At 43.4% G+C, this 55,448-nt stretch overlaps 1 protein-coding gene across 1 annotated transcript; it reads left to right on the top strand.

Annotated features, from left to right (window-relative positions):
* Positions 1 to 15,823: 15,823 nt before the first annotated feature.
* On the top strand, positions 15,824 to 48,699 carry OVOL2 (ovo like zinc finger 2; the record flags this gene model as incomplete). Its single annotated transcript, XM_081292286.1, has 4 exons — positions 15,824 to 15,923; positions 16,601 to 16,824; positions 32,540 to 32,729; positions 48,383 to 48,699. 4 exons carry the CDS (start codon positions 15,824 to 15,826, stop codon positions 48,697 to 48,699), a joined length of 831 nt encoding a protein of 276 aa, XP_081148412.1.
* Between the last annotated feature and the right edge of the window lie 6,749 nt (positions 48,700 to 55,448).

Here is a 55,448-nt window from a genome sequence, read left to right as displayed (position 1 = left end):
TAACCTGGGTTCAAGTGATACTGCCTCTAGAGTTGCTGGGACTACAGGCAGGTACCACCACACCCAGCTTCATAAACTTTTTTTTTTTAATAAAGAGAAGTATACTTCAATGACAAAAGTAGAGTATAAAAAATACATAAGAATACAGTAAATATATATAACATAGTTGTTAATCGTAATTACCAAGTATTAGGTACTATAAATAATTAGGTACTTACTATGCTTTCATATGACTGACAGTGCAGTGCAATTGTTCACACCAGTGCCACTAGCTATGATATTGTGATGGCTACGATCACCAGGTGCTGGGGACTTTTCAGCTCCTTATAATCTTTTTGTTGTTGTTTTATTTGATTTTTGGCACCAGGGATTTAACCCAGGGGTGCTTTATCACTGAACTTCATCTCCAGCTCTTTTAATTTTTTTTTTTTTTATTTTGAGATAGGCTGTCCATAAGTTGCTGAGGGCCTTGCTAATTGTTGAGGCTGGCCTCCAATTTGCAATCCTCCTGCCTTGATTCCTTGGTTTACAAGTGTGGGCATGGCACCTGGCTCCATGATAATCTTATGGGAACATATTGCTTGTGCTTTCTGTTATATTGTGCATGATTGTATTAAAATGCAAATAGTTTGAGACATGATCTCAAGGGACTAGGGAAACAAGAAAAGGAGGAGAGTCGATATCAATAAAGAATGTTGGGATGGAGGATGTAGATCTGTGGTAGAGCATTTGCCTAGCAGGCACAAGGCCCTGGGTTGATCCCCAGCTCCGGGGTGAGGTGAGTGGGGGGGGGAGTTGTTAGGCACTGCAGCGCATGATGGCTATAATCCCAGAGATTTCAGAGGCTGAGGCAGAAGGATCAAAGTTTGAGGCCAGTCTGGGCAATGTAGCAAGACCCTGTCTCAAAATAAGGAAACAAAAAGGATTGAGAATGCAACTCAGTGACAAAGGGCCCCTAGGTTCAATCCCAGTACTGCAAAAAAAAAAAAAAAAAAAAAAAAAAAAAGAATAAAAAAAGGTTGTGTTGGGCTGGGATGTAGCTCAGTGGCAAAGCATCTGCCTTGCATTTCCAAAGTTCTGGGTTTGACCCCCCAGTTCCAAAAAAAAAAAAAAAGACAAAAAAAAAAGTTTGCATTGTCAAGCAAGTTTCCTTTGTGGGTAACTAGAGCCTGACTCCACTAGAGAATTCTGGAGACCGCGTGGAAGACGCATCCGAGTTATCCCAACAGAGGGATGAGAGGGTTGGGGTCATTATCCACCAACTTTTCATGTATCATTGATTTAGAGCTTGCTACTTCCAGAGACATTAATTTTCTGGAATGTCTAGCTTGGCAGCTAACCTAGCTCTTTTGACAAAAAGAAAAAAGAAAAGAAAAGCCTCAGAGGACATAGAGGTGTTTGCAGTGCACAGTAAACAACCTCGATGTGCTGGGGTGAATGCTGAGGGAATATGTGAGGTACACCCACAGCACCTGTCACATGATACACACAAGTGTCCTGTACCCCTCTCCCATTCCATTGGCCTGGAAATTCTTTTCCACAGCAGGTATTGGAGCCTTCTCCACCCATAGAGTCAAGACAACATAGAAATAAAAGAGCTTAGAGCCCCCCTTATCATTAAACATACCTCGTTTCACAGGTGCTGCCCCTGCAGAAGCAAGAAAAATCTATAGGCTAAAGCTCTCAGAGCTGCATGGTTGACTCACTTGGCAAGAACAGATAAACTGAGTTAGAGACGATTCTACCCAAACCAGGTGGAATAGGATTAGGAAACACAGCTCTTAAAGTTGTTACTGAATGGGGTGGATGAAAGCTGTATCACCCCAAATCCCCATAGATGTTGGCGGCAATGTCAACTCTTTTATATGTTGACATAGAAAATATGAGTTGTATCAACCTCTGGGTTCTGCAACATGAATGTGACAACTGAACATCTCTACTGTATCAACATTTATCAACATCTCCCCTCTTTTTTCTTTTTTTTTAAGTGGTACTGGCACTCTACCACTGAGTTATTATGTCTTTGTCTTACTTATTTATTTATTGAACCTGGGAGCATTTCAGCAATGAGCAACATCCCAGGTCTTTTTATTTTTTTATTTTGAGATTTCTGGGTCTCACTAAATTGCCCAGGCTGGCCTCAAGCATGCAATTCTCCTGCCTCAGCCTTCTGAGTTGCTAGAATTACAGAAGTGAATTCTGCTATTACCTTTGTAACTTTTTATTTTTTTATTTACTTCAGCACTGAGAATTGAACCCAGAGGCACTCAACCACTGAGCCTCATCCCTAGCCCTTCTTATTTTGAGACAGGGACTCACTAAGTTGCTTAGGGACTCGCTAAATTGCTGTGGCTGGCTTTGAACTCCCAATCCTCCAACCTCAGCCTCTCGAGTTGCTGGTATTACAGATATATGCTATCGGGCCCAGCCCACTTTTATAACTTTAAGCAGAAGACATACTTCTTTTTCTTTTGATTTGTTAATGTTATGGTTTAGATATGAGTTATCTCCCCAAAAGCTCATCTGTCAGTCAATGCAGGAATGTTCAGAAATGAAATGATTAGATTATGAGAGCTATAACCTCGAGAATGAATTAATCCATTTGACAGATTAATAATTTTTTTTAAAAAAGAGAGAGTGGAAGAGAGAGAGAGATTTTTTTTTAAATATATTTTTTTTAGTTTTTGGCGGACACAACATCTTTGTTGGTATGTGGTGCTGAGGATCGAACCCTGACCGCACGCATGCCAGGCGAGCGCGCTACCGCTTGAGCCACATCCCCAGCCCTTATGGACTGCTTTTGTGTTTGATATCTGGCTATTCTGATTATTTTTCTTCAGGAAAAACATTTGAGAAGCACTTCCTTCTGTACAATAAAGAAATATGTGTTAGCCGGGCTCAGTGGCTCATGCCTATAATCCCAGCGGCTCAGGAAGCTGAGGTAGGAGGATCACGAGTTCAAAGCCAGCAAGGCCCTAAGTATCTTAGCGAGAATCTGTCTCAAAATAAAAAGGACTGGGGATGTGGTTCAGGAGTTGAGAGTACCCCTGGGTTAAATCCCAGTACCCCCCACCAAAATAATCAAAAGTGGTGAGGATATAACTCAATGGTAGAGTGTCCTTGGGTTCAATCGCCAGTAGAATAAAATATGAAGTAGACTATAAAATGTCAGAATGTCTCACAGTTTGTAAAGGTAAGAGTAGTTGCAGGAAAGTTGATTCTATATAAACATATATCCAAAGTTTAAAAGTCACTTGAGGGGCTGGGGATGTGGCTCAAGTGGTAGCGCGCTCGCCTGGCATGCGTGCGGCCCGGGTTCGATCCTCAGCACCACATACCAACAAAGATGTTGTGTCCGCCGAGAACTAAAGGATAAATATTGAAAAGGATAAATATTGAAAATTCTCTCTCTCTCTCTCCTCTCTCACTCTCTCTTTAAAAAAAAATAAAAGTCACTTGATTAGAAGAAAGAACATATAAAAGGCAAGAGCACCCAGTGACTCAAGAGGCTGAAGAAGGAGGATGGTAAGTTCAAGGCCAGGCCAGCTTCAGCAACTTAGTGAGACTCTAAAAAAAAAAAAAAAAAAAAAAGATTGGGGATGTAGCTAGTGGTAGAGTGCCCTTGGAGTGCCCTTGGATTCAATCTTGTGCACAAAAAAAAAAAAAAAAAAAGGAAAAAGGAAAAAAGATCAGGGCAGGGTAGGTGTGGGTGGAGCAATACTGGGACTGTGTTATAATCTTATTAAAGGTACAATTTAATCCCCAATGTAAATTTGAATCATTAACCTTTGAATTAATTACAAGCATAATGCCATCCTATAGAGTACACCATCAGGATCACAGTGTATACTTACTGTCTTAGAATGTGTGGTTGGTTCCAGCTATGTGCCTCACATTCATGATATGTCCCCCTCCCCCCCTCGTCTGCCATGGTTCAGCTGGTGGCAATAGTATCTCACAGACCACATACTCCTAGAAAGTGAGCTAATCAACTGATTTTATTCATTTTCTTCTTATTATTATTACTATATTATTATTATATTATTATTATTATTATTATTACTACTACTACTACTACTACTACTACTACTACTACTAAGGATTAAACCCAGGGATGTTTTACCACTGAGCTACTGAGCTACATTTAATTTTTTTTTTTTTTAATTTTGAGGCAGTGTCTCCCTAAATTGCTGAGGCTGTCCTCAAATGTGTAATACTCCTGCTTCAACCTCCCAAGCAGTGGGATTACAGGCAAGTACCACACCACACTGGGCCCTGAGGCTTTGTATTGTTCTTGTTTTTTGATACTGGGGATTGAACTCAGGGTCTCTTTTCACAGCTCTTTCTATTTTTTATTTTGGAACAGGGTCTCACTAAGTTGCTGAACCTGACCTTGAATTTGCAATCCTCCTGAGTTGCTGGGATTACATGCCTGATGTAGGCTTTAATTTTAAAATAGGGAAATGGTACTGGATTATTCAGGTGAGCCTAATGTATTCACAAGGTTCCTTAACGTGGAAGAGAAAAGCCTTCAGAGTGATGAGTATCAGGATTCAACCAGTTGGTTCTGGATTTGTAGAAGGAGGCACTGAGCCAAGGAAAGCTAGAAACCTCTAGAAGCCGGAACAAAGACAAGAATGTGGATTCTTCCTTAGAGCATTCAAAGGAACACAGCCCCGCTGACACTGTGATTTTAGTCCAGTGAGGCCCATGTCAGACTTCTGACCTCCAGGACTGTAAGATAATAAATCTGTATTGTTTTAAACCATTCCATTTGTAGGAATGTGGTACAGCAGCTATAGAGAGCTAATGCAAGCAGAGCCTCTACGTAACATTTTGCGTTTCTTCTGCCTAGAAGAGTTGTCTTTTCTCACTTCTGATATTCAGAAAAGTTTATGTTTTCATTCTGGTGAATATATGCAACTTTATGTAATATCCTTTGGCTCAGTTTTCTATTCCTTCAGACATTAGGTCAGATGCCAGTTTCTTACTATGAACCATGAGTATGTTAGCATGCTTTTCTTCCTTTCCTTCCTCCACCACCTAATGTTAGTTAACAACTTACCTTTCCCAGGTTTAATTTTATATGATACAATAGGCTAATATTGGACTCAACCTACGTGACTTCCCAAATTGGATCAGCTTTCACATAAGTAGGCCTACTCCTAACGCCACAGCCAGTGACTACAGAATGTTCTGGGCTTCCTTGTGCTTCCCCCAAGTAATAGCTTGCTAAGTCAGCAGCCACTACCCTGAAATTGGGTCAATAGTAGCTCCAGGTTCATCATTTGCTTCACCTTCCTTCAGAACTGAACTCTGGTTCCTCCCACAGTGAATGGATTCAGCTAAGCACCAGCTTGCACACAACAGGATCTGACTTTCCAGAAGATGCTCAAGGAACTGGGAATGCAGTAAACACAAGTCAACTAGAAGTTCTTTGCAAGGACTTTTGACAGTAAGCTACCTTGAAAGCATGAAATACCAGAGCCAAGAGCAATCATATATACCCAGTCTTGGTGGCACAGACATGCCTGTAATCCCAGTGATGCAAGAGGCCAAGGGAGAAGGATCTCAAGTTCAAGGCCAGCCTCAGCAACTTAACGAGACCTGTCTCAAAAAAAAAAAAAAAAAAAGAAAGAAAGAAAGAAAGGGCTGGGGATGTAGCTCAATGGTAAGGCACCCCTGTGTTCAATCCCAGTACCAAAAGAAGAAAAATAGGGGCTGGGGTTGTGGCTCAGCGGTAGAACACTCGCCTAGCACGTGCAAGACCCTGGGTTTGATCCTCAGCACCGCATAAAAATAAATAAGTAAATAAATAAAATGAAGGTATTGTGTCCAACTACAAGTAAAAAAATAAATATTTAAAAAAGAAGAAAAATACCAAATATATATACTTGTTATTAGACCAAAGGTAAGGATGTAAGGATGAGATGATATTAGGCCATCGTGGCTTATAGTTATGGGCTAGTGGGAAAGATGTACAATTATATATGGGTGTTTTAATTCTTTAAAAATTTTCTTCATTAGCCAGGTATAGTGGCTCATGCCAGTAATCCCAGCAGCTTGGGAAGCTGAGGAAGAGGGATCACAAGTTCAAAGCCAGCCTCAGCAATTTAGCAAGACTCTAAGCAACTTAGATCCTGTCTCAAAATAGAGAATAAAAAAGGGATAGGGATGTTGCTCAGTGGTTAAGTGCTCCCAGGGTTCAATCCCCAATACCAATTTTTTTTTTTCTCCATTAGGATCAGCATCTTTTGCCTAGATGAGCAGTGATAGTAATTGTCATGTGGAGGGTTCCCAACTTACAATGGTTCAACTTACAATTTTTTGACTTTATTGTCGGTGAAAAACAATATGCATCCAATAGAAATCATCCTTTGAATTTTAAATTTTAATTTTTTCGCAACGTTTGATATTTTCAGTGTGGCATTCTTGTGATGCTGGGCAGTGGCAGTGAGCCTCCGCTCCCTGCCCTCAGCAGTGTGCTCATGAGAAGAAAGGCCAAACGCTCTGAACTGTGCTTTGACCAAGATACATCATTCAGGGGGCTGATACATCATTCAACCGGGTCAATGATAGCTCAAGGTTTATCATTGTATTCATTTTCAACTTACAAGGGATTTGTTGAGATGTTACTCATCATAAATTAAGGATCACCTGTATTCCTAAATCCTTTCACATGTGATTATTAGAGACCACTCAATATGTTTTGACCACTCAATATGTTTTGTTTTGTTTGCTCATTGATAGAGAATAGGAAAATCATATATTTTTTTAACAAATCAGTGCCTCCACTAAGAACAGCTCAAAAAGCCATATTATAAACAAAAACTGTTCAGAAGCATTGGAAAGTTGTAGAATCAATTAGGAACAGAGAGCCCAAGCTTCCGGAGAGCAAGGGAATGCAAAAAGGTGAGCTGAGATTCTGAAGCTGCCTTTTCCCTGAGGACATTTGCTGATTTGGGGCACAGGGTAACAGAACATGCTGAGACTCTGAGCCTCGCTTTGCCACAGAGCATTCTTAGGGACAGATCAAACCTGCAATCCATGAGGATGCCAAAATTTCAGTGAAAAGAGAGGTAGAGGGAATGGAGCCTGACACATGGCCAGCTTTCTGCAAGACATTTGCCAAATTCTGGTATTGTTTGAGGTAAGAGATTAGGAAGCTAAGCATAAAGTCTCTGAAAGTAATAGGAGGTTTTTGACAATCTTTCAGTGCTTAGGAGACAAGGACTAGAGGGCAGGGTTTGAAGAACACACTTAGTTGACAGCTGAAAGTGCTGAAGGGTTATGCCTTTGAAGGGTCTCGCTGAGTTGCTTAGGGCCTCACCAAGTTGCTGAGGCTAGCTTTGAACTCGAGATCCTCTTGCCTTAGCCTTCCAAGCCACTGGGATTATAGGCATGCACCACTGCACCCAGACCCTTTTTATTTTGAGATAAGGTCTCACTAAATTTGCTGAGGCTGGTCTCAAACTTGTGGTCCTCTTGCCTCCGCCTCCAAAGTTGCTGTACCACCAAGCCCTGGTTATCTTTTGGGGAGGCAGAGAAGGAATGGATTTTTTTGGCCTACTGAGACAGAGCAAGAAGGGAGAAGAGATGACATTGAAGTTCGGTCTCTTCCATTTAAAAGGTCACCTTCCTTTAGTACAACATTGCCCACAAATCATTCTTTCTGACATCACTGGCAGGATTTTATAATATGGTAGTTCTAAGACTATGCCACTCCTGTGCCTGGTTCTAGGGCATGTGATGGATCTGGGGCTTCAGCCACTGCTTTCTGAAGTCCACTCACTGTTACAGCCCTAGGGGCAATGCCATACTCCCCTCAGCTACTCCAACCAGTGCCTGAACTCTTTGGTGTGTTGGTCAGCTTTCCATTACTGTGACAAAACACCTGAGAAATCAATTTTATTATAAGGAGTAAAAGTATATTTTGGCCCATGATTTCAGAAGTTTCAGTCCATGGTCGCTTGGTCCTATTATTTCAGGCCTCTGGCAGCACAGTACATCATGGTAGAAGTGTGGGGTAGAGGAGCTTCTCACTTCATGGCAGCTGGGAAGCAAAAGAGAGAGAGAGAGGAGAGAGATAGGGTCCCAATATACCTTTAAAGGGCACATTTCCAGTGACTAACTTCTTGCCATATAGCCCCACCTCCTAAAGGTTCCACCACCTCCCCGTGGCACTATGGTCCCAGGACCAAGCCTTTAACACATGGACAACTTGGAGACATTGAAGATCTGAACTGTAGCGGTAGAGTACCATCAGGGTACTCCTTTGATAGGCGACTGGCTAAGAACTCCCCAAAGTCCTTGCTACACCTGCCTTAGAATTGCCTAGAAGCTGGGTTCAATGGTGCATGCCTGTCGTCCCAGTTACTCAGGAGGCTAAGGCAGAAAGATTGCAAGTTCAAGGGCAGTATCAGCATCTTAGTGAGACCCTCAGCAGCTTAATGAGATCCTGTCTCAACATATATAATAAAAAAGGGTAGCTCAGTGGTAAAGCACCCTGGGGTTCAATCTCCAGTACCATAAAAAAAAAAAAATACTGCCCATCTCCTCCTTTTTCCTCCCACTCTCAGATAACACCTCAGAGCAGCCATCAATCCTGGTCTGACAGTTCCCCAAATTTCTCTGAACTCCCTCTCTATTCCTCTCAGGTATTACCCCTCAATAAATTCCTTGCATGCTTAATCCCTTCTTGGGATCTGCTCCTTAGATAACCTAGAATAACATTTATTACCTGCTTAATACTTACTTTTACATCAACTCATCATTAAATAGACATATTTAAGAAAGAGATGTTACATACATCTCTACTGGAAATAGGAACCCAATATTGTTTGCATAAGAACAATATCATTGGGGGGGAGGGGCACGGAGGCAAATGCCTGTAATCCCAGCTACTCAGGAGGTTAGGCAGGAGGATCACAAGTTCAAGATTAGCCTGGGCAATTTAGTGATACCCTATCTCAAAATAAAATAAAAAAGGCAGGCTGGGGTGTATCTCAGTGGTAAAGTGCCTCTGGGTTCAATCCCTAGTACCACAAAAAACTAATATAATAAAACAATGACCAAAAAAAAATCACATGCTTAATAAACACAGGGAAAGCGTGTTTATTAAGCACATAACATTATTATTGTTATTTAATAATAATTAAATAATGTTATTTAATTTCTGCCAGATATCTAGAGCTTGCCTGCTAAAGAACCCAAATATGAGGATGGTTTGCTTTTGAAAGGGAATTTAGTTATTGTTAGAAAGGTATCAAAGACTCATTAGAGCTGGACACAGTGGTGCACACCTGTAATTCTGTAATTCCAGCTACTTTGAAGGCTGGGGCAAGAGGATGACAAGTTGAAAGTTAGCCTAGGCAATTTAGCAAGACTCTGTCTCAAAAAAACAAAAAACAAAAACAAAAACAAAAACTCTGGGTTTGTAGCTCAATGGCAAAATGCCCCTGGGTTCAGTACCAATAAGTAAGTAAATAAACAATAAAAGGGATGGGGATGTAGCTCAGTGGTAGAGCACCTCTGGGTTCAATTTTGGGGGGTGGGGCATGGAGGCAAATGCCTGTAATCCCAGCTACTCAGGAGGTTAGGCAGGAGAGGGGAAAAAAATCTAATAGGCACCAAGAGAAGACTTTTCCTGAACCTAATCAGAAAGATCAAAAGCAAATAAACAGGAGCTGGGGATGTGGCTCAAGCGGTAGGGCGCTTGCCTGGCATGGTTGGATCCTCAGCACCACATACAAACAAAGATGTTGTGTCCCCCGAAAACTAAAAAATAAACATTAAAAAATTCCCTCCCCCCCCCTTAAAAAATACTTTAAAAAAAAAAGCAAATAAACAGAATAACTTTCTCAATTGACACTTCCACTTTAACACAAGCTGGGTGTATTGGTACATGCCTGTAATCCAAGAGACTGAGGCAGGAGGATCACAAATTCGAGGTCAGCCACAAGTTCAAGGCCAGTCTCAGCAACCTAGTGAGACTCTGGTCAAAATAAAAAATTAAAAGGGCTGGAGATGTGGCTCATTGGTTAAGTGCCTCTGTGTTCAATCTGTGGCACATTGCGGAGGCTGGCTTTGAACTCAAGATTCTCCTGCCTCAGCCTCCTGAACTGCTGGGATTACAGGTGTGCGCCACCGCACCATGCACACTTGCAGTATTTAAAAATATATAATTCATGATTGGGGAAGAGAAAGATGTAGACATATGATCATGGAGGGAGAAATGGGAGGTTGTTCAGGGAGAGAGAGGCTCTGGATCTAGACAGCAGGAAGAACCTATATACCCGTTTTGGGGGATAAGATGTGGAGGGGAGGGAAAAGAAGGCAGCTATTTTATAAGCCTACCACTTGGGGTGAAACTGTGGAATGAAATTAAAATAAAATCACATGACATTATTTACACACCTGAGTTTGTGAATCTGGATTCATTCAGACTCTAAGCATCCTAAGCATATTAAAACAGTAATTACAATAATAATCAAATCACTCCCTAGCCATTTAATTACATTTATATTTTCATGTTACCCCCAAATGATGGAGAATTGTTTCTATATCTATCTATCTATCTATCTATCTATCTATCTATCTATCTCCTTAATGTACAGAGCCATATCCTCTGTCTCACAAGAACAAGCTAGAAAGTTATTGGGCTCCCGTGGCCTTTGGAGAACCAGCTTGTACTTTATTGGAAAAGGATACAGTGTTTTCCATGGGTCACTGGTAGGATAAAGAGAGCAGGTATCACTTTAATAAGAGTTTAGTTGAAACTTGGTAGCAAATGAAGAAGCACCACCCTAACTGGAGAGAGAGGGAGAGGGAGGAAGGGAAGGTGGGAGGGAGGGAGAGAGGGGAGGAAAGAAGAGGAGGAGAGGGAGGGGAGAGGAAGAGAAAAGAAAATAATTTGACTACTCCAGGGATGGATTTTGCTTCTGGCAGGGCTGGATATAGCACTGTATTGGGGACTCTATCTCTTGGCTTTGCTTTCTTCTTGTCATTAGTCTCAGGTGGCTGCTATCAGCAGAGTTGGCTGCCCCAGGTTTATATCGCATCCTGTCCTCAAGCTCAGGGGAAGGAGAATCTCAACCAAAGTTGGTTCTGTTTGGGTCTGAATTCTGCCCTTGAAGCAATCACTGTGGCCAAGTTGACAGAAGCTCTAATTAACTGAGTTAAATGCCCACCTCCCACAGGAGGGGTGGAGTTAGCCTGTCTAGAACTGCACTGGCTGAGTGGAAAAGGAGCAATTTCCCAAGAAAATGAGACTGAAGTTGCTGGACTATAGGAGATGCTGGAGAACGTGAAAACACCAGGTGGTCTTCCTCAAGAAAGACTCAAGTTGGTAAGGTCCTCCTTTCCCACCCTTTCACAGACACAAACGTGCTCCGATAATGTGGAGGAGCTGCTGAGATCTTGGAAAACTCTGAGTATGTATACAGACTGAGTAAACCTCAGGCCAGGGGTCCCCACGAGGCACATCCCTGGCTGGGGGTGGGGTAGGGCTAGTGGACTCAGGGCTGATTCCTGCTGAGCTGAGCTCTGGATGCACATTCTTTGTATCCTGGTGCATCCTTAATGAGGGGCTTGGGAACATCACCCACTCACCGTTCTAATTACCACTGGTATCAAGTTGATTAAGTCTATGCATCTTATCCTTCAGGAATATTTTGACTTTTCTTTCACAGAAATTTTAAGACAAGTTGGTCAGTTCTGCAATAAAGAACTTTTTTTTTCTCAAGTATTTTGGAGGTTTGTATTAAATTTGCAGAAGAATTTATGGATTTTGGCTTTTTTTAATTCTAAGTCATCCAATCCATCATTATGGTAAATCTTTCTATTGATTAATATCTTATTTCATGTCTTCTAATAAAAACTTTCCTAAGTTTATTCACGAAATTGGATAATATTTTTTATTTTTATTTATTATTTTTTAAAATTTATTTATTTTTTTAGTTTTCGGCAGACACAACATCTTTGTTTGTACGTGGTGCTGAGGATCGAACCCGGGCCGCACGCATGCCAGGTGAGCACGCTACCGCTTGAGCCACATCCCCAGCCCCTGGATAATATTTTTTTAAATGTATTTCAAGGGTCTTTGTATTTAGAATTTTTTTTTCCTGTCAAAAGTTTTTCCCTCCCATTAGACTTTTTATTTTCCTGATTGTTGCTGGCATTTAGAAATGTAATTGATATACACACCAATAGGTTTTCTATATGATTACTTTGCTAAATTATTTTAATTCTAATAATCACCTGCAAATTCTTTTGAGTTTCTATGTAGACAATCATACTGACTACAAATAATCCTTTTTTTTTTCTTTTTCTTTTGGAATCCTTATACCTTTATTTCTTCTTTTTTGTCTTATGTTACCTTCAAGGATGTTGATCTGATGTTGAAAGGAGTGATGAGAATTGGCAGTCTTGTCTTTTTCTTGAAGGCTGCTCCCACATGTAAAGTCAGTTGTTTAGAAAATATATCAGGCTGGGACTGGGTTTGTAGCTTAGTGGTAGAGGGCTTGCATAGCATATGCAAGGCACTGGGTTTGAACCGCAGCACCACATAAAAATAAATAAAATAAAGGTATTGTGTCCATCTACAACTCAAAAATACTTAAAATATATATATCAGGCTGTATACTTCTGACATCCATTTTCACGGTACTATACTATACATTAATAAAAACTAAAAAGAAAAAAATTTAGGAATAGTCCTAACCTCTTCTTATTACTATGCACACTAAGGATGCCACTGAGCAGGTTTCAACTTGAGTCTACGTTACTGGGGAAAATAAGTCTTAAGTAAGAACACACATGATTGCTGCCATGGACTTGGAACTATCAGGATGAGAAAGGGACACAGGGATGGTCTCAGTAGCTCCAGAACCAAATGAGAGGTAACATGGAAGCAGAGAGAAGCAGATTTCCACATAGTAGAAAGAAAAACTATCATTGGTATCTAACCAGAGAATAGATCACTGTTTGATAGTGAAATGAAAGTATTTAAGAGAACTGGATACATATTTCAAGGATACTGTACAAGACTCTCACCTCCAATATGGTGGGGTATAGACCTTGTCATGTTTTCTGTCTCCTCCAACTTCAAGCCTGAGGTTTTTTTTAAAGAATTGGGTTCATTCAATCCTACTGAGAGTTTACTCTATTTTCCTATAGTATTTAGAAAACTGAATTTACAATAAAGTTAACAAAGACAAAAGTTTGTTCTTTGTATATGGTAATAGCATTGGTACACCCCTGCCAAATATGAGCATGAAAAAAACAGAAGAGAAAGAAAGAAAATACTATTAGAATTTCTTTCTCCCAAAGAAACACTTGGCACCTATTATAAGTGTGTATTCGATAATCATAGAATAGATATAGTTATATCCCTTATTCTTCTTTTCCAAATCCTTAAACTTACTTGTGTTTTTTTGAGGTTTCTAGGCATATATATCCACTGTTCTATAATTTTTTAAAAAAGTTTTTATTGGTGCATAATAATTATACAGAATAGTGGCTTCATTGTGGCATATGTTTTTTTCTATAGTCTTCACAAGTAACAGAAATAAAGTGGTCTTTTCATTGATTTGAAATCTTTTTTTAAAAAAAGCTTTACTAATGGGGTTGACTGCCCTTTTTCTTTTTCTTTTTTTTTTTTTTAAAGAGAGAGAGAGAGAGGAGAGAGAGAGAGAGAATTTTCAATATTTGTCCTTTAGTTCTCGGCGGACACAACATCTTTGTTTGTATGTGGTGCTGAGGATCGAACCCGGGCCGCACGCATGCCAGGCGAGCGCGCTACCGCTTGAGCCACATCCCCAGCCCGACTGCCCTTTTTTCTAAAATAGGAATTTTCAACGAGCTTTTAAAATTTTTTGAAGATGAGGGATAATTCTGATGGCATAGTTCCCTCTCCCCCCCTTTTTTTTACTCTTTCATTCAACCCATCGCCTTCTTTCTAGCAAATCTCCAGTTCGTTAGCAGATAAAAATACATCTGCAGAGTCTCCCAGAAGCTGCGCCATCAGCCTTGTAGCCAAGAAAGAAACCTCCTTTCTTGTGCTGCTGTAGAAATGTCTTCCTTCTCCTCCTCCTCTGGCTCACAGGGATCAAAGTCCCCTTCATTCTTGGATCGTTTTTCTCGGAGAAAATCTGGAGTTCAGACAGGGCGAATACTTGAAGGCAGGTCTGGAGCCGTGGTGCGCCTGTCCCCTCCACAACCCAGGCAAAGCTGCGCCCCCTCGCCGTGCGCCTTGAGAATGCGCCAGCCAAGCCGAGAAATCCGTTACCAGGCTGCGGTGTCCCCAAAGGCCATTCGAAGGCGGAAGAAGACCAGGAAAACCGCTGTGTTGATTCCCCCGCCCCTTGGGCTGGGCGCTCAGCAGGTCAGGTTACAGACAGGTGAGGCCGCCGGCCGGGTGAGCTGCGGCCGCTAGAACACCTCTGGCCAGATGTTCCCACTCCGCAACCCCCAGTAGATGGTACCCCAGAGAGGGGCACCTACAGTGACCAGGCAGGGCTGGTTGCCTTGGGCGAATCGGAACTGGGCCATGGAAGGGGCAGCGCCGCTCCCAAAATGAGCATACCGCCCTTAGAAACTTAACATCTTTTACCAACCCCTCTTCTTTCTTTTCCTCCCCCTTCCAGGAATAAAGTAGATAGAGAAATACAAATAAAAATAAGAACAAAACTTTCCAGCCACCTCCCCGGTAAAGAGGAGAAAGAGGGTGTAACTGCATTCAGTTCCTGACTTCCTGAAATGCATTTTCTAGTCTTAGAATTTGGGGATCAGGTGGTTAGGGGAGGCAATAATGTGAGTAGGCGAGAACTGGAGACTTGCTTTGAAGCTGCCTTTGCATAACCTGCACTGGGCTTTTGTTTCCACCATGTATTTATTTGGGGTGAAGGGGCTCTTGGGATGTAAGGTCTTGAGGCGGACGTTGCTTTGAAGGAGCAAACCTTGTTTTTCTTAGATTGTATGGCACAAAGTAGTAAAATCACATATTCCAAAGAGGCTACCTTTTATTTTATTTATTTTTTTTATTACTGTGTATTCTGTTGTAGACAACCGGAAAGCTTAAACCCTCACGTTCCCCTTTACCAGGTTAGAGTCCCGAGGAGACTCTCGACCGCCTCCCACTTCCGACCACCAAAATTTCAGCAAGCCTCTGGAGCGATCCACAAGGTCTAGAGAAATCGAGCCATTTTCTGGCTTGCTTGTCTGAGACAGATCCACTCGGGAGGTGGGGGCCAACTCCCGGGAGGCTCTAACTCGGGGGAGGGGTGTCCCAGGCAGCAGACCTGCGGTTTACCTCGAGGAGTTCGTTCTGAGATGCACGTAAAGGGAGAAGGGGGTAGAGGGCTGAATAAAAAATGCCCTTCTTTTTTAAAAAAGAGGAGGGGGGAAGAATCAGACGTTAAATTCTTTTGCAAACATTCATGCCTAAGGAAGGGCTGGAACAGGCAGCCCCGGCCGCCGGAACCGGTCGGACAGGTAGCGAGCTTGTTGACACCGTTATGTTGCAGGGCGCATGCTCACTCCCAAGTTTCCTGGTGCCTTTTCTATTCCACCTTATGAAACTTTTTTCCCGGCGTGGTCTCACCCGCGATTTAAGGCTTAGGTGTCGCCAAGCCCAGAGGCTGGGAGTCTCCGGGAGTGCGGGGGAGAGGCCCGGGCAACGCCGCGGCGGGGGGGAGAGGAAGAGGGCAGGCGAGGCGGGAAGGTGGGCTCTGACCGCCGGGAGCTGGGGACCCAGCCGCCACCTCAGCCCCTAGCGGGAAACAGTCGAGAGGAGGGGGCCTCAGCCTGGCAAAGGGACCCCACCATGCCCAAAGTCTTCCTGGTGAAGAGGAGGAGCCCGGGAGTCACGGTCCGCAGCTGGGATGAGCTCCCGGATGAAAAAAGGGCAGACGCTTACATCCCAGGTGAGCGCGGCGCGGGGGCCGGGCCTGGGCGCGGGGCTCTCCGGGTGGGGGAAGGGGCGGACGAGCTCTCTGTACTCATCGGTCGGGGCTGGGTTCCCCCCACCTCATCTCCTTCTTTCGGGCGGAGGACGCTAGGGTCTTCCAGGCGGAGAAAAGAGGGGAGTGAGGCTGGGAAGCCTGGGACACCCTGCGCTCCCTTCCCCCTAGTGGGAGCCTCTAATTGCCCGGCGGCAGGACCGTTGGCTGCCGCGCGGGCGGAGGTGGCCCAGGAAGGAGGTTGAAAACCAAAAAGGGATACATTCAATCCCACGTCCTCAAGGTGGGTGGTGGTGCATGAAGGTCCGCCAACCCCTCTAAAGCTAGATTGGAAGAGGTCGGAGTCGCCTCCCCGGGCACAAGAAACTTGGCGCGCGGGGTCCTCCGCCGCGCATGACCCTCAGTTCCTCGTGGGCACCGGTTTGGGGCTAAGGATCTGACCCCAGCACCCCAAAGTAGTTCGAGGGGCCAAAATGGGTGTTTACTCGCATACCCCGGCGACATTGCCCACTTGGCCTGGTGCCCAGGTCCGGGGCGGGGCGGTGGCTGCGGCACCGCCCGCAGGTCAAACTGCCGCGGGCGCCGGTGCCTGACGCCGCGTGTGTGTGTCTATCGGTTGCGGCCCCTCCTTCCCTCTGCAGTGGTCCTGGGCTGTCTGCTCCACGACCCCCCCGAGGACTGCCGCAGCGACGGCGGCAGCAGCAGCGGCGGCGGCAGCAGCAGCAGCGCCGGGGAACCTGGAGGCGCCGAGAGCAGCTCGTCCCCGCGCGCCCTGGAGCGCGAAACCCCCGAGCCCCGCGACGCCGAGGACCCAGATGGACACTTGGCAGCAAAGCAGCGCCCGGTTGCCAGGTCAAAAATCAAGGTACGGTGTGGATTCTGCCCCCGCCGCCACCTGCACCACGCCCTGGCGTCGGGCTCCCGGGGCCGGCGCCCCTCCCTGCCGCGCCCGCCCGCGCACCCCAGCACCCGCGCCCCAAGCTGGCGGGTCACACCGCTCCTGCACCTGCCTCTGGGTGGCGGCCAGGGCTTCTCCGCGCGTCCTCTTTCCCGTGCCGCTTCGCCCACTGGATCCGCTTCCAAAGCGGACTCAATTCTCTTGGGTGGCCCCGCCTGACGCCGATAGTGGCCTCTAGAACTGTCAAGAGGGATCAAGGACCACTTCCTCCCTTGAGCAGCCCATTCTACGCACAAGGCCTGACTCATAACCAGGTTTTGGGATTGCAGGGTCAGGAAAAAAAAAAAAAAAAAAGAACGAGGGCTTTCAAAAATTCCATCCTCTGGGGCGCAGCCCCCTGCGCCACGTGATTTAGAGTTTCATATCCTTTGTGTTTTGAGGCAGCTTAGCACACAGTGGGCCTCTGCAACCATAGTTATTCCTAGTACCAATTGTGGAGTGTTTAGACGGGAGGCCTGTACTGGGCACTTTGATTCGTTGTTTGTCTCAAATCTTGGTGAATTGAGTTGATGGATAAAAGGGTTCACATAAGAATTTCTTTAGAGCCTTTAACCCAGTGGTTTGGAGCGTCTGTTTTTCCCTTTTACTGTCGTGCTTCGGCGCTCCATCAAGAATTCTAGAATTGTAGGCAACATTATTTAGGTGCCCATGTGCGCTTTTTTGGGTAGACGTTCTATGATCGCCTGCTCAAAGGATCCGCAACCCCCCAGGATTAAGGAATCCCGTTCTACGGACTCATAGCCAGCCAGAAGTAGGGGGTGGTGTTTTATGAATTACCTGACTTGGGTTTCTAGCGTGGTGGGCTACAGTGCCACTCTGCAAAGTATGTGATAACTTTAGGGCGGTCCTGCCACCGTGGCCGGAGAGGGGGGTGGGGGAGATTGGGGTGGAGAATACAGGCATTAGCTGGGGGTTGTGAGAGCAGCGGTTAACTTTCCTGAGAGAGGCAGTCCCTCTCCCCATGCACATTCCTGGCTCCTGGGGCTTGACTCAGGGGTAGGCGGGGTTGCATTTGGTTATGAATTGTGGTTTGAGGCTAGAGCTAGAATCCGGAGGAAAGACCTCTTTAAAGGATATTGTCAACTGCGCCTGCTATTTAGCAGTAAAGAGTGTTGCTCAGGTTCAAAGTCAGCTGGCCTGTGGTGGTTCTGGGCCAGGTGGGGTTAAGTGGGTGGGAACGGTTTGCGTGAGGCTGGTAGCTCTGCCCTTTGGGAAATTCTACAAAGTGTCCCACTTGCATATTTATCACCAGGCTGGAGAGACAATCACAACCGTTGTTTTGGGAGGGACTGTAGCCAATTTGCCCCTCTGTCCCCCCACCCCACATTGCCCAGAATCCCCTGAAGAGAAACTGGGAGGTGTGAGAGAGATCTAGTCCCTTATCTAACATTTGAGGGCTTTCTTTCCTTCCCCAAGCAAATATCGCCATTGGAACCCTGGATTAAGGGAATAAATCAGTCATTTCCAAGATCAGTCACTATGTTCTTGGGAGCTGGGAGGGTGTGTGTGGTGTAGTTTGCTCCTGTGCCGTCTACAAGGATCCTTCTCTCCATAGTTTCCCAGGGAGTTTTTATTTACTGATAGCATTCGGGTTCCTTCTCTCTGCCTCTAACTCAAAGAGAGAAATCTTAGTATTAGTATTCTTTGATCCTTTAGAATATCAGCCATGGTATTGGTGGGTTTTCAAATGACTGATCAAATTGTCCACAATTTAGCATGTTGTGCAATTCTAAAGTTCTTTGCAAGGCATGCTAAACTCAAAGAGTTTCTTTTAAGAATTAGTTTCTTGGGCTGGGGATGTGGCTCAAGAGGTAGCCTGCTCGCCTGGCATGCGTGCGGCCCGGGTTCGATCCTCAGCACCACATACCAACAAAGATGTTGTGTCCGCCGAGAACTAAAAAATAAATATTAAAAATTCTCTCTCTCTCTCTCCTCTCTCACTCTCTCTTAAAAAACAAACAAACAAACAAACATGTTGTGTCTGCCGAAAACTAAAAAATAAATATTAAAAAAAAAAGAATTAGTTTCTTAAGTGGAAGAGAAGGAAAGCCATTCAAGGATGAGGACCATTCATGATGCATTGCTGTTTGGGGTAGGGGTATTGAGGATGGAACCAGGGCCTCATGCTGGGCAAGTGCTCTACCATGAGCTAGGGTCCCCAGCCTGATGGCATGCTTTAATACCTCACTAGGCAGTGGGCTTTAATGATAGGAGTAAGGGCAAATTTGAGCCATTGTATCGTATACAGGGAGGCAACAAACCATCCTACTTTATGGAGTGCCTGCAGTATGCAAGGCAATGAAAACGCTCCCATCTGGGTGTTCCTTCTAGAATCCTCTTTCAGTTGTGGTGAAGCATCTAAGCTCTAGCTTTGTCAATTCTTAGCTTGTGACCTTGAGCAAGTTGCTCATCCTCTGGGCCTCAGTTTCCTTATCTGTAAAATGGGGGCTAACAATGAGAGTTGTGAGAATAAATAAGTTAAAGGTGCAACATGGTATGTGCCCAGTAACTGTAGATACTGTTTGGGTTGGTGGGGAAACATACATACTATTAACTATTATAGGAGAATGAATGTCCAACCAGAAGCATAGGCAAAGATGTGATCACTTCCAAGCATAGGCAAAGATGTGATCACTTCCACATAGGGAAGTTTGCTTGACATGGATTTGAAGGCTGTGGAAATTGCTGGCAGGGCAGGCTTTAGGGTGGTATGGGCTGAGCCCCACAGCTTGAGTAAGGAAAAGACTCAGAGCTCTGGTGTCTAAATGATAGGAGACGCAGCTGTTGGGGAGAGTTGGAAGTATAAGGTTGGAAAAGGAGGACAGGGTGAGATGGTTCAGGGGGCCAAGCCAAGAAGCATGGATGCTCCTGGAGAAGAAGCTCTGGAAGGTTTTTGAGAAGGAAAACCAAATCCTACCATCTGTCCTCATAGACAGTTTATTTCCTCAAAGCCTCTTCCCTGATCTGTAAAATGAGGAAATAATAGAACTGGCCTTGGAAGCATGGTGTTGGTTAAATAGTTAGATAACAAATGCAAAATATTTAGCACTTTTGTGCATGCACAAACTGTCTAACAGGGAGTTGGCTGACAGTGATATACAGCAAGGTCTGCTAAGGTCTAACATTGTGTTGCCTGCTATAGGGACTTGGGATTTGGCAACCTGCTCTTGTTTATGTGGTGAGGGGATCAGAAAAGGAGTCCTGGAGGCAGGTTAGGAAATGTAGTCCATCCCAGCTGCCTTTTGACTGGGGACCTCAGGGCAAGTTGTGAAACTGTCTTTTTAATACCGAGGATTCTGTAATTTTACAAAACAGATTGAGGTGGGGAGATAACGTATATCTAGGACAGTGTTCATGCCAGGTCTCTTTGATTCCTTTTGTGATAGAACCATTTGTAGATCTCCAGCTGTGGGTTAGAGAAACCCAGAAAATACTGATTACCTTTGTCCAGAGTCTTATCAGAAACAAAGTTTGGAATTAATTCAGTTGACTGATATTATTTATTCCCCAGTGTGGCTAGGAGTATCCAGAATCAAATACAGACTAACAGGTGAAATTGTTCTATCCATCCTGTACTTTTCTCTCTTCCTTCGGCCTCTCCTGTGGGTAAAAGAAATTGAGTTTAGTGGACACAGTGGTACATGCCTATAAACCCAGTGACTTAGGAGGCTGAGGCAGGAGGACTACAAGTTTGAGGCCAGCCTCAGCAACTTAGAGAGGCTCTAAGCAACTTTTCAAGAACCTGTCTCAACAATTAGAAGAGCTAGAGATGTAACTCAGTGGTAAAGCACCCTGGGTTCAATCCCCGGTATCCAAAAACAAATCAGCTGAGTTTAGAATTCTTTGAAAGTACTCTCAGTCTTTTACCTATCTCTCTAGTGTGACTTTTCCAGTCGTGACAGATATATGAACTTGGAGTACTCTTTTTCTTCCCCATCACTTTTAATTATGGAGAATTTCAAAGGCAGAGCGGTATGTGTCTGTCATCTAGCCTCAACAACCATTGCCCTTGACCAGTCTTGCCATACATACCTCCCTTTATCCTTCCACACATGACTTTGAAGTAAATCTCAGACGTCACTCTAAGTCATGCACGGAGTAACTGCAGACTACACACATATACAACTATGGTCCCCGGAGATTACAATGTCTGGTGATTCTTAGCCAGCTTAGTTTGTGTAAGTGCACACTCTATGATGCCCGCGCAATGATGAAATTGCCTAACAAGGTTTTCTGAGAATATATCCCTGGCGTTAAGCAATGCCTGACTGTATTGCGAGTATAAATAGTTCAGAATGTACCTCTAATAGGTAAATACACGATCACACCCACATGAACTATTGTTAAATATCTCATAAATTCCTACTTCCCCCCCAGTTTGCTTAACCAGGTCTACAATGATGTCTACACATTGTAATTGATTGGCAACATTTTTCAGTCTTTTTTAATTGATGCATTTTCCCTCAATTTCTTTTTATGTCCTTACAAGTTAATTGTTAAAGAAATGGGTTATTGTTTTGTGGAGTTCCCAACAGTCTGGATTTTGCTGAATGTATCACCAAGGGGTTTTAACATTCCTCAGTCCTCTCTGTTTTCTCTAAATGGGTATTTGGCGCTGCAGCTGTACTGTCCAGTGTGATAGCCCTTGTCACATGTGGCTTTTTAGTTAAGTAAGATTAAAAATTAAGCTCTTTGGCCGCGCTAGCTGTTTTTTTAGTGGCTCCCGTATTGAACAGTACAGAATAGAATCTTTTGATCACCGTTAGAAAGTTGTATTGGGTAGTACTGTTCTACATGCTTGACCAGATTTATTTTATTTTGGCTAGAATATGTCACTGTGGGGTTGTATATTTCCATCAAGAGGCACTGAATATTTGTTAGCAACTGTTATGCTCAGTGACTAAATATTTCGGATTATCAGATATTGCAAAACAGTGATATTCCAGTTCTGTTCTTCATTTATGAGCTTACATATGTCTTTTTTTTTTTTTTTAAAGAGAGAGAGAGAGAGAGAATTTTTTAATATTTATTTTTTAGTTCTCGGCAGACACAACATCTTTGTTGGTATGTGGTGCTGAGGATCAAACCCGGGCCACACGCATGCCAGGCGAGCGAGCTACTGCTTGAGCCACATCCCCAGCCCTTACATATGTCTTTTTTTTTTTTTTCTTCTTATGTGTGTGGTTTTGGGGATTGAACCCAGGGTCTTGTGCATGCTAAACATATGTTGTACTACTGAGCACACCTCCAGCCCCCTGGCTCATTTATTTATTTAATACCTTTGTTTATATTTATGTGGTCCTGAGGATCATATCTCACGTATGCTCTACCACTAAGCTACAACCCAAGCCCATTTTTTTACAGAGAGAATTCCCCCATCTACTATTTGGTTTCCTTTTTTTAAAAAAAAATATTTATTTTTTAGTTATAGGTGGACACAATATCTTTATTTTATATTTATGTGGTACTGAGGATCCAACCCAGTGCCCCACACATGCCAGGCGAGTGCTCTACCTCTGAGCCACAACCTCCGCCCCTTATTTGGTTTCTTATTGGGACAGTTCATCCAGGAAAGGCAGAAGAATGCTCGATTCCTTTCTGTTATTTTTTTTTTCATTTTTTTATTAGTTGCACATGACAATACAATGATCTTGACATATCATATCCTTACTGTTATATATGAATGAAGATAATTAATTGGCTAACCAAAATTCTCCAGTGATAGCCAATTAGTTATTTCTAAGCATTGTTGTGAAACATGGTTTTAGGCTGTTTTTGAAAAACCTATTGATTTGATATTAGAAGGGAACATAAGTTCTGTCTCGAAACTCTGCCTCTTGTCACCTATCTACCAAGGCAGAATTGAATACCCTTCCTCTCTCCCCAGTGAAACTTGCTGACTATCTTCCTGTTGTATATTTGACTAACCAGACTTTTTTTTTTTTAAAACAGTACTAGGGATTCAACCCAGGGCCTTGCATGCTAGGCAATTGTTCTACTACCTCATTCCTAGCCCCCCCCCCCTTTTTTATTGGTTGTTCAAAACATTACAAAGCTCTTGACATATCATATTTCATACATTAGATTCAAGTGGGTTATGAACTCCCATTTTTACCCCAAATACAGATTGCAGAATCACATCGGTTACACATCCACATTTTTACATAATGCCCTATTAGTAATTGTTGTATTCTGCTACCTTTCCTATCCCCTACTATCCCCCCTCCCCTCCCCTCACATCTTCTCTCTCTACCCCATCTACTGTAATTCATTTCTCTACTTGTTTATTTTCCCATTCCCCTCACAAACTCTTATATGTAATTTTGTATAACAATGAGGGTCTCCCTCCATTTCCATGCAGTTCCCCCTTTCTCTCCCTTTCCCTCCCACCTCATGTCTCTATTTACTGTTAATCTTTTCTTCCTGCTCTTCCTCCCTGCTCTGTTCTTAGTTGCTCTCATTATATCAAAGAAGACATTTGGTATTTGTTTTTTAGGGATTGGCTAGCTTCACTAAGCATAATCTGCTCTAGTGCCATCCATTTCCCTGCGAAATCCATGATTTTGTCATTTTTTAGTGCTGCGTAATACTCCATAGTGTATAAATGCCACATTTTTTTTATCCATTCATCCATTGAAGGGCATCTGGTTCCACAGTCTAGCTATTGTGAATTGTGCTGCTATGAACATCGATGTGGCAGTATCCCTGTAGTACGCTCTTTTAAGGTCTTCAGGGAATAGTCCGAGAAGGGCAATAGCTGGGTCAAATGGTGGTTCCATTCCCAGCTTTCCAAGGAATCTCCATACTGCTTTCCAAATTGGCCGCACCAATTTGCAGTCCCACCAGCAATGTACAAGAGCCCTTAAAAAAAAAAAAGTAGGGATAGAATCTCACTAAGTTGCTGAGGCTGTCCTTGAACCTGTGATCCTCCTGCCTCAGCTCCCCCAAGTAGCTGGAATTACAGGTTTTATAGCACTCTGACTAGACTCCTTAAAGTGTTCTCATCAAAGCCAGAGAATACTACCTACTGTGCTCATTTCCCAGCACCTGGCAGTAGTGCCTGACTCATAGGAAGATACAAATCAACACAGAACAATAATGCAGGCAAGGAAGACAATTGTCCATAGACAAGTGACAGCATTGAAGGAAAACACAGGAAAGAAGAGGAAAAGGGGATCTGGAAAAATACTAAGAATGAATTATCGAGTCAATTAATTAATTTATTCATTTATTTGTTTTTTTTTTAAAGTAATTTAGCCTTTATTTATTTATTTTGCTGTGCTGAGAATGAAACTCTGGGTCTTGCACATGCGAATCACACTCTATAACAGCTACATTCCCAGCCCCTCAGACCACTTTTAAATTTGCATGAAGGTGAAGTGGATTTTTATTGTTGGAAGGGATGGTGTGAGTTTAATTGCAGATAATAGAATCCACAGCAGCTAATTAAAACAAAGAATAAGTAGTTAAATGGTACTAAATGAACCAAACTGGGCTCTCAGGAATGATCCTAAGAGCCCCACTGTAGAAACTAAGTCACTTGTGGAACTATGGCTGCTGCCCAGCCAGGAAGCTGCTGCCTCTATGGCTTGATGCTTCTGTTAATGAAGAGTGTAAGCTGACTGTCTCCTGCCTGGAACTGGGCAGAAGCCCAGTTAACTCAGGGTTGAAATCAAATCCCCCAATAAATGTGTGCAATTGGTAGAATCCAAGTCTCCTCTTAAACTATAGCTGCCAGGGAGTCTGGGAAATGTAGTTTGCAGCTCTCTAGCCCCTATAGGACAGGAAGGCCCAACAAAAGAAGTTGAAATTGATACTGATATTGTCCAATCATAGGGTTCACCGCTGGAAACTTGGAAACTTATATGGCCCAGACTCCTTACTTTCCGAGTAAGAAAGGAAAAGCCCAGAAAATTTTCATTGAATTCTTTGCAGTTAGCCAAAGCCCTACCCATGGGCTCTAAGTTCCTATCTTGGGATAGAATTTTCTGAGGTGATAGAAAAATTCTATCTCAAGTTTTTATTGAATTCCTCACAGTCATTAGTGGCAGAGCCCAACCCAAGAATCTTTATTTTAGCATTTTTGTGCATTGTGGGACAACTACACCATCCAATATGACAGCCATGGTCAACATGTAGCTTTGACACTTCAGCCTTTATTGAATCTGATGTTAAGGAATCTGAACTTGTTCCTCGTGGAGATACAAGTTGAACTATAAGGTGCATTTCTTCTTCCCCTTTCCAACATCAATCCCAGATCATGGATCTGTCCTGCCCTGACCTGTACTGAGGAGAGTATAACGCAAGTTTCACTTTTAAAAATCTCAATGTGGGTACCTTAGAGGCCAGGTGACCACAGACAGTTTATATGTCTTTGAGCCTTGGTTTTATCTTCTGGCTTATAAGGAGGTATTCCCTTCATCATCTCTGCCTTTGAGGTTCTGTATTCTGCCTTGTTAGGGAAGTTGTGACGTCTCAGCCTACATGTTAAATGGAGGGAAATCTGAATTCAAAAGAAGTTGGGAAAATATGCTAGCTTAGCATGCTGTGAGTATTCAAGCATAGGCAACATGTCAGTGGAAATCTTGTCCAAATGGCCACTGGAAGGTAGTCTTGAACTCAGAGTATCTTTCCACAGTAAATAGGACCATTGATTTTTTTTTTTTTTTAATGGTACTGAGAATAGAACCCAGGGCCTTATGCATGCTAGGCAAGTACTGTACCACTGAGCCACATCCCCAGTCCTAGGACCATTAATTTAATAAACTGGTCTAGTGGAAAAATCATAATGGAAAATGGAGTTGTTCCCCCGTTTTGTTGGTTTTTGTTTAGAAGTTTGACAGGTGAGTGATCTTAGCCCGCTTTGAAGTTGGTCATAGAGCCAGGTGAGATCCCTGCTTCCCTGGGTGCTCCTGACATTTTCTGCAGCCCTGATACAATAATCATTTTGGTTTTGCTGCAGAAGCCTGTTCTTTTTAGAAGGACTTGAGGGGAATTTTGTTTGTTTTTTAAAACAAAAACTGAGTTGGGTTTGGTGGCGTACCCTGTAATCCCAGAGGCTTGGGAGGCTGAGGCAGGAGGATCTGGAGTTCAAAGCCTGCCTCAGCAAAAATGAGGCACTAAGCAACTCAGTGAGACCCTGTCTCTTAAAAAAATACAAAATAGGACTTGGGATGTGGCTCAGTGGTCAAGTGCCCCTGAGTTCAATCCCTGGTATCAATAAATGAATAAATGAATGAATGAATGAATACATACATACACACAGAGCTCTTGCAGAGAAAGGACTATGAGTAGAAGAATAAGACAAGCCAAAAACTTGGAAAATTGCTTGTTTGCTCTTCATCTTTCTTGCCCTGAATTAATTTCCAGACTGATGTCATTTCCCATCCTCTAGGGTAATTTCCCCACTTCATTAATAAGACTTTACAAAGTGATAATTTTGGATTCAGGGTGAGACTATTAGGCTTTTTCAGAAAGTAGCATGATGTAAATACCACCCTTAGCAGGTCTGGAACAGTATCCTATAATTAAATGCATTAATAATTTCTGTATCAAAACACATGAATGTTGACACTACACGGAATAAAGTCTGTGCATATTTTCACATTAGCTCGGGTCAGATTTCACTGCCCAGGGAGATAGAAAAGAAATGTTAGTTTTCAGAGCTTTTGGGATTATAGCTTTGTGGATGAAGGACTGGGGGGTTTGTAGCTCACACTGAAGATTAGTTCTCTTGTTCTAGAGCTACAGAGAGAAAAATTCAAAAGCACACTGAGAAACTAAAGATTTTGACCAATTACCTTTTATTTAGGATCGCAGATTTTTGGAGCTGGTTTAACTGCAATAGGTCTTAACAAGTGCCAAGTCTTTTTAAAGTAGCTTATCTTCCTTAATTCCTTAATTTATTTCCAAGAGGCAAATATCATGATTCATATTTTACAAGTGATGAAATTAAGGTTTAGAGGTTATGTAACTCACCTATATCCCTCAGACTGTAAGCTGTGGAGAAGGAATTGAGCTTAGAAAGTTGGAAAACAAACCCTACTGTTAGCTCCTGATACTGCTAAAGAGATCACATAGGACCATTTAATATTTTTACATATAGGGAAGCTATGACCCAGGGATATTAAATGACATTTCACATCACACAAATAACCAGGGCTAGGTTTTCATCTGATTCCTCAGCATTTCTTGTATCTATTCCACAATCATAACCAATATGACCAAAATGTGACTTAGGTCTCAGTTTTGATCTCAGATGTAATTTGGTATAGTATTTGTAGAATGGAGTAATAAGGGAAGACTGGTAAACTCTCCTTTGAACTTTTAGGAGGTAGAGTGTTTGGTACAGACTTGTGTAAACATAATAAAAGTGCCCAGTGAGCAAATATGTGACCTGGGGAGGGAGAATTGGTCCTCTGGCTCAAGTGATGTCCTTCTAGGAATCAGAAAATGTTTTGTGTCATGCATCCCATCCTGGGGGAGAACTCCAGAAATATGGTAGATCTGGGCTGGGGGTGCAGCTTAGTGGTAGAGAATGAGCTTAGCATGTACAAGGCTGTGGCTTCCATCTCTAGCACCAAAATGAATACAGTAAGTAATCAAATAAATAAATAAATATTTATGAAATGTGACAGATCTGGTATTCTGGAAAGAATATGATACATTTATTACTGTTCCAGTTTACCCAGTCTTGATACACAAGTAACCCCAAATTTGGTAACTAAAAATAATCTATATTGTGTCTTCTACTTGCAAAGGCTCAGCTGGGCAGTAATTTACCTGGGAATTTATCTTATGATTACAGCTAGACGGCAGCTGGGGCCGGAGTCTTCCAGGGCCTTCCCTACACTAGATATCCAAGAGGGCTCACTCAGAGGATTGGCAATTGATATGAACTGCCCCTGCCTCCAGTCTTTTCCTAGTTGCTTTGATTGAGTGGGTCTACCATCATTTTTTAATAAGTACCTTCTGATGGACATATAAGTAGTTTTCAGGCTATTATTATCACAGACCAAATTTCAAGGCACAAGATGTGAAATACACTTTTTGGAATAAATTTTTTATTTAGGAATTTATATTGCAAATATCCCTTCCTTTCTGAGAAGTAAAATAGTTTGGCAGGCCTGCTGATAGTCTGGCAGAAGCTTACTTCATCAACCATAATATTTTACCACTTAACTAACCTTGCATTTTCTTTGAACAAGTCTCTCTCTAGGCTTTCAATATAATTTGTTAACATCTGGTGGCTGTGTTGGTCATAAGGGTGGCATGCAGTGCTTTGTGAATGGTAGGGTGAATTCCCTAAAGGAGTCTCAGTGGTGGCTGTTTTCAATGCCAGGAAGTAGGGTTTACAAAAAGATGGAGAAATGGGAAAATAACCTCTGCTGCAGGATACTTGGAGAATTTCAACGTCTGCTGTAGGAGAACCACAGGAAAGCTGGGCATGGTGGTGCACATCTGTAATCTTAACTGCTCAGGAGGCTGAGGCTAAAGGATCACAAGTTGAAATCCAGCCTGGGCAATTTAGTGAGACCCTGCCTCAAAATAAAAAAAAAATAAAATAAAAAGAACAGGGGTGTAGCTTAGTGGTAGAGCACTTCTTGATTCAGTCCCTATACTAGAGGGATTTAAAAAAAAGGAGAAAAAGAGAAAAGTATTGGCTTGGTATGTAGCTTGGTGGTAGAGTACTTGCCTAGCATGCAAGGGGACTTGAGTTTGATCCCTAGCAACACAAAGGGAAAAAAATAAAAGGAATTTATCAAAAAGATTAAGGTAAATAAAAAGTAAACAAGTGTTCAGGTTTTAATTGTGGTTGACAAGACATTCAAAAGACAGTTCAGCTCTAGGAGCTGCATATAGTGGCATATGCCTTTTATCCCAGTGACTCAGTGAGGCAGGAGGATCACAAGTTCAAGGTTAGCCTTGGCCACCTGGGAGAACTTCAGCAACACCTTCACTCAAAATGAAAAGGGCTGGAGATGTAAAGATCAGTGGTAAAGCAACCCTAGATTCAATGGAGGTACAAAATGTTTTTAAAAAAAGACAGCCCTGGAGTTTTACAGAATTTATATTGGAATTGTGAGGGAGGGTGAGTTGTCTCTATATTCTTTTTCATTAGCCCCTCACTATCTCTCACTTTACCTTTACCTTATGTGGATGAGACCGTCAGAAGCTCAAAGTACTTGTGGAACACGTTTCCTCTCTGAGAAATCCCTTGAAGGGAGGTAGTGATCTGGATGGGAATTGCCGGACAAGGAGACCATGTCCTGGTGCCAGGAAAACCTTGGTCATGGCTGGGTCTTCCTCAGGCCAGAGTCAGCCCCTTCCTCTCTGGGAGAGGCAGGACAGAGGCAGGGCAGCAGCACTTCCCCGTGTGCCAATAGAGGGTCCAAGATGGCCAACCAGTTGAGTCATCCAACTTGACCCCTGTGACTATCCTTTGCCTTCCAGGGGTACCCTCCTATATATATCTCAGCTCCATTAGGGTCGCCCAGGTAGATCCCTGAGGGGATCCTACCTCTCTCCATTACTGTTACTTTCTCCATTAAATACTTTCCAGGCTCTGGCTGCCCCCACTGAACCGCACATAGTCCCTTGTTTCCCACTCTCCTCTCCCCGAACACTCTTTACCATTTACCTGTGTTCCTCCTCATCGTTGCATGGCCGAGGGGCCCTCTTTCTCTGGAAGCATCTTCCCCAGGACTCCGCATCTGGAGTTGGTGCTTGCCCGAGGTGCCTCTGGCCTGTCAGATCTCAGTTGCCTGTTGACTTCTCTGCTTCCTGCTAGACAGTGGCAATGAGCCGTCTTGTTTCAGATCAACCACTGACTGAGCACAGGGCTTGTTTCAGACCAACCACTTCAGTGTTAACTGAGAAAAATTAAACTCCAAGCAAATGAGAAAGAACTGAAGGGCCAGGGTATAGCTCAGTGGTAGAGTACTTGCCTGGCTTGTGTGAGGCCCTGGGTTCAATTCCCATAACCACCAAAAAAAAAAGAGGAGGAGGCAAACTAGAAAACCCTGTTCTGGGGTCTCGTGCCTCCCTCCAGACTTCCTGCATCCTGCCATCTGTTCCCAGCTGCCTGTCAACACTCACTGACTGCACCTGCCCAGGGCTAGCCTTGGGGCACTGGGAAGGGAGGAGGGAGGTAGGAATGTGAGTGGACACTAGTGACTGTCCTCAAGGCCTTGAGTTGAGGAGACTGTGTGAACTCTAAAGGAACCCGTGTGCCTAATGAAACCTCTGGAATGAAGTGGAATGGAGTACAGCCGGCCCTCTCTGTCAGCAGTTTCTACATTTGTGGATTCAACCAACTGCCTATTAAAAATATTTTTAAAAAAATATTTGTGTCTGTAATGAATTATGTATAGACTTGTGGGGGGGGGGGGGGTGTGCACGCGCGCGCGCGCGCACTGTTGGGTTTGAACCCAGGGCTTTGTGCATGTGAAGCAAACACTCTACCAACTGAGCTATATTCCCAGCCCTAGACCTTTTTTTCTTGCCAATGTCACCTAAACAATATGTCTAACAACTATTCCTATAGCATTTACATCGTATTAGATATTATAAGTAATTCAGAGATGGTTTAAGTTATATAGGAGGTGGTACATTGGTTATGTGTAAAAACTACACCATTTTGTATAAGGGACCTGAGCATTTACAGATTTTGGTATCTGCAGAGAGTCCTGGCACCAATCCCCAAAGGATGCCAAAGGAGGACTACTGAACTCAGGGCTAGTGTTCTAGTCTAGCCTCGCTTTTTTCTTTTTCTTTTCTAAGTGTTGAGGAGTGAATCCATGGCCTTGCATATGCTAGGCAAACACTCTACAACTGAGCTACCCACTTTTCAAGTGCCATAAATACCATCTACAGGAGCAACTCTTGGGCACTGGCTAGAAATGCAGTACCTCAGACTCTACTGGATTTCCTGAACCAGAGTCTGCATTTTAACAATCTCCCTGGAATTCCCTTGAATGTGGGTACCCTCTGAGAGGCACTAGTTTAAGGGGGATAGTGAAGAACAGTTTGGGCATGGGCAGCCATATTCGGAGAAGGTGGTATCAGCCAGGGAGCAGTTGAGCCCAGTCTTCGAGGAGGCAATACCTCCTCTAAGATGATGAGAGGAAGATATTTGAAGCTAGTGTGGAGCCAGGAAAGGACCAGCTCTTGCTGCTAATGATGATTAAATAAAGATAGGCTTTTCTTTGCAGTGGGATATATCTGTGCCAAAGATCAATCCCAGTCCTCACACATGCTAAACAAGCACCCTTCCACTGAGCTACACCCCTAGTCTATTTCCTGACTTATGAAATGTGGAGCCTAGTCCTTACCAGCTCCATATTACAGAGAATGGGGAGTGATGCCCTTGGGGGAACAGAATTTCAGTAGAGCAATGAATCCATTTTCTAAAGCATCTGATCTGGTGACTTTTGAATCTATCAGATCTGCATTTTTTCATTATATAGCTAGAGATTCAGTTTCCTTCCTAGAGGCAGCAAATGCAGTTGAAAAACCTCTGCAATTCCAATGGAGGTTGAATTTGGTGATTTTGATTTTACACATAATGAAGCTGTGAGGTCTTGACTAAATCACTTCCCCAAGTGATCATTTTGTTTGATCTTGATTTTGTAGATTAGAAACTGGACACAGGGGCTGGGGATGTGGCTCAAGCGGTAGCGCGCTCGCCTGGCATGCGTGCGGCCCGGGCTCGATCCTCAGCACCACATACCAACAAAGATGTTGTGTCCGCCGAGAACTAAAAAATAATAAATATTAAAAAATTCTCTCTCTCTCTCTCTCTCTCTCTCTCTCCTCTTTCACTCTCTCTTAAAAAAAAAAAGAAAAAAGAAACTGGACACAGCTCAGCTAAGCAGTATATACTGGATAGCATTAGCAGGGGTTACTCACTGAGCTGGTGGCAGCCCTGGGTTAAGTGAGAAGATCCAAGGAGGCTTTATCCATATCTGGCACTGTGTTATGGCCTCTGGCTCTCCACATGGCTAGCTTGGGCTTCCTCAGAAGATAGTGGCCTTGAACTTCTTAGAAGGCCTCTGGCTTCCCAGAGAGCAGCAGTGGAAGCTGCAAAATACCTTAAGAACTGGAGCTGACACATTATTACTGCACTCTGTTGGTCCCAGTGGTCATAAGCCCTACCCAGATTCATGTCTTGATGGATGGAGCACACAGAGGTACAAGGAGGAAATAATCGGTTGGGTTATCTACAACAGGAGCCAGATTCCTTTCTTCTGCTTCTCCATCTTTAGCCCTTACTTTCACCTCATGATCCAAAGTGGCTGTTGGGTCTTTAACCAGCTGGAGCCACTCTTTCCCCCTTAAGGAAATTTCTATTTAATCAGCCAGCTGGTCACATGGTCACATCTTGTTGTAAGGCTGTTGTAAGACAGCATGCACAGCTAGAAACCAGAGGTCTCTTCTAAGAGAGAAGGGGAAAATGAGCATCAAAAGGATCTGCCAGTTACTGTTTCTCCTTCTCCAAAATCAAGCCCCCTTGGAAGTTGTAGGGGGAAGAAGCCACCACTACCTGGCAAACCTAGAGACACAGGGAGGCAGGTCCCGCAAGTAATTTCCCTGGACACTCATGACCTCTCTCTGCTCCCAGTACACCACAGGCACGTGCAATGATTCAGTGATTCACAGCTGTGACCTGTGTGGCAAAGGCTTCCGCCTGCAGCGCATGCTCAACCGTCACCTCAAGTGCCACAACCAGGTAAAGAGACACCTGTGCACCTTCTGTGGCAAGGGCTTCAACGACACCTTTGACCTGAAGAGGCATGTCCGCACACACACAGGTAAGGCTGGGGCTGTGTGCTTTGCTATTAAGTCTATGTTTTTGGGCCAAGAGTTCCTGTACCTTTCCCCTCTAAGAACCAACTCAGAAGTGTGGAGCAGGGTCCTATTTCTGGAAAGGTCACGTAGACTGAGTATTTGGTGCCAGCCCATCTGGGTTCGTTTCCTGACTCTACTCCCTGCCAGCATGCCAAGCAAACTGCCTCCTGTGGCCTGTTTTTGCCCCTATAAAATGGGGATAATGATATAAGTGCTGGTGAGTCTCAAAGCAAAGGATTCTGAGAATTATGATGCATGAAACAAATGCTGGGGGATATTGTAATTCAGCCCTGACTGGTCCTGACTTCTGGAATGTGATTCTGTGGTCTTACTATAAGTACTTTATTCCTCTTTCTTGAGAAGTAAGCCTGCCTTGGTATTTAGCTTTGTGTTCCTCCTAAGAGATCAAAAGAAGAAAAGGCTCAGCTCACTTAGAATTGACCTGAGCCTCCTATGTGAGCTTGGTCGATAAGCATCTTCCATTTGGGCCTCCTGTTTCCTGACTTTCCCCCCACCCCCCTCTTCAGAGCTGGGGATGGAACTCAGTGCCTCACCCATGTGAGGCAAGTGCTCTACCACTGAGCTACACCCCCAGTCTAATTCCTGACTTATGAAATGTGGAGCCGAGTCCTTACCAGCTCCACGTTTCAGAGAATGGGGAAGGATGCCCTTTGGCCTCACTCCCAGCTCTTCTGATGGGTCATAAGCCTCATTAGTTTTATCTTAGGGACATCTGGCCTCTAGGCTTCTCCACTAGGTGTGGCCCATAGTCCACACCTTTGCCCAGTGATCCCTTGAGGAGAATTTTAAGGATGCCATTTCCTTGGTAAAAAATTTCCAACTTCTGGCAGAATGAAATCCAGACTCCTCATTTCTTGTTGGATGAGCTTCATGTAAAGTCCTTCACAATCTGGGTCCCTGTTGACAAATCCCTATTCTATTCCAGCCTAACCCTCCCCTCATCTATCCCATCTCATCCTCTCAGAACCTCCCTCAGGTCATCCCATCCCAACCCATTTCCATAATTCCTATTCCATCTCATTTAAACCCATCTCATCTCAACCCCTTCAGCCCCATCTAGGTTGCCACCTACCCTTCTAACAACCTCATAGAATTTACTCTGTGTAGTGACCCTGATCACTCAAGTCCTTTCAGAATTTAGAGTTTTCCCTGGCATTTTAGTTAAGTTAGGAGAAACCCCACTCTACCCTCCAGATGGACTCCCCAGCTCCTCACTCACTCATAATGCTGTTCTGAAGCCCTCTGTATTCCATTTTTCTTTCATAGTTTTTATCATATGTTATTGTTTTTAGGGTACTGTACATGAGCTGCCTCCCTAGCAGGGGAAGAGTGTTTCCCAATTTAGTGAACTGGCATATGAAAAGATACCCTTTTGATTTTTTCATTTAAAATATTTTTCTTTTTCTTTTGTTACTGGGATTGAACCCAGGGGCACTTCACCATTAAACTACGTCCCTAGCCCTTTTTTTTTTTAAATTTTGTTATTTTGAGAGAGAGTCTCACTAGGTTGATGAGGGTCTTGTTAAGTTTCAGAGACTGGCCTCAAACTTGTGATCCTCTTGCCTCAGTTTTCTGAGTGCTGAGATTATAGGCATGAGTCCCTGTGCCCAGCTATAATATTTTTCTAAAGTGAACTTTTCGTTGAAAAATGTAACATATATCTAGAAAAGTACACAAATCACAAGTGTCTAGATTAATGAATTTAGGAGTTTTTACAAAGTGAATATGCTCATGCACCTGGCATCCAAGATAGGAATCAGAATATTTTTTGCCTCCAAGGGCAGCCACTATCATAACTTCTAACAGCGTAATTGACTTGCCTATTTAATGGACTCCTATAGAGTGTACTCTTTTTTAAAAAAATATTTTTTAATTGTAGTTGGACACATCACCTTTATTTTATTTATTTATTTTTACGTAGTGCTGAGGATCGAACCCAGGGCCTCACATGTGCTAGGCAAGCGCTCTACCGCTGAGCCACAACCCCAGCCCCATAGTGTATACTCTTTGAGGTTGTTTGGCTATAGTCTTCTTTTTTTAATCTCTAAGATATCATCTTTTTCTGCTTCTTCTTCCTCCTCCTCCTCCTTCTCTTCTTCCTCCTTCTATGTCTTCTCCTCTTCCTCATCCTCCTTCTTTTTTATCCTAGTGAATCAGTAAAGTCTAACTTCTGAAAGGCCAAGCTAGTCATTAGGGGGACAAAGTGCTTATGGAGTGGTGGAGTCCTATAAGTGATGATCTGGCAGAGTAGTGTAGGATCCTGGAGAGGGCAAAGGGTTACAGAGTAGCTGCAAATCTGGGCCTGGGGGCAGCTGGCCCCAGGGGCAGGAGGAAATCAGGAACTACTTATTAGGTCAATTGTCATTTCTGCTAGGAAAGTTTCTTAGCTTCTTCATCCCTATCTGAGGATACCCCTGAGGACCTGGCCTGTTTATTCTGCTCCTCACCTGGTAGATTCTATAGTCACTCCTCTACCCATGCTCTCTAGGGCTCAGGGAACATGCAGGGCTACTGATACCTTCACTTGTGATGAACATTGAAAAAATAAAATAAAAAAAGTTGGGGATGTAGCTCAGTGGTAGGGCACTTATTTAACACATGTGAGGCCCTGGGATCAATCTCCAGTACTATGATTAAAACAAAAACCAAGAGGCTGGGGATGTGGCTCAAGTGGTAGCGCGCTCACCTGGCATGCGTGCGGCCCGGGTTCGATCCTCAGCACCACATACAAACAAAGATGTTGTGTCCGCCGAGAACTAAAAAAAAAACAAAACAAAAACCAAGAGCTGGGTGCTGTAGTACAAGCTTGTAATCCCAGCAGTGAAGCCCTAAACAACTCACAGAGACCCCATCTCTAAAATATAATAAAGGGCTGAGGATGTGGCTCGGTAGTTAAGCGTCCCTGAGTTCAATCTTTGGTACCAAAAAATAAAATAAAATAATAACAAAAACTCATGTCTATGTTAGCTGACCATGAGCCTGTCTACATCACTTATCCTTTTATTTTAGCTTTTCTTTCTCTTTTTCTTATTTTCCATTTTGGTACTGGGGATTGAAGATACATCTGTAATCATCAGGAACTCATGAGGCTGACACAGGAGGATTGCAAGCTTAAGGCCACCCTTAGCAACTTAGTGAGACCTTTTCTCAAAATGAAAAAGGCTGGGGATGTAGGTCAGTAGTAAAGATAGTGGTTTCAACCCCCCCAAAAAAGCAAGTGCTTAGTAGATTTTAATTATTGTTAAATTATTTTAATTATTGTAGATTTTAATTATTGTTAGTAATATTGTTAATTATTGTTAGTAGTAAAAGTTTCAGCAATTGACAAGTTTCCTGAGAACCCAAGATGTGACAGGCCCTCTAATTAGGAGGGCTCAGCCAACAGTGAGAAATACCCCAGACATCCTCCTGTAGTACAAGTGAAGTATCAGAGGTGCCAGTAAGAAGAAAAAGTGGCCACATGTCACTGAAGCATCCTGGCAGGTGTATTTTTCCTGATGGCATACCAGGAAGGCCTCTCAGATGAGGGGGCCTTTAGGCTGATCTTGAAGGATAGTGAGATTTCCATGGAATGTATGGAAGGAATGGGAAGGCACTGCAAATAGAAGTGTCTTGGTTTGAATTACCCCAGAAGAGTACCCCAACACAAGGATTTGGATATACACAGTTTATTTAGGAGGTAATCCCAGGATGCATGGTGCGGGAATGGGGAGGGGAGATAGGGAGAAGACAGCTAATATGAGTGCATTAATAATGAGCAGGTTACCACTGAGAGCAACTGGGGAACAGTCCCACTAGGGACCCTCTGAGGAACCACATAGAATGTACAGGTGCTGGGTGCTGTGGTATTTGCCTGTAATCCCAGGGACTCCAGAGACTGAGACAGGAGGATTGCCTGGGCAATTTAATGAAACCCTGTCTCAAAATAAAGGACTAGGGATGCGAATGTGCCCCAGGTCACTCCAGGAGTAGGAAAGCTGGGATATTGTTCTGTCTACCTCCATTCCACCTTGTTTAGGGGTCCATCCTGGGACCTTCAATGCCCAGGCAGTCCTCCCGCCCCCAGCCCTTTGCAAGCCTATTGTGTTTCCTGGGGAACTAGCTGCAGGTAGAAAGGTGCTGGAACCATCCGAGATGCCCTGGTGGTCTGCTGAGTTAACCTGTATAGGGTGTTGACTGTCTTCATCAGGGAGGCAGAAGAATTAGCAGCTGAAGTGGTGGCTCATTGGTGACTGGGAGACTCCTTCAGATGGCAGAGAGCTACACATGATCCCTGTCCTGCATACCAGGTCTTCAACGTTGATCCCATTATCTCAAACAACTCCAAGGAGCCATTACTATTTTTTATTAGCCCCATTTTACAGATGAGGGAACCAGGCTTGGAGAGCTCACATGATCCATATGTGGTAGAGTTGGGAACCAAGACAGTCTGGTCCTGAAGTTCAAGGTCATTTATCTTCTATAGGATCCCTGTCTCCCTCATTGTATCCCAGGGCCTTCTGGTATTCTTCTTGAGGCAGGAGTCTCACCAGCCTGCCCCATTGCAGATTCTAGAAGCTTGATTAATTCTGAAGGAAGGTGAGATAAAGGGAAATTCAGAGCTGGCATGAACTGTGCACTCCAGGATAGTAGTTAGGAGGTTCTAGAGAAGCCTGTGAGTGTATGTGTTCAGTGTGCCAAGATGCCCTCTTCCACGAAAGGGACAGCAGGAAAGGGGGAGGCCTGTAACCCCCTGGTTCCCAGCTTCTGTTCTTCAAAGATGAAACTTCTAGTGACTTTCGTGTAGTGCTGAAAATCACATAAGTTGGTACATAAATACACTTTCCAGCTGATGCTTTTGTAAAGGTCTTCTTCACCCAGTTTGTCCATTGGGGAAAGGCCTAGGCAATGTCTAGCCATGGAGAATGTGGAGCTGTGTTAGCCAGGACAGCAGCCACTGTCTGCATGTGACTACTGAGCCCCTGCATGGAGCTGAGCTGCACTGAGACATGGTTTAAGCATAAAACAAACACTGGATTTTGAAGACTTGCTGAAACAAAAAAAAAAAAAAGGTGTGTAGGGGGTAAAATCTCAAATTTTTTAAAGGCTTTGTGGTGATATTTTTAAATAACATTTTTACAAAATATTTTTTTAGTTTTAGACAGACACAATGCCTTTATTTTATTTATAAATAAATAAAATACTGAGCTACAGTCCCAGCCCTTTTAATACATTTTGAAAGTTGTAGATGGACACAATATGTTTATTTTATTTATTTATTTTATGTGGTGCTGGGGATTAAACCCAGTGCCTCACATGTAAGAGGCAAGTACTCCACCACTGAGCCACAACCCCATCCCCAAATCTCAATTTTTAATGTTGCTTTCACGTTGGAATGATAATATTTTGGATATATTGAATTAAAATATATTGTTAAACTGGGTGAGGTGGTGAATGCCTGTTTATCCTAGTGACTTGAGAGGCTGAGGCAGAAGGATGGCAAGTTTGAGGCCAAGCCTTAGCAGTTTAGTGAGACCCTATCTCAAAATTAAAAACAAAACAAAACAAACAAACAAAACCACTACCAATAAAAACAAAAACAAAATATATCATTAAAACTATTTCTTTCAATTGGTTTTGATGAGGCTGCTGGAAAAATTTAAATTATAAAGTGGCCTGCATTTTAATTTCTATGGGAAAGCATTAAGATAATTGTTAACCATTTAAAAAATGTTAATTTTCACTCTTAAAGTGGTCAACCCAATAGCATTATGAAAACGACTTGGACCAGTTCTCCTGGTCACCACCCCTTTTGGTACTAAGAATTGAACCCAGAGGTGCTTTACCACTGAGCTACATCCTCAGCCTTTTTAACTTTTTTTTTTTTTTTTTATTTTAAGACGGGATCTTGGGCTGGGGATATGGCTCAAGCGGTAGCGCGCTCGCCTGGCATGCGTGCGGCCCGGGTTCGATCCTCAGCACCACATACCAACAAAGATGTTGTGTCCGCCGAGAACTAAAAAATAAATATTAAAAATTCTCTCTCTCTCTCTCTCTCTCTCTCTCTCTCTCTCTCTCTCTCTCTCTCTCTCCTCTCTCACTCTCAAAAAAAAAAAAAAAAAGACAGGATCTTGCTAAGTTACTTAGGGTTAGGGTCTTGCTGAGTTGCTCAGACTGGCCTCCAATTTGTGATCCTTAGAACAGGGCAACTAGGAATGACTCAAAACACACAGGGAACTTCTTGGAAAAGATCCAGGGAAACCAGAGCCTGAAAACATCTTTTTTTTTTTTTTTTAAAGAGAGAGTGATAGAGGGAGAGAGAGAGACAGAGAGAATTTTTCAATATTTATTTTTTAGTTATCGGCGGACACAACATCGTTGTTTTGTATGTGGTGCTGAGGATCGAACCCGGGCCGCACGCATGCCAGACGAGCGCGCTACCGCTTGAGCCACATCCCCAGCCCCAAAACATCTTATATTAATATTCAGACAGATGAAAGAAAAGATTAGGTCTCCTTTTTGGATTATGACTTCATCAAGAAAAGAGTGAATGGGGGTTGGGTGGAGAATGAGTGTGATCAGGGAGGGGTGTGAGTTAAATGACATCTGATTGAAGATGGGAGAAGAGAAACCAATTGCTACAGAAAAGCTCTGGTAACATTTTGTTAAAATATATCAGCAAATGAATGGCTGTTTTTAATCCAAATTGTCATAGGTCTTGTTCCTGTTCTTATCAAATTAATTATGAAGGGAAAGCTCTTGGAAGGAACTTGTCAGGGACTGAGGGAAGTGAATTGGGTGGGAGAAAGGGGCTGGGAAGAGGTGTGGTCAGAGTCTAGTGTCAGTCCCATCCCAGGGGGTGCTCTGGAGTATTGAGTGATACCCTGGAATTGTTCTGTCTACAGGAAACCTTCTGTGCCCTTTTCAGTCAGACATGGCAGATGGTCAAATCTCCCTGAGCTTCTGGGAGGTCAGTTCCCTTGGAGAATTGATTAGCCAAGAGCAATTAGCTGCCAGAACACACCGCAGCTGATGATGTGCACTGGCCCAGAAAGGGGGTCTGGAGAGGGAACCAGCACCACCTACAACACACATCATAGGGGAAAAAATTGCTCTGTTCCAGGGGAGTGGACAGGATTGCTGAGGCCAGAAACTATGGCTATCGACCCACCCCAAGTCAAAATAGAGAAAGGGCATATAAACATCAAAGAAATGATTGTATATGCGGTTCACAGCCTGTGAAAGTCATCATGGATTTTTTTTTTTTTTAAATAGAATATTCTTTGGATTTATTTGTTTTAGGTTGAACCACCTGGGATACTTCCTAAGTAGGGCTATCTGTTGATGTAATTCATTTGCTTTTGGTAGAGGGGAGATCCGTATTTTAGAGTAAAAAATAATAACTGAACACTAGCATATGCTGGACTTTGCCCTTTGTGTCCACATTCTTGCTACTCAAAGTGTAGAACCTGGGAACATGTTGGAAGCGCAGACTCACCCTGAGTGCCTCAGTGTATCAGCCTCACCATTTTAGGATAGCGTTTTTTATGCTAGGCAAGGTGGTTCATGCCCATCAATGAGGAGGTCGGGGCATGAGGATTGAAAGTTCAAGGCCAGTCTTGGCAACCTAGCAAGTCCCTGTCTTAAAATAAGAAGTGCTGGGTGAACTGGGATTGTGGCTTAGTGGTAGAGCACTTGCCTAGCATGGATGAGGCACTGGGTTCAATCCTCAGCACCACATAAAGATAAATAAATATGGGGCTGGGGATGTGGCTCAAGCAGTAGCACGCTCCCCTGGCATGCGTGTGGCCCGGGTTCGATCCTCAGCACCACATACAAACAAAGATGTTGTGTCCGCCGAAAACTAAAAAATAAATATTAAAAATTCTCTCTCTCTCTCTCTCCCCCCCCCTCACTCTCTCTTTAAAAAAAAATAAAAATAAAAAAATTCTAAAAAAAAAGATAAATAAATAAAGGTGTTGTGTCCGTCTACAACTAAAAAATATTAAAAAAAAAAAAAAGTGGGGCTGGGGATGTGGCTCAAGCGGTAGCGCGCTCGCCTGGCATGCGTGCGGCCCGGGTTCGATCCTCAGCACCACATACCAACAAGGATGTTGTGTCCGTTGATAACTAAAAAATAAATATTTTTAAAAAAAATGTGCTGGGGATGTAGAGCACTTACTTAGCACTTTCATGAGGCCTTGGGTTCAGTTCCTAGTACTGCAAAACAAATAAATAAATAAAGCTGTAGAGAAGAAAGTCATCATCCACAATAGAAAGTGGGGTTCCTGGCTCAGTCTTGGTGGGGAGATGGGGCCCAGGGAGATAATAAATTCATGTTGGTTAATATACTCACAACTCCAGCTAGAATAAAGGAGGCCATTTAAAGCACATGCCATTTCTGTGGAAGCTTGTGAATTCCATAGAGAAGCTAAAGAATTCCGATTTGAGGTCAGGGGGTGGGGAAGGGGGCCTTAGCCAAAGCTGCAGTGTGGCTCCACCCCAGGGGACAGGATAGGAGCCCTCTTGCCTTATCTTCCATCAGGGGCTACATTGAAAGGGATGAGAAGGCAAACAAATCCCATCTTGATTAAAGAAGAGAAAACAATGGTGTCTTTGTTGGGAGCTGATGGGAAGGATTGACTGGATTGGGAAAAATGCAGATTGGGAGAAGTTTGGAGCAGGGCAACCAGGGGAAAAGAATCAAGTATACTCGCTATAGCAGCAAGAGGGCTATCTTGTGGAATTGCCTCATCCACTTAGCAAACTGTCTCTCCCTGCTGTCTTACTCTTTTTTATTTGAACTTACATTTTTAGCTAAAAAAAAAAAAAAAAAAAAAAAAATATATATATATATATATATATATATATATATATATATTTTCATATGAGGAATTAAGAGGGAAAAAAAGAGTAAACCTCTTTCTACTGGCCCAAGCCCAGTTGCACTAATGAAAGCACGTGGTCATTTAATTATTTTCCAGAAGTTTTTTAATGCACATTGCCTTTTTATGTTATATATATGTATGAAAAGATAGATAGATAGATAGATAGATAGATAGATATGAGCTTCCCTTATATCTGCATAGTAAGCATATCTTTTCTCTTTTTATTAGTTGTTGGAGGTTTTTTTTTTTTTTTTTGGTACTGGGGATTGAACCCAGGTGCACTAAGTTGCTGAGGCTGGCTTTGATCCTCCTGCCTTAGCCTCCTAAGTTACTGGAATTACAGTGTGAGCCACCACACTCTTTGGAGCATTTCTTAATATGAAATCATGGCAAAGGTTCCAACATGGAGACACAGTCCTTTTCTAGTTCCGCAGTGGACACTTGTTTCCATGTTCAGGTTCGTTTTTAATTTCAGGCAATAATGCCATGAATGAATGAATGTTCTCATATATCCTTTGTCTACTTGTGGAAGTCCTTCTGTAGTATAATTTCCCTCAAGTGGAACTGCTGGGCCAAAGGGTAAGGATATTATGATTTTTTTTATAGGCTTTACCAAATTTCCTTCCCAGAAGACTGCCCTCAGTGTCTGCTCCCACAAGGAGGCCTATAAAAACTTCTTGTTGAAGTTCATATTTGGATCAAGTTCAAAAAGGGACACATGAGCTATGGCAAGGAACGCAAGCAGAAAATTCCAGTAGCAGAGAATTTTCTTGAGGATCTGTGCTATGAAGCTTAATTTGATGTTAGGAATAAAAAACTTGAAAAGGAAGCCACCTTCCCCCACACACACACTTTTTTATGTAGTGCTGGGTATTGAACCCAGGGCAACTCTACCACTGAGCTCCATCCCTAGCCCTTCTTATTTTGAGACAGGTTCCTGCTAAGTTGCTGAGGCTGGCCTCGAACTGGTGAGCCTCCTGCCTTAGCTTCCTGAGTCACTGGTTATTAACAGGCATGCACTATCACACCTGACCTGAGAAACCCTGTTGTTTTTTTTTAATATTTTATGTGGTGCTGGAGATCGAACCCAGTGCCTCATGCATGCTAGACAAGTGCTCTACCACTGAGCCACAACCCCAGCCTGAGAAACTCTGTTTTCATAATGAACAAAGAATATTTGGAGGGGAGGGAGGGAGGTAATACAAGCCTGTGGTACAGCATTCCCAAGGGCAGAAAGAGAAATCTTTCCACCAGCCATCTAGTGACCATGTTTAAAATTATTTTTAAAAATTTTAAAAATTATTTTGAAAATATTTTAAAAACAGACATTTTTGTTGTGAAACAAATAATACATACAAAAGTGCCCATGGATAGAAAATTTGACAGTGTAAAAAGAAATATGTATATAGGCACCAGACAGCTTGTGGATGGGGCGTGTTTGCATTATGTCAAGAGGGATTGTGAGCACTGACCTTGTATCTTGTTGAGTCCTTAGTCTTGCCAGGTGCTTTGCGTGTGATGTCGCAGTTAACCCTCAGAGCAGCCATCCATGGGAGTGTGAGTGTTGTCCCCACTTTACAGGCCAGGCAACTGAGCCTTGGAGGGGTTAAGCAGTCTCACCATGGACCCAGTTAATGAGTGGCAGATGTGTGAAGCCTGGCTTTTCATTGGCCTTGGACTTTGGTACTCACATAGGTGTCAGTAGGTTAATGATATCTGGCATGGATGATGCATTTCAGTTCCTAGTTCCGCACTTTAGAAGGGGAGAAGATTAGCCTTTGCTCCACAGCACTAAGATGGGTGAAGATTCAGTGTTGGGGGCAGGGCTTGGCCTCAGTTCCCTTTGTCCAGGGTTCCTGTCTGTTCACCGCCTTCATCCCCTGAATGCATGGCGTGGGGAGAGCTTGTTCCCAGGTCCAGAAACAGATACCAGGGAGCTTTGGTGTTGACCAATGTCTGTCTGTCTAGGGGCGGGAGTGGGGGGGGGGCGTCAGGTTTACAAGTCAGAAACACCCTAACTAGAGCTTCCAGAACGCATGTTTGTGTCTGTGAGTCACCCAACTTCCAAACCAGGCTTAAATCCCACCCCCCACCCCCAGTGGAGATGCAACAGTCATCTCCATTCTCCATGGTCCATGTGGTACCAGACTCTGAATTCTATCCTTTGCTATTTGGCCTTTCTGGGTACTCTGCAAATAGAAGACAGAGAAGATGTATTGAATGAAGAGGAAAAGGAGACATGGCCCTAGGAACACTGGGCTTAGGTAGAGGTACCACTGCCTTCTCCCAGAGACAGATCACCCTCTGGGTAGGAACTTCCAGTACCATGGGAAACATCCATTTCTGGGCATCTAGAAGTTTCTTGATCCACATTGAAGCCTGATGTCAGTGTGTTTTCCTCTGTTTTTAGTCTGGACATTTTAAAACAGCAGCAGATCATTTCCCATAACTACAGAAAAAGGCAACTGGTCTCTAGGTAAATTTGTTTTGATGACCTGTAGGTTTGAAATTAGGTTTGCAGTTTGACCAGCCAGGGATGGTGGGAGCCAGCTCCCAGCTGCCATACCAGCCCAAAAGACCCTTTAATACACAAAGTTTGCATCACAGTGCAAAAATGAAAGATAAAGTAGGTATATTCTTTAGGAAAGACATCAATAGCCCTTACTTTTTAAAAACTTGTCCCAAAGATGTGACCTCTCTTTTCCAAGGTTAGTAGGGTTCATTCAGTTTTTCATTTAAACACTATTCACTGAGCCAGGTGTGGTGGCAAACGCCTGTAATCCCAGCAGCTCAGGAGGCTGAGGCATGAGGATTGTGAGTTCAAAGCCAGCCTCAGCAACTTAGCAAGGAGCTGAGCAACTCAGTGAGACCCTGTCTCTAAATAAAATACAAAAAAGGTCTGGGGATGTGGCTCAGTGATTATATGTCCCTGAGTTCGATCTCCAGTACCAAAATAAAAATAAAAACTATTTACTGAGTACCCATTATGTGCTAAGCACTGAAGATTATAAAGGGAGCTTCTTTGGCAGCTTTCTAGAATGTGTAGAATATAATAAAGGCCTGCATTTTACCTGATTAGCTGGAATAACATCTTACCAGGACATTGCTCCAACACATTTTTCTTATGTGGGTGTTGTAGGAAATTGTGCTTCTGGATGTAGACTGGAAGAAATGTGGAAACAATTTGATTTTTTTGAAGTAGTGGGATGGAGTGGAGGAGAAATCCTTTCTTTTTTTTTTTTCCATTTTGAACTTGTCATCTGTGTAGTTAAACAAAAATAATAATAATGAACAGAAGTGGCTAAGTGGCTCTTTTTTTGTTTGTTTTTGGTTTTTTTGTACCCAGAATTTAACTTGAGGTGCTTAACCACTGAGCCTTACCCCTTTTTTGTATTTTATTTTATTTTTTTATTTTATTTTATTTTTTTTAAAGATAGAGTGAGAGAGAGAGAGGGAGAGAGAATTTTTTTTAATATTTATTTTTTAGTTTTTGGCGGACACAACATCTTTGTTTGTATGTGGTGCTGAGGATCGAACCCGGGCCACACGCATGTCAGGCGAGCGCGCTACCGCTTGAGCCACATCCCCAGCCCCCTTTTTTTTGTATTTTATTTAGAGATAGTGTCTTGCTGAGTTGCTTAGGACCTCACTAAGTTGCTGGGGCTGCCTTTGAACTGACAATTCTCCTGCCTCAGCCTCCTGAGCTGCTGAGATTATAGGTGTGCAACACTGTGCCTGCTCTAAGTGGCTCTCTTGATCCCCACTCCATGAACTGTCAGTAAGGAACTGGAGACATTCAGCCTTGAAGAGAAGAGCCTTGGGACCTGGCTGCCTTCAGATGTCTGACTGCTGTCCTTACGCTTAATTTTGCATTGTTTTGGTCCTGTTGTTTTCAAAGAGTGATCCAGAAGCAGTCTTATTATCACCTGGGAACTTATTAAATAGAAATTGTCAGCTCCGCCCCCAGAATCAGAAATTCCAGGCTGGGATATGGGAATCTTTTTGCTTTTCTTTGTTTCTTTTCTTTGTTTCTTTCTTTCTTTCTTTTTTTTTTTTTTCATACTGAAGATTGAACCAGGATACTTTACCACTGAGCTAAACCCCAGCCTGCCCCTCCCTCCCTCCTTCCTTCCCTCCCTCCTTCCTTCCCTCCCTCCCTCCCTCCCTCCCTCCTTCCTTCCCTCCCTCCCTCCCTCCCTCCCTCCTTCCTTCCCTCCCTCCCTCCCTCCCTCCCTCCTTCCTTCCTTCCCTCCCTCCCTCCCTCCTTCCTTCCTTCCCTCCCTCACTCCCTCCCTCCCTCCCTCCTTCCTTCCCTCCCTCTCTCCCTTCCTTCCTTCCTTCCTTTTTATCTTGAGACAGGGTCTCATTAAGTTGCTAAGGCTGCCTTCAACTTCTGATCCTCTTGCCTCAGCCTGGGATTAAAGGCATGTGCCACAGGAATCTATACTTAGTCTAATGCTCTATCAAGTTTGAGAATGTCTGCTTTTAGATTCCTATTCAGTAGGTCTAGGTTATACTCTGTTCTTTGTTGCCATACCAAAATATCTTAGGCTGGGTACTTAGTAATTAAAGAGGTTTATTTGGCTTAGGATTTTGGTGGCTAAAAGGTCCAGCATCATTCTGCTTTATCACAACATGGTATAAAAGCAGAAAGGGAACTGGCCACATGGAGAAGGGCCAAGTGTAGGAGGTGGTCTCCCTTTATAGCAATCTACTCTTGGGAGAACTAATCCATTCCTGTGAGAGCCACATTAATCCCTTCAAGAGGATGGAGCCCCCAAGATGTGATTACCTTCTACCAGGCCCCTCAACTTAAGTTTCTACCATCTCCAATACCACCATATTTAAGGACTAATCTTCCAGCTCATGCACCTATGAGGCACATACTCAGAGCACATCCAAGTCACAAGAGGATTTGAGATTCTGTATTCCCACATGTTCCCAGCTGATGTGGTCACAGTTGGTCCATGGACCACCCATGAGTTATTAGGTTGTACAAAGCACTGTAATGTGATGGGAGGGTTTGGGTTGGAGTAGTAGTTCCTCAGTCTTCATGTTTTTTTTTTTTTTTTTTAAGAGAGAGAGATTTTTTAATATTTATTTTTCAGTTTTCGGCGGACACAACATCTTTATTTTATTTGTATGTGGTGCTGAGGATCAAACCCAGAGCACCGCACATGCCAGGCGAGTGCGTTACCGCTTGAGCCACATCCCCAGCCCAGTCTTCATAGTTTTTAAAATAAGAGATTTGGATACAGCTGTACAGTGAGACACCATGGTACTGTTAAAAGGATTGAGATTAATGTAAGCACCAATGTGGAAAAATCAGCAGGAATATTGTTAAGTGAAGAAAAATTATTTTTTCCTTTGTGGTACTAGGAATGGAACCCACGGGCACCCTGCCATTGAGCTACATCCCTATCCCTTTTTATTTTTTTATTTTTAGACAGGGTCTAAGTTGCCCAGGCTGGCCTTAAACTTGGGATCCTCCTTTCTCAGCCTCCTAAATTATTGGGATTATGGGCATGTGCCACTGTGGTAGGCAACTGCTTTTATTTAAATGTAAAAATTAAAATACAGTTTCCTAGCCCCCACACCTAGTTTCTAGGGTCAAGGCAAGCCCAGAAATCTTTACGGGCCTTGGGGGATTCCTCCAGGTGGCAGCCCTCCTGTCTCCTAGGCTCCAAGATGGTTCAAGGGCCATGGCAGCAGCTCCTTCCTGCTTCGTGTAGCCCTAGTACCATATTCACCTCTCCAGGCTATCATGCTTCCCATCCCTCTTATAGCCACGATCATTCCCTCTAGAGCCTAAATTGGATCTTACTCTGATTTGGGTATTTTTTTTTTTTTTAATGGACGTTCTGAGGACCAAACCCAGGGTCTTGTGCATACCAGGCAGGTGCACCATGACTGAGCTATACCCCTGGCCTGCTATGGTTATCACTTAATTTCATTTATGTGGTTGCAATGTTTGAACAGTATGGGTGTGTGCACTACACTGCCTACTACATTGTCCAGCACCATTGGACCCTGGCTGCCCATTCCAGAGACTGGCGTGGTAATGCACCCTGCCCTGGCTCCTTCGCTTCCCTGTTTCGCTTCTTCAATACCCAATTGATGCTTCCCAGAATGGCCTCTCAAACTACTTGGACTGAAATATTTGATTCAGTGTGTGTTTCCAAGAAAACCCAAACTACATAAAAGAAAACCAAAGCTGGGTATGGTGGCAGTTTGGGAGGCTGAGACAGGAGGATCGCAATATGAGGTCTGCCTGGGTAACTTAGCAGGCCCTTAGAACTAGAAGTGAGACCCTGTCTCAAAATGAAAATAAAAAAGGCTGGGGATGTAGCTCAGTGGTAAAGCACCCCTAGATTAAATCTCCAGTGCTCCCTGCCCTTACCCCACCTACCCCCCAAAAAAAGCAAAGAAAGAAAAGAAAAAACAAAGTTGACTTTGCCCACTGTAAAATGAAAACATTAAGGCATACATGTGGGAAAAACAAGAATCCCTCCCGGAGGAAGGTGTCAGTTTTGCTCTGTTGGCATTTTTGTGTCAGGTTTGCTTGTGTGGATGCTATGATCTTTTGCAGATGGTTTTGTGTTTTGCTTTAATCATTTTTCTCATGTTACCATAAATCTTGGTCTTGGTGATTTTTAGTGGTTTCATAATTGAGAGGCTCTGGGTTGGCTGTGACCTAACAATGATGTCTCTGTCCCTCCTCTTTGCAGGCATCCGCCCCTACAAATGTGACATCTGCAACAAAGCCTTCACCCAGCGCTGCTCCCTGGAGTCCCACCTGAAGAAAATCCACGGGGTACAGCAGCAGTATGCCTATAAGCAACGTCGGGACAAACTCTACGTCTGTGAGGATTGTGGCTACACAGGCCCCACGCAGGAGGACCTGTACCTCCACGTGAACAGTGCCCACCCGGGCAGCACGTTTCTCAAAAAGACATCCAAAAAGTTGGCAGCCCTTTTGCAGAGCAAGCTGATGTCCACACACCAGGAAAATACCCTCCTGAGTGAGGAAGAGGAGAAGAAATGAGGAGGATGAGGAAGGGAAAGAGAAATGCTAGTGCCGCCATGTTTATTGGGACTTTTGGTTTGGAGGCTGTCATACCCTCCCTTCATCCAACTGGCTTTTTTTTTTTTTTTTTTTTTTCAGTACTGGGGATTTAACCCAGCTGCTCTTTATCACTGAGCTACACCCTCATCCCTTTTTATTTTATCTTAAGATTGTGATGCAGCCAAGTTGCCCAGGTTGGACTTGAACTTGGGATCCTCCTGCCTCAGACTCCTGAGTCTCTGGGATTATAGGCAAGCACCATGGTGCTCAACTTCCACTGGCTCTTTTTAATTGCAAGTGTTGAGTTCACCTCTCTGTCTTCCAGACATCAATAGTAGGATCTGTTCCAAGGTTGTCAATTATCATGTGGCATCAGGCCCTGTCCCTTGTGTCCAGTTGAACAGTCACATTCATCAGAGTCACGGCTGAAATCACCATGTAGAACTTTTTTTTTTTTTAATTTCACACATGGAGGGAGGGGTGTTCCTTGAGAGACCATCATTTTATGGTGCCTTGAAATGCTATTTAAGCAAGGAAAATGAATTTTATTATTCTGAAAGAGTTTACAGAAATTATTTTAATAAATGAAACATTCATGTGAAAGTTCTCTTTCCAAACAAAATAGAGTGTTGACATATAATTCTGTGTTTAGGGTTTATTGTGTAACGTTGGACTCCAGGTAATTTTGTGGGGAGGTTGATGGTCTCATAGGTTTGAGGAAGCAAATTTTCATTTATTTATTTAGTTTTTGTACTGGTAATTAAGCCTAGGGCTGCTTTACTACTGAGCTACATCTCTAGTCCTTTTTTTTTTTTTTAAATCAGGAATTGAACCTAGGGGCACTTAACCACTGAGCCACATCCCTTTTTTTATTTTGATACAGTGTTTCACTAAGTTGCATAAGGCCTTGCTAAGTTGCCAAGGCTGGCTTTGAACTTTCAATTCTCTTGTTTCAGTCTCCTGAGCACTTGGATTCCAGGAATGCACCACAGCACCCAGCTTCTCAGTTTTTTTCTTGACTTTATTTTATTCTGGGACAAGGACTCACTAAGTTGCTTAAGGTCTCACTAAATTGCTGAGGCTGGCCTTGAACTTGAAGCCTCCTGCCTTGACCTCCCAAGTCTCTGGGATTATAATAATGTACCACTACACCTGGCAAGGAAGCTAGTTTTGATGTTTGGGTAGAACAAATGGTTGGTCGAAAGCATTGAGCAACAAGTTGGTGGGCAGACATACCTGGAATGGGAATACCAGGGAGCTCATCCACTTTGGTCTTTGTTGATGGCCTGGGGGGCACCTGCAGAGGCCTTTGGCTTTTGGGGACAGGGAGTTGGTGGGTGGAGGCTCTGCTTCCTCCCTTGAGTCTGGCGCTGGGTACAGTATGTGGCAAACCCTGGAGCATGAGCAACCCGCTTGCACACAAGAGTGTACCTGCCTGGTGCAGTCTCCTTTGATATCTCTGTCTGCTCACTTTGGATGCCCATTCCCTGAGGCCGGGGAGGTTAATAGTTAAGTCCCAGTTGAGATGAGAGAGATAGGGCAAAAGTTGAGATTAGAGAGAAAGGGCAAAAGGAGGCAGCTGGCCAGGGGGACGACAAAGTAGTTCTCAAGGTCCTTCCATGACAAAAGGAGCAGCAGGAAGGGTCCAGAACCCTCTCCCAGGAAGCCCCATGGTTGGGAGAGGCTTTTTACTCAGACGTGTGAGCTGCTGCCTGAATTAAGTAGGAATTGCTGATCAGCTGCTTTATGTTATCTCTCTGCCTACCTGGGTTTCCTGGGCACTGCCAGGGCCTGTCCTTGGTTTATGGAAATGTTGGGATGATGACGCTATTTTCTTATTTCTTCCCTCCCCATTCCCATCCTTCCCACTCTCTACCCTCTTCCTTTCTTTTCTCTCTCTCTCCTTTCTCCTTTCATTTCTCTCCTGTACTCCAAGCCAGGCGTTATGCCAAGACCTGGGCATTTTAAGTGTTTTGCGTTATCATTTCTCTTCCAAATCTCTGCATTTCTTTCAGAAGGAAGGAAGCAAAACCCTTTTGTGAAACACCTGTGATGTGCCAGGTGGTGAGCTGGGCAACCTTCCCTGCACAGATGTCTTCTGGAACATCTGCAGGGCATCCCCAGGGGTCAGCAGTCTTGTCTCCATGAGCAGAGGAGGCCACTTCAGAGGCCTTCAGGTCTAGTTGAAACCCCTCTATTTTCTCCCTCCCTCAAAGAGGGAGAAAAAAGGCTTCAGATTCAAATGGGAGCACACGGAGGTGGTTCCTGACTTTGGGGAACCTCATCCCTTTCAGCTCCCTCCCCTGACTGGTAAGGCTTAACCAGCCTGCAGGATCTTTTCTGCCTTACCAGAAGCCCCAGGTACATGAGTTGAGGTGTGGCACCACACAGTCTGACTGACCACATTCAACCATCAGCAGTGTTGACCTGGGGACTGCAAATGGCACAGGGTGCAGCACACCAGAAACATGAAGGGCTTGGTTCTAATTCCAGAGGACAAGTTGCTGACCTTGTATCTTCTAGCTTTTGCCACAGAGAGAGGTTTGAAGGCAGGTTATTTGCTTTTTTTTTTTTTTTTCTTTTGCCTTAGTTATCTGGGTAATGCAGATGACAAAACAAGCCTTCCCAGCAAGAAATATCTGTGGCAGGCTCAGACAAATGGCCTGTGGTCTGTTTCACCCAGGAAATATGTCCATCAACAACAAAAAGTTTTTAAAAAATGCTTCAGCAAAGAAGGGAATATACTAGTTGAAAACTCTAGGGTTATTCTAGTTTCAGGGGTGGCCACAACTAGTACTTAAATGACAGCTTCATCTCTCTTTTCCTCCATCTCTGAGCTCTGTTTTACCCATGGTGGTTTCTTTCTCAGGCTCTCAAGTGAAGCCCAGATGGCTGTCCACAGTTCTGCATTTGTATCCCACAGTGCAATAACCCGGAGGAGGGTTTCTTTTTTAGCCTAAGATCTTGGGTTGATTTGGCTCTGGTATCCACCCTGAACCATCACTCCTTTGGGACGTGTGCCACCTTCTTGGCCCAGGCCTCAGTCACATGCTCCTGCCTCCCCTGAATCAGGTGCAGTAAGCAGGTCAGCTCCATCCTGGCCTGCAAGTGGTCGAAGGGTGGTTCCCCGGCTGCAAATGAAGAGGCCATGATCTGAAGATGGAATGGATGTTGGGGAGGGGGTGGGTACTAGTTAAGATAAGGCACAGCTGCTCTCACAAAGATGCCCAGCAAATCCTGTGGCATAAAGGAGAGAGAAGGTTGTTTTTCACATAGCAGTTCTCGGTTAGGTGCTTCTCCCCCAGTGCATCACTCAAGAACCCAGATTTCTCCTATTGCTCTGCCATGTCCGAGGATGTTATCAAGATATGCATGGTTGAAGCTGGGTTTCTGTGGGTCTCAATGCACAGTCATCTTGGTTTCAATTCCTCTAGAAGCCAATTTTGAGGCAAGGAGTCAAGTTCCAGTCGATTGCTTAGGAGGTGACCCAGGAAGCATCTGTAGGGGCCTGGGCAAGTAGGACAGGAAAGAGAGACAGTAAAAGCAACAGAGTTAGAATTCCTACAGTGGGCAACTGGAGTTCATCCCCTCTGGGAAGCAGTGTATGTAGAACATGTCTGTTTTCTGTGGTTGGGAAGAGGAAAGTCCACTAATTCCCCATCCATCATTGGTGGAGGGACACTGCCATTTGGGGCATTCATTTCTGGGCTCTTCCAACTTGCCTGGTGCATTGGCCATGCATGTTTTATATGCCTGGAAAATCTCTATGCAGAGATAAACAAAAGCAACCTTCAGCATGTAGATCTGGAAGCTGGCGAACCTGGGCAAGGTGACAGCCGTGTCTGGTATGGGTATGGTAGAGTCACACTTACTACCTGAAGGTGCTAGCCTGGATGAGGCACATGACCTTTCCACTCACATGAGAAGGATCCATGGGGAGGATTTTGCCACATTAACTAGATGGAAAAACTCAGTCGGCTCAGTCACACTTTTGTATGACAAAATGAGGGGCTGGATTATTATGGCGGATGACTCACTGTCTCTCTCATGACAGGCAAAACCAATGGATGTTCACTCTCTACTTTTCGACCCCCTCCTCATCCCAACCCTGCCGTGCTGTTCTGTCCTGCTTAGCCAGTTGCCAGGAAATCCAGCTAACGAGGCCAGGCTCATGATTTAGGGCATTGGTTCAATGGCTGGTGGTCCTGGAACCTCGGGTCTGTAGGTGGCGGGGATGGAGACTCATGAGTTGTTGACTTGTACTGTTTGCCCAGTATAACCTGCGTTGATGGCATTAGGTCAGTACAGAAGGCAAATGTTCTTGCTAGGCAGAAAAGTGCATACTGGGCATTCATTTTGGAAAACAGGATCTATTATCTTTCAGTGTGGTTTACTTCATGGGTGTCTTAGGTTGGGTCCCATAAGCAGAACCAAAGACAGGGATTCAGAGGTGAGTAATTTATTGCAGGCAGCTCTCATAAGAAACCAATAAGGAAGTCAGGGGAGCATGATCCAACAGGAAGAAACGAGGTAACAATATGGGTTCACTAAAATCTAGTTGCAGCCTGATTTCATACGTACGGAGGAGTGTGAATGGCACCATAGAAGTTCCACCTTGAGCAAGGAGCCAGTTATCACATGTGACTTGTACTCTAATGTGTATATGTGTGGAGGAGGAGTACATAACCTCTGAGCATTTTCAGTTAGCAGCAACTAAGCTCTTTAGTAACCAATGTTCAAAGCACCTAGGGGCTAATTCACTTGGAGATCTCCAAAGTAGGGGAGAGAAAAGACAGAATGGATTCTTAGAAGTAAAAAAGGATCTGATGACTTCTCCCTGGAATATTGGCATTTTGATGAAGAATCTGCTTTTGGAGCTAGAGGAGTGAATCAGTTATTGCAAAATTAGGTAGTGTTTGGGGAAAAAAATTAAAAAATATTTCTATAATAATGTATGCAAGAAAAAAGTCATCTCCCTCATCTGCCAAATCTGTCCTCTCCCATCATAGTTAGCCACTGTCATTTGCTTCTTGTGTAACTTCCCTGAGTTTCTTTACCCATATGTAAGGTAATATGAATGTGTATGTTTGCTTCCTACTATTTTTATAAAGTTGTAATTGACAGATCTTTTGTGTTTTTCTTTGTTTTCCCATTTATTATTATTTTTATTATTATTATTTCTATTTGTTCTAATTAGTTATACATGACAGTAGATGTGTTTTTCTTTTAATAGTACATCCAGCAGTTCTTTCCGGAATAGTTCCAAAAAGTGTTCTTGTTCTTCTTTACAGCTATCTAGGATTGAGTTGTATGGATGCACCATAATTTAGGTTATCGGTTTTCTCTTGATGGACATTTGTGTGGCTTCCAAAGGTTTGCTACTATAGACAATACTGCAGTGAGTAACTTTACACATATGTCACGTCACATATGTGCAAATATATCTGCGGGATAAATTCCCAGAAATGCAATTGGCAGTGCTAACAATTTCACATCAGTAAGGGCCATTTGTAGTTCCCTTCCCCATTTGTTTTCCCCAGAGGATTTGGTAGTCTTTTTGTCTACCTACCTTGGGTGGTTTTTGGGTGTTTTGTTTTTTTTTTTTTTTTTTTTTAGTTTTGTACTGGAGATTGAACCAGGGGCACTCAATCACTGAGCCACATCCCCAGCCTTTTTTATTTATTTTTTTATTTTGAGACAAGATCTCACCAAGTTTCGAGGACCTCGCTAAATTACTGAGGCTGGCTTTGAACTTGTGATCCTCCTGCCTCTGTGTCTCAAATTGCTGGGATTACAGGGCTGCACCACGGCACCCTGATCCTTTTTTCTTTTTCTTTTTGCTGAGCGGGGGATGATGGACTAGGCAAAGGTTCTACTCCTGAGCTACATCCCTAACCCCTCTGCCTAACTTCTACAAGTTGTATATGTATGTGTGTGTGTGTTTTAACTATCAGAAAGTTTGGTCTTTTGTGATGTAAGTTGCTGACTTTTGTACTGTTGGTAGATATGACTCCTTTAGAAGGAGAAAGTGCCAATTTGCAATGTGTGAGAGTCCCCATGTCCTCACCATTAGACCAATGTTGTATTGCTCCAGGTTTGGATTTTTGCCAATTTGATAGGGGAGAAATAGTTTTTCAGTGTTGTTTTATTTTACATTTGTCTTATTATGTGTGAGAGAAAGAAGTTGAAGGTCTTTTCATATGATTAAGGCCATTTGTGATTCCATTTGCTGTTAACTGCCTAAATGTCTATTTTCCCACCAGGTTTCTACCTAATTTCTTGGTCTTTTTTCTTGCCTAATTTCTCAGAGTTTTTAATTTATTTGCTTGTTTTAATGTATCAGGCAGTTTAGCCCTTTGGATAGTTTTTCTTTCAGATTGTCATTTAGCTTTTGATTTTGCTTATGCTAAAGTATTGTTTTGGGGGCTGGGGATGTGGCTCAAGCGGTAGCGCGCTCGCCTGGCATGCGTGCGGCCCGGGTTCGATCCTCAGCACCACATACAAACAAAGATGTTGTGTCCGCCGAGAACTAAAAAATAAATATTAAAAATTCTCTCTCTCTCCTCTCTCTCCTCTCTCACTCTCTCTTAAAATAAAATAAAATAAAGTATTGTTTTGTCTTTTTTTCTTTCACCAAGCAGAAGTTTTTTGATTTTTATGTAGTTTGAATTGACCCATCTTTTTCTTTTATGGCTGATGGAAATTGAGTTGTAGTTAGACAAGACTAC

This window comes from Spermophilus citellus (assembly GCF_964194105.1).
Source record: "Spermophilus citellus genome assembly, chromosome: 4".
Taxonomy (NCBI): Eukaryota; Metazoa; Chordata; class Mammalia; order Rodentia; family Sciuridae; genus Spermophilus; species Spermophilus citellus.
This window is presented reverse-complemented; position numbering and strand designations above follow the sequence as displayed.